At 47.7% G+C, this 70,259-nt stretch overlaps 6 protein-coding genes across 7 annotated transcripts in view; 5 read left to right on the top strand and 1 right to left on the bottom strand.

The window, feature by feature from the left end:
• Positions 1-14,952: 14,952 nt before the first annotated feature.
• Positions 14,953-21,834, bottom strand: ythdf3 (YTH N6-methyladenosine RNA binding protein F3). 2 transcript variants are annotated; one of them, XM_079755122.1, is made up of 5 exons: positions 21,525-21,834; positions 21,099-21,123; positions 20,740-20,819; positions 18,397-20,354; positions 14,953-15,590 (listed from the first exon to the last, which is right to left on the bottom strand). In XM_079755122.1, exons 1-5 carry the CDS (start codon positions 21,546-21,548, stop codon positions 15,518-15,520), a joined length of 2,160 nt encoding a protein of 719 aa, XP_079611248.1. In that variant the 5' UTR covers positions 21,549-21,834; the 3' UTR covers positions 14,953-15,517. The 2 variants fall into 2 exon arrangements, with proteins under 2 accessions (XP_079611248.1, XP_079611247.1); XM_079755121.1 differs by having other exon boundaries at positions 18,408-20,354.
• A 1,095-nt stretch (positions 21,835-22,929) lies between these two features.
• On the top strand, positions 22,930-26,770 carry abhd10b (abhydrolase domain containing 10, depalmitoylase b). Its single transcript, XM_079754385.1, has 5 exons — positions 22,930-23,033; positions 23,396-23,609; positions 24,788-24,899; positions 25,457-25,594; positions 26,250-26,770. The coding sequence occupies exons 1-5, from the start codon at positions 22,940-22,942 to the stop codon at positions 26,589-26,591; spliced, it is 900 nt and encodes a 299-aa protein (XP_079610511.1). The 5' UTR covers positions 22,930-22,939; the 3' UTR covers positions 26,592-26,770.
• Positions 26,771-29,505: 2,735 nt separating this feature from the next.
• On the top strand, positions 29,506-31,138 carry tagln3b (transgelin 3b; the record flags this gene model as incomplete). The annotated part of the gene is made up of 4 exons (XM_079754486.1): positions 29,506-29,685; positions 30,093-30,267; positions 30,646-30,748; positions 30,997-31,138. The coding sequence occupies 4 exons, from the start codon at positions 29,506-29,508 to the stop codon at positions 31,136-31,138; spliced, it is 600 nt and encodes a 199-aa protein (XP_079610612.1).
• Positions 31,139-33,446: 2,308 nt separating this feature from the next.
• On the top strand, positions 33,447-34,794 carry c1qtnf9 (C1q and TNF related 9; the record flags this gene model as incomplete). The annotated part of the gene is made up of 3 exons (XM_079755104.1): positions 33,447-33,654; positions 33,801-33,863; positions 34,025-34,794. The coding sequence occupies 3 exons, from the start codon at positions 33,447-33,449 to the stop codon at positions 34,792-34,794; spliced, it is 1,041 nt and encodes a 346-aa protein (XP_079611230.1).
• Positions 34,795-35,541: 747 nt separating this feature from the next.
• spata13 (spermatogenesis associated 13) lies at positions 35,542-54,371 on the top strand. The gene is made up of 13 exons (XM_079754340.1): positions 35,542-35,961; positions 41,491-43,077; positions 45,056-45,484; positions 46,523-46,670; positions 47,406-47,530; positions 47,712-47,891; positions 48,484-48,657; positions 49,551-49,730; positions 50,489-50,721; positions 51,117-51,246; positions 51,630-52,008; positions 53,514-53,588; positions 53,697-54,371. The coding sequence occupies exons 1-13, from the start codon at positions 35,953-35,955 to the stop codon at positions 53,888-53,890; spliced, it is 3,843 nt and encodes a 1,280-aa protein (XP_079610466.1). The 5' UTR covers positions 35,542-35,952; the 3' UTR covers positions 53,891-54,371.
• Positions 54,372-57,430: 3,059 nt separating this feature from the next.
• The window catches only part of tmprss7 (transmembrane serine protease 7), a gene marked incomplete at its 5' end in the record, with an annotated part of 19,610 nt that continues 6,781 nt past the window's right edge, over positions 57,431-70,259 (top strand). The window contains 10 exons of the mRNA XM_079754580.1: positions 57,431-57,523; positions 57,694-57,761; positions 58,094-58,287; positions 58,459-58,494; positions 60,032-60,260; positions 60,738-60,862; positions 61,729-61,841; positions 62,039-62,145; positions 63,081-63,217; positions 69,820-69,927. Coding sequence (XP_079610706.1) covers positions 57,431-57,523; positions 57,694-57,761; positions 58,094-58,287; positions 58,459-58,494; positions 60,032-60,260; positions 60,738-60,862; positions 61,729-61,841; positions 62,039-62,145; positions 63,081-63,217; positions 69,820-69,927 — 1,210 coding nt within the window. The remainder of the gene's footprint in view (positions 57,524-57,693; positions 57,762-58,093; positions 58,288-58,458; positions 58,495-60,031; positions 60,261-60,737; positions 60,863-61,728; positions 61,842-62,038; positions 62,146-63,080; positions 63,218-69,819; positions 69,928-70,259) is intronic.

Genomic DNA, 70,259 nt, shown 5'->3' with positions numbered 1-70,259 from the left:
CTGAAGTTCTTCCCAGACCTACACCCTAGCCATCCAACATGCATATCTGAGAATCAGGCCTCTCTTTAATAATGACAAAATGTTATGAGAGAAATGCACATTAACTTTTTGTTATCTCATAAGCGGCGTGGTGCCGGCTCCTTTTGACCCCAGACTTCAAAAACTTGGCCACAGGCCAGCTGTGTCTACACACCTTAAGCCACAAATGTACACCTCCATCCTATAAAATGGGGACTAGAAACTAAACTCTGTCTTATGTACATTTACTCTACTGTTGGAGGTCACGCCACTTTTCCGGCCTTTTCGAGATAGCTAGAGATGCCAAAATGTTTATACACATTTTCCCGGGGTCCCGAGAGCGACATATCCAAGATTTGGAGTTCTAGCCCTTAGAGAAAAAAAGTTTTCCTGAATGGACTGTTATTTGGATAAAGCCTCTCAGAAGTGTTGCCTGCAAGACCTAGTGGTTCAGATTGTGGTCGAAAAACAGTTTTTGAGATAGGAAGGTCCTACCGCCCTGAAATTTGAATACCTTATTCTAGGGCCTAACTGGGACCCCCACACCGAAACTTGGCCCGGTCGGACCCCGAGGGCGGGGGGGGGGGGGGGGTCTGGCCTCGTAATTGATCATTGTAGTATAATTGAATGCCCTCTTTCATATATATGATACCACCACCACTGGGACTGTGGTAGAAAATAACCGCGTTCTAACACTTAACTTAACTTATCACTAATTAAGAGAGCAAAAGAAATCGAGGGGTTCGGAGCAATTATGACAAAAAGACTTTATCGTTACAAAGACAACAACAAATCCGAGTAGTTTGCAAAGCACTGCCGGTCAACCGATCCCGGCCTCTTTTTTATCCCCACATACAAGGTTGTTTCTTGTTTGAGGTGTCTGCCCACGGTCACCCATTGCCGATCAGTCATAATTTTCTTTTAGCGAGTGGCTGGCAACACTAATCTAAAACACCGGGCTGACGTCAGCACGCATTGACCCCATAGCCTCTGGTGACGTGTTGGCCTCTAACTCACGCTCAGACCCCAGACTCCCTGACGATGTGCCAAGTCCTAGATAAGAGTCCGGAGACGTTTTTAGATGCTTTCTACCATTAGATATATAGGCCTAATTATAATCAAGGTTAGCCTTAGAATATAGTCATTAATTTCTTCCATAGGACGTGGTAACAATCCTCCATATCCATATGGGGGGGGGGGGGGGGGGGGGGGGTGATTTAAAGAAAACAATTCAAGTTCACTAAAAAAGTAACTTATTAATTACAAGTCTAAAATGCGGAAAATAACATATTCCAAGGTGCCATTTGAAAGAAACCTTGGAATATCTGTCTATTTCCTAACCAGCGGACCCTAGGTCACGTGACGTTGACGCAGGCCCATTGAAAAGAAAAGGCCAAAAAAACGTAGGCATGTCACATGTTTAAAGCCGTTATTGTATTTAATGAATTAAATATTAAAATATATATTATATATATATATAAATATACAATTATTTAGTTATAATGTTAGAAGTAGACCATAGCTTTTATTCAATTATCGTTATACCATTGACCAGCCTGAATGAAATTCAGATTGACGGTATGGCACTATATCCCTATTCTCGCACACCCATCTTGAATTTAATAGACCATTCTCGTTGCTTCGAGGAAATCTGGTGGTCTCCGTATATAATAAATAAATAAATATCCTAAAAACTATCTAATAGCAAAGATGCTCACAGCGTCTATAAGGGCCGTAGTCGGGTTAATACAGGAGTGAATGGGCTGCTGGAGTACCCGCTCTGAACGTCAAACATCGCCGGGGATGGCATAACATTGTAGTGAATTGAACCCCCTCTCCGTTTGCAGACGACGCCGAAGGGTACTTTTCCCGTCAGCGACCGACGCTAAAGTGCCCTTGCCAACAGTCGATAAGTTCTCAGAGTGAGACTGTGTTGTCAATACACACCCTACACACTCAGGAGGAGGAATGACCTCTCACACATGATAATTTAATGAATTATTTCAAATAACCCTGCCTCGTTAAAACTCTCAGAGTGACTTTATAGCCTAGGCCTACTAGCCACCAGACATCAAAAAAACGGAAAGAGTCACGTTGAATACAAAAGAAACGTATTAATTAATCTAAACTGTGGGAAATAGAACGATATGGGGGGCTAGAGCGTGCACTGCGCAGCTCTTCTGAAGTCGAAAAAAATCTCCAGATTGAAATGCATTGGTTCAATATTGAATTAATTAAATATTAAAATATATATTATATAGGCCTACATTTTTTCATATATAAAATGATTTAGTTATAATATTATAAGTAGACATGTAGGCCTAGCTTTTATTCAATTATCGTTATAACAAGATGATGCTAGAGCGTGACCTGCGCAGCCCGCCCACCGTTCTGAAGTCGAAAAAAATCTCCCGATTGAAATGCATTGGTTTAATATTCAATTAATTTAATATTCAAATATATATTTTTCGCCCGTGCGTAAAACCGCCACTGTCTGTAGCCTAATTGACCGTTGAAAATCCACTTCCACCAATTTGTAAGTGTGGTTCAGGTATACCAGAAAATATTAAAATATTCATAATATAAAAACGATGTAAAAAATAAGGTTATGGGCCGAATTCGGTTACAATTCAGCCTCTGCTGGCCCCCAACTAGATCGCCTCATTTCCTCGTTACACGCTTTAATTTACTTATATTTAAATGATTATGACCATGGAGCCTTTATTTTCTTGCCATTATCATTACATTCTTTCTTGTTATATCGATGTGAATTCTCGAAACACAGTGGAAAAAAGAGAGAGGGAGCCAGAGAACACTGATGCACTATATAGGCCTCTCCTATATAATGAATATATATATATATATATATATATATATATAGCCGGCCTTAACTTGCATCGGCTAATTCTGCGTTGTTTCAATGAGTCGGGAGACAACTGCTGATTTGCCACAGGAGCTTTTTTTCTGTGTGGGTCCTGTGTGGGAACACATTAATATATACGTCAGTGCTGTGATTGCTGTCCGTCTCACGAGCACTCTCTCTCCAGCAGGGCAACTCTCCGACTCGCGAACATGTTACATTACGACATCAGAATTAACATGCCTACTAGACAAATGAAATGAAACAAAAATACACCGAAATAAATAATACATAAAAACACACAAAAAGAAAGCTCACACACCTGTTTGGGAACACATTAATATATAGCTACGTCAGTGCTGCTGTCCGTCTCATGAGCACTCTAAACAAGGGGACACAAAAGGCGCCAAATCAAACAAAGACGACCGAACTGAATATAGAAGTATGTTTACTCACTAAACAGAGCGTCATTTAGTCAGAAACTAACAACCACAAACTCAAAATATTATTATGTACGTCTGTTTTATATTTTGACCATGTTTTATAACTTAACATTAATAAACCGGGAGCACTCTACATTCCTATCTCTCTCCAGCAGGGCAACTCTCCGACTGGAGAGTAGTGATGGGTCATTGGCGAACGACCCATCTTTTAAGTGAACGGTAGTAACTTTTTTTTCTCCCGTCCTACGGTGCTACATGCGTTAATTCTACGCGTGCTATGCGTGTCACGGCGCATGAATGGCAGCCAGCAACCGATCATGAGAACAAGCAGCGAGGGGCGGGGGATTTCGATGCGCGACATACGTTGCCTGTGACTGACAGGCAGGGCCGGCGCAAGCAGGGCCGGCGTTCGGCATAGCCAAATGCGTTGGGGGCGCCCTCTGGTGGCGCCCTTAATTAGTCAATAAAAATATACGAAACAAACGGAGAAGGGAGGGGGCGCCCCCCCCCCCCTTATATGAAGAGCCGTTTGGGAGCCGAAAGAGCCAGCTCTTGTTGGTGAGCCGTTGCAAGAGATCCGCCTCACTAAAAAGAGCCGAAATTCCCATCACTACTGGAGAGGACGGCGCGAAACAAACAGGAAGTGACTACACACAACCCGACGTACCAAAATAAAAGTGTTCAAAACAAACATACATTTATACGGAAATAATAATTTAAAGGAATAAAAGGATTATTGGTGAAATATAACATAACTATCAATACACCGATTACATATATATGTATATTTTGAGAAATGCTCCAATCCAAAATGCATGGGTTTACATTTCGTTCTGTGTAGCACGGAAAAATCTGAGAAACACTCCCATTCAGAATGCATTGGTTTACATTTCGTTCTGTGGAGCACGGTTATTTTTATTTATTTTCAGTTTTTGAGGAGGCCTACTTAAGAAAACAGAAATATTGACATGTATATATATATATATATATATATATATATATATATATATATATATATATATATATATGTAACTAGAGGGTGCACTGTACTATCTGCCTCACCCCTTCTGAAGCCTCTCCCTCTCTATCTCCCTCTTTCTCTCTCTCGTTTCGTTTTGTGGAGCACGTTAATTGTCTGAGAAGCACGTTCATTTCAGTTTTTGACGAGGTCTGCTTAAAAATTCGGAAATATTGACATATATATAACTAGAGGGTGCACTGTACTGTCTGCGCACACTCGCTCTCTCGTTTGAAAAACGCTCCCATTCAAAATGCATTGGTTTGCATTTCGTTCTGTGTAGCACGGAAACATCGGAGAAACGCTCTCATTCAGAATGCATTGGTTTACATTTCGTTCTGTGTAGCACGAAAAAAGTCGGACAATCGTGCTCTGGTACACGATTCAATAGATTAACGTTTGTGCACATGAGCATGAAATCGCGTGATACCGGATTGAATCTTGCTTTGAATACAAGAAGAAATACAGAAGACAAATAACAACCAATATTGTCAAGAAAGGCACGGTGTTAGCTACTTAAAATGATAGGCTAAGTAAATGATTCAAATGTTATTTTGAAATATGCAGGTCTGCGTGGAAACAATTGTGTATCATGTCTTTATAGACGGTATGTACAACAATAACATCCCTCCAGCTGAGAGATAAATCAAATTATTATTTTGTGGAAGATAGTCAGCCTCTACTTTCAATGCATAGATAATGAAACAACCATGGAAACAGACATACCTCGCAAAAGAGCAGCATTAAACCAGACATTTTGTCAATCACATCAACAACTGAAATAGTAACTATTATTATTAATATCATTTAAACATGGCCTGCTGGCTCAGAAACACGTTGGGTGTTCAAAACAAACTCTCTGTAATCGACCACATATCATAGAGCATGGTGGTCGCAGCGAGAGCATGAGCTGGATTCATCATCTCACAGACTATAAGAACCATGAAAACCTTCAAAATAACTGTTTTTGTTTAAGCTCTTGTTACGGCTTCTCAAGCACACCTACATTTCATCTCAGCACCACTTCAAATATATCATTATTATTATTATTAATTCTGATTATTATTATTTTCTGAAATCTTGCTACCATTTTTTTTACCCCCTCTTCGAGCCATGTGACGAACCCTTACAGGATCTTTATGAAGCCATGATGTCACAAACTACGTACAGCAGGTGACAGCAGACACCTTAACGTTGTTGACAAGCCAGTGAGACCAAAGCAGAAGAAGAGTCAATGGATACATGAGCAAGATGTTCTGGTTTGATGGTCTGGGGGACACAGCTTGACTCCAAAGTACAAGGTAGGATTTGCAGAGATGCTTTGTCTGTTATTTTAAATTGTATATATATGTTGTGTGACATTGTACCTTAGACTAAGATGAGTTTTGTTTTTTTGGTGGTTTTGAGCCCCTATTAAAACAATAATTTTAAGATATATATATAAAAAGTTTGCAAAAAAGCTCACCCAGCGCTTTGCATATACAGATTAAAGAAAGCACAGCTAAAGAAGCAGCAAAACACTGGTGTTATGGCAGTGCATCAGCAGAGTTATGTGGTCATATAGGGGCCGGAGACCAAAAGTGTGCACTTTCCATCGTACCAGTTAAGGTTAAGGCAGCAAAGGACAGCCAAGTCTTACAGGTGTATGCTCTCCTGGATCCAGGGTCTTCTGCCACATTTTGCTCTGAGGAGCTCATGACGTGACTCAATCTCAAAGGAAGGAAAATATAAATTCTTCTACGCAAAATGAAACAGGAAGAATCTATTCCCACTCAAGTTGTCTCAGGAATTGAAGTTTCAGCATTGGACAGCGAACAACTTCTCACCTCTTCCTGACACAAGGAAATGCCAGTAACCCCTAGCAACATCCCAAAGCAGAATGACTTAGCGCAATGGGCGTATTTACTGTAAGTAAAGTCAAAATCTCCTCCATTAGTTCAAGGGTAGGGCTGTTGATTTGAACCAATGCTCCAAAACTGACAGAACCATGGGAGATTGTTGATAGCCAAAGTGGAATGGGGGCCCCTAAGCAGTTAGAACACTGTTGGGTTGGTGGTAAATGGGCCACTTAGAAATGGAACTGGCAATGTAAAAAGAGTGTTACTGTGAATAGCATTTCAGGGCTAGAAGCGCTTCTGATCTAAAAGTGCAATCCAGATTATAATGAAGTTGCATCTGAGGAAAAAAAAAGAAATTTCAATTGAGGGCAAAGGATTTTTGAAAATGGCCAACGAGGGAGTTCTGATTGATGGACATTACAATTTGAAATTGCCCTTCAAAAAAGGTGATGTCTGTATGCCAAACAATCACAAAACTGTAGAACAGCACCACCAGAGCCTAAAAAGTAAAATTAACAAGGATGAGCAATGTACACAGGAATATTTTGCATTTCTCAAGGACAATCCTGCTGATGATTCATCAAGAGGATTGAATACAGGAAAATTCATTGAGCAAAGGAGATGGATACATGCCCCTGAATTCTTATTGAACACTATAAGGAAAGTTGGCCATTGGAGGAAGTATTGGGCTCAGTGTCATAGGACGATCCAGAGGTCATGAAAAACGCTACAGTATTGGCAGCAGTAGTGAACACTGGAACACCCACAGACCAGCTTATTTCATTATTTTCAGACTGGATGAGGCTTAAGCAGTGGCATGGTACCTCAGTGGAGAAGGCGGACCAGCCGGTACCGTCATGACCGTTCTGTCTGTGATCTGTGAACACTTTGCTTTGGACTTTGAACTATACTTACATCCTTATTTTGTTATATTTTATTTAAATAAATACATTGGACAGTCAAACTCTATCTCCTTGGATTCTTTTGGACACAAACTGCGAACTGAACTGCATCATCTGCTTTCTCTGTGCGGCAAAAAATAGCTAGGAAACTTGGATTTAGGGGTTACGAAAAAAAACAAAGTTATTTTTTTCGCCACCAAAATGTGCTGATGCTGGTAATCCATAAAGAAGGGACCTTCTTAGTTTTGAATTGATTCATCATTTTGCACATGACCATTACCTTGTAAACAAGTGTGGCTCAACATTAACGTTATTCTGATTGGTTTTGTGTCTTTCTAGTGACATCATAACATAGCTGACGTGTGGTCAGCAGAGAAGCTGGACACATCGACAGCTCTTTATAACAGAACACTCAGCTGTGTGCATACTGACAATCTGTTTGAGCTCCATCAAGTGGCACATCCCTTGTGGATCGCCTGTCTTCATACTGTTATGAACATGGCTGAATTTGACGGTGGAACATCTGGGGTTCATGGGCCATGGCCCTCTGTTCAGTCCACATGGTTTGAAGTTAAAAGCTTTCATTTATTTTTCTGACCACGGTGCCTTTGGACATTTGCTACTGGGATATTAGATGAATTCTACCCCCATGTTGTGTGTTAGGTAAGGGTTTCTGTCTTGCCATCCTGCCACAAAGGCCATACGTGTAAAGCATCAGAACATGAGACTCATGCTCTTTTTTTATTGCAGCCGCTGAACCACTTGGGTCGCAGGTTGTTCTCTTGTTCTCTTCTCCCCGGGAGCAGACATATAGGCCCACCTGGTATCTGGGTTGAATGATGCCTCTTTCACTGCCTGATGGCATGATGGACTGTCCCCTTTTGATTCAGAGACTCAAATTATTTTTGTACATCATATCTGCTTTGCTTTAACTTAATATTTAACTTCTGGTCATTTGATTCTTTGACTCTGGTTTTGATAACTGGGGGTCCTCTCTTAAACAGGAATCTGTGAGATAAAGTACAGTAGAAGACCAAACTAACTAGGTTGCGTCTGAAGGCAACATTATGTATCTAATTGAATTTAAGTTTGGCTAAATTACGGGGTTGAATACTTTTGCAAACAGCATATCATATGTGTCCTTTTCTTTATATAAATAATGCAGTGCAAAACTCTTTGTTACTCACTAGTTATTCATGAAAGTAGCATTATGCCTACTGTTATTATAATTATGTAATGTAATATCATTCATCTAAACATGTGAATGATTTAATAGTTATTAAGTGAAATGATCGCGGGTACAAGCAGCCGAAAAGGTTTTCTCAGTAGGGTGGCTGGCGTCACCCTTAGGGATAGGGTGAGAAGCTCAGCCGTCCGCGGGGAACTCGGATTAGAGCCGCTGCTTCTCTGCCTAGAAAGGAGTCAGTTGAGGTGGTTCATCTGGTAAGGATGCCCACTGAGCGCCTCCCTAGGGAGGTGTTCCAGGCACGTCCAATGGGAAGGGGACCTCGGGGAAGACCCAGGACTAGGTGGAGAGATTATATCTCAACACTGGCCTGGGAACACCTCGGGATCTCCCCGTCAGAGCTGATCAATGTGGCCAGGGAAAGGGAAGTCTGGGGGCCCCTGCTAGAGCTGCTGCCCCCGCAACCCGACCCCGGATAAGCAGTTTGAAGATGAGGATGATAAGTGAAATGAGTAATTCAGAAGTTGATTTCGGAAATATTTTCATACCGTCGATTCGAACGAACAAAGTCAGCCACGCAATGCAACCAGCCAATCACAAGAAGTGTGGTCAGCCCTGCAAGGACTAGGCTGGTATCTGAGGTGGCTGTCGTTTGTATGTGTTCACCCAGGGCCGGTGTAACACCGAATTCTGCGACCCACCGAAAAGTGTGACCCCAGGGGGCGCTGTTGCACATTTTCTGCAACATGCACGTGTGCATGTCCAAAGGCACCCTTGTGCATTATAACAAAATCATAAACAAAACATAAGATCTCCCCCCAACCAATTACCTTTTTATTAAAGGTGCTTAATAAATACATTTTATTTGATTTGATTAGCATTTTATAGACCCAATGGATAGGGCGTTAAGTACGGTCCTTCACCGTTGCTTCTTCACCCATAAAAAGCTAGTCAGTGTTATATTACGCTGATTTACCTTTGAGCATTTCGTATTATAGGCTAATGTGTAAAATGCTGTTTAGAATTAATGTTAGTATTAAGAAAAGAAAGACCCACCGGTGGGGGGAAATCTTATGTTTTATTTCTGTTTTTGTTATAATGCACACGTGCATGTTGCAGAAAATGTGCAACAGCGCCCCCTGGGGTCACACTTTTCGGTGGGTCGCAGAATTCAGTGTAACACCGGCGCTAGGCATAGGCGAACTAGGCGGTCGCCTAGGGCGGCAAATGCGTTGGGGGCGACAAAAGCAAAATCGCCCCCTGGTGGCGGCCTTAATTAATTAATTAATTAATTTTAATGAAACAAGCTAAATAAAACATGCTGTCCAAACACGTTTCGAAATGGAACGGAGAATGGGGGGAACGAGAGAACAACAGCTATTGAACTGTTATTGAAACCCCCACCCCCCGCCCGCTCGGAAATCTCGCCTAGGGCGTCATATTATATAGGCTTAGCGCCGGGCCAGTTCACCCAACTTATTTCTTTAGTTGCTGTTAGTTTGTATGTGTAAACCCACACAACAGGGCCTTGGCGCAGGCCTGTGTATTATACACATGCTTAAATCTCTGTGTTTAAAAGGGAAAGAGGAGGGGAGGATTTGGGAGTGTGATGGCTCTCCGGAGGGACAATCCGCTGAATCATCATTTTAGCGATCAAGGAAGAGATTCAACAGCACACCAGAGATCTCTGATTATAACAATGTTTTCATATTTGTTCCTTTGTGCTTCTTGGCACAGTAACACACAGCCGGTAATTGCCATGGGCATTGTTTATGGTATAAATAGAGTTATCTGCTTACTTCTGCTGTTCACGGATGAATACAAGCAGGGAGGCCGGTCCATTTTAAAGCTTCCATGAAAAGCGAACACCGGCGAGGGAAATGTTGCAGTTCCACAGCTTCCGATGGTTATAATTATAGCTTTGTAGTTCTCCTTCCCAAAACATAAAGAGAGCTTTCCTCGGCTCTTGTTTCGCCCTCCAATGAAAGCGGGGTAGGTTAGCGTTTAATTTCTCTGACAGAGACGTGGTTACACAACAAGTGGCTCTCTGTTGTAACCAATTATGTCTGGAGTAGTTAAACACAACAACCGTCTCCCGTTTATGGCACAAACCCACCTGATAAAATACATTACAGCCGACGACTGTTTTAACGTGATGCAATGGCGCTCTCTGGTGGACACAAAGTGAAGTGCGTTTTATGCAGGCCTGACTGACAATGATGCTGTTGAGCCTACGGTACTTATGCCATATTTGGGAAAAGGCTATTGGTGTCATTGAGAGCTGTAAAATAGTTTTGTGTCCGTCATCATTTTGGGAAATGCTTGATATGCTTCTCCTTTTTTCTTCATAAACAACCGTTGTGAAATATTTTGAATTTGTATGAAAGTATATTGAAAGTATTTCATGCAGTATATCTTACTTCTTCTTACTACTATATAATAGCAGGCCTGTCGCACCAGTTACTCAAGTTGGTGTGCCAAGCAGCCTGCAGCTCACACACACACACGCACGCACGCACGCACACACACACACACACACACACACACACACACACACAGAGCACGCGCGAATGCACACGTACACCGCACGCACGACACATACACACCGCATACAGACACGCGCACAAACACACACGCGTGCGCTGACACAGACGTTTCAAAACAAAGTCAGTGCAGCACACGCATACACACACACACATTGTACACACGCACGTACACACATGCACGCCAAGTGGCCTGCAGCTCTGTCACACACACACACACACACAACACGCGTGAACGCACACATACACCGCACGCATGCACATACACACCGCATACACACATATACACACACGCGCGCACGCTGACGCAGACATTTCAAGACAAAGGCAGCGCAGGACACCGCATACACACACACACACACCACACACACATGCACACACGCACGCACACACGCGGGCGTTGAAAGACAACGGCAAGATCGATCCCGCATCCCGCAATGTCTTGCGATATTGATATCCCCCCTCCCCCCTTCTGTCTGTTTTAACGCCGTCGCCATCGACAAACTCTCCAAGGTAAGATGGACATTGCGATAAAAAAAGCAAAGAGACAATTTCTCACCTCGACAAGCAACGGCAGGTCGTCAATTTTGTCATATAAAACTCGTTAAATTCAAACATTGCGCCGACCGGCATATGAACATACAAGTCACGTGATCTTAAAGAGACAGCGTCCCTATAACGCAGAACGAAAACCTGTCAATAACACAGTATGGTGAATTATGTCAAGAGTCCACCACAAGACTACACCTTGTTGCTCAAATGTAATATTACTCTCCTCCATGAGCCTCCCGAAATGTGTATGCGTGAACCAGGCACGGCGCCAGGCCAATTGTGGGTGGTCCTTAAATTAAAAACGTTATCAAATCCTTGTTTAACCTAATACAAATGACTGACTAATCTACTGTTATATTATCTGTGCATAATAGCTTGATGCTCTTTAAATATTTTGTTGCATTGTAAAAAGTTTCGGTGCATAGTATGGACCTGTCCGCGATTACTCCTTAGCCGGTTCTTTGTTAAATGCGACTGCATCACCTTCTCTCCCATGATGGTCAGTAGTTTAGTTATGCTTGTATAACATGAGGCAGACTATTTCAGAATTGTTCTAAGTTTTTCGATGTCATTAGCAACAGACTGAGCTTGGCTTATAATACAAAGAAGATGTATTCAATTGTAGCCTAGGCTACTACGAGATAATAACTAATACAATAGCCTACCGCCAATTCACAATCATCCACGAAGATAACAGCCCTTTAACGCAAATCGGATCAAGCATCAATATCAACAAAGTTTGCTGCATTGAAAAAAAAAAAAGCATTTCAGAAGTTGTTTTTTTTTGTCAGGCCCGCCCATAACGCCGTGCCTGGTGTGAACAACATATCCTGACATTTGTAACCTGAAAATCTCCTGAATAATACTACCACTGAGGTAGTATTTTCTCCGTAGGAAATGTAAATTACCTTATGAGGAGTAGAAAGTCTGTATTTCTCACACAGCATCAGTGGGCGTGTTGATGATGCTTCTGCATGTCATTGAGTGGCCCCAACAGTCGCCTGTTGCCTTTTGTTTGCTGAATGGTTAAAACATATTTAAATATTGGCACTGCTTTTAAGAGTCATTTGTGGTGAACGCTAAAAGATAGGTCTTATCATAACCCTAAAAGTACACATCATACAATAAATTGCAATAAATGAGTTCACAGTTGCACGTGTATAGAAAATGTTTTTTTTTATTATTATTAACAGTCAGCGGAACATTATAGGGTCCCGTCCTTCCACTCCCTTTTTTCTCAGTTAGACACAGAAATTAACTACATTTGTCCAAGTGTTAGTTATATGTGAAATTAAGCAAAAAAATACGCTCTTTCTCTGGTAACGCAGTCGTTCGCAACCCCTTTCTTCTTTGTCATTTCTTCTATTTGTCTCTAACTCATGCACCAATCTTTCATCGATCGATGATTTAGATTTTGTGGATGCAACGGAATATATTAGGGGTGGGAATCTCTTGGCACCTCACGATTCGATTCGATTCCGATTATGAGGTCAACGATTAGATTCTAAAACGATTATCGATGCAACAAATTTTTTTATGTACATTTCCATGCGTGATTTTCAAAAATATATACATAAATCTTGGTTTGCTACTCAGAGTTTGCTAATCACTTCCTACTTTTGTGATGATCATTAAAGACATCAACAGATGATTACCTTATATAATAATTTATTAGAGAAAAAGCTTTTGTCACTAAAATGACTTTCTATGAAAAATGCAATAATGAATGCAGCTTGCATTACAAAACAATATGGAAGCATGTAAAAAATAGGGTTCAGTTTTCTTTTCTTTCTAATCTTTATTTTCTATGTCATTAAAGAAAAAGCTGCTCTTGAATTAGAAGGAGCTCTTGTGTCTGGCTGTGAGTTTGCGTGCATGCTACGTGTAGGCTGAATTGCGATCATGTCAAGACAAATCCGATTGGCCAATACTCACTGAAGATAAATGAAATAATTTAAAAATTACTAAAATCATTCCTCTCTGGTGAACAGAATGTTGCAGCAGGCAAACAAATTAAAAAAAAAAAAAAAGGTTTATTTTTATGGAAATTCAGATTATTAATTTATCTGCATCGAGACGGAATCGTTTTAGAGAGAATCGCGATGCATCGAAGAATAGATTATTTTTCCCACCCCCAGAATATATGATGCATCATTTTAGCAACATTTAAGATGATCGCATTGAGTTCTGCCCATTCTGTCTCCATTTTGTCTACGGTCAAACAAACTAGTGACAGCGGCCACACTTATCCCGCCTCTTGCGAACTTAGACCCTACATCATATTCCACCCCTTGCAAGTCCATCCCCCTAAACCCCCCGCTCATTCTACTGATGTCTAAATGTCATCGATGTCCGCTTATAAAGCATTAAGTGTGAAACACCCTCAGGGTAGAATCTCCTGATATACAAATGTGGCAAAAATGTGTGAAAACGGTTTATAGGTAGAAAATTATAATGCTTGCTTCATAGCTAAAGGAAATTTGTTACATTATCGACTGGGGATTCCACATTATTGCTATGGGTTTAATTACAACTAGAGGTTGAGCGTGTGCAACGCGCGTGCGGAAACTCTAGTACTAATTAAAACTAAAACAAAACAAAGGCAAAACAACTAAAAACTCAACACTCAAATAATTTACTAATTAGATTAGTAGTCATTCATATTTTAATGTATATCATTATCCATTTATTAATGTCACAAAATAACTAGAGCAGCCGGCAGTCAAAAGCCATATTCTGTCTCCAGACACCCACCCGTTCCTGTTCAGACCTGTGTGAAAACAGGAAATGCCACGACCCTTCATCATGCTCTATGGCTCACACGTGTTTGATACTGAGGCCTAATTGTTTTCAGGGGGCAATAAATGTAATTAAAGGAAGAGTAAATACCACATGTGTAGCAGTTTGTGGCTACAGCTAGTTCGCTGGATCCTCTAGTGTCACGCTAGCCCGAGGCATAGACGGGGGACTGTCTACAGACCGCTCAAGTTGATTTCAAAACTTTCACATGTTTAAGTATTCACAACAATTTATGTTCTTACGATGGTTTGAATGCATACATCAAAAGATTAGTAATTTTTGAGTTGGATACCAGACTAACAGCTTCCTATCCCCTCCTCCAAGTAACAGAACACATGTTGATGGTTGGTTTCTTTTAAACATGGCTGATGGTTCTCTAGCTAGTGAATTACTTCACGATTAGACACCATTACAGATGATGATTATGTGTGTGTGTGTGTGTGTGTGTGTGTGTGTGTGTGTGTGTGTGTGTGTGTGTGTGTGTGTGTGTGTGTGTGTGTGTGTGTGTGTGTGTGTGTGTGTATGGGGGGGGTGATCTCCAAAAAGTGCTAGTCTGGTTCAGTGACAGCAGTGTCTGATTTGCCGAGTTAGAGTACGTTGAACAGTAGACCACGAGAACTGGGATTCACTTTAGTGACAGGACAACAACCGTTTGTTCACAGGAACAGATCAAACAGAGAGGGAGAGGACATTGGATGTTAAGCGTTATTGAGGGGATGGGTGTATTACAGACTGGCCGATCCACCTGTCAATCAACCGCAGCCTCTGAAGCAGGAAGAAGCAGACAGCTGAATACAGATTCAAGTAGGCTTTATTTAGACAGGTCATCTTAAATCCCTTCCATAGAAGATTCACTTCACCAATAGCATCCCAGACTTAATTTTTTTTGAGGCATTAATAAAACGAAGAAAAAAAAATAATACAAATAACTAGCGAAATGTTCTGACTACGCTTGGTTAGTCAGTTAATCACAAATATAAGTAAAGAAGATAAGAAGACAAAGTTAGAGAAATTAAGGGGGTAATTTGGGAGGTTAATAATGATGACCCAACTGAAAACAAAAAAAAAGTGCTTTAGAGACAAACAACCTAACGTGTGTGTGTGTGTGTGGGGGGGGGGGGTACGAAGTTTTCTTCTTAGTGGGACAGTGGTGGGGGGGGGGGGGGTAGAAGAGGAGACACAGAGCTATTCGATGCACCGCTCAACTCTAACATATGAGTCCATTCACGGTGGTGTTCAGACACATGGTCAACAAAAAGCACATATAGAGACAGAGAGAAAGACAGAGAGAAAGACAGAGAGAGAGAGAGAGAGAGAGAGCCCGCCCTCCGTTCTGGTTGGGCGAATTATATAAGGTCCTACGTCCATATGAGTTGCAGTTCTAGTAGAGAGCGTCCAGCTTGAAGGTTACTGTTTATTCCGGCTCCGCTCCTAGGAGGAGAGAGAGAGAGAGGCGAACAGATAATAAGTGGATGGCATTCCAGTGACAGTCAAATAAAACATGAAGAAGCAGTTGAAAAAGGTTGATGTCCAGGAATTGTATCCTCTACTTTGACCTCATCTTTTGGTCATGCGACACATACTTCTTCGCTCCCCCCTGTGTGTATAAGCCATGCTAACAATCACCAACTATCATTTTGTTAGACCCTCAACTGTTACAGCAAATATAATCACAGGAGATAGGTTTTTATCGGCTGGATGTTTACCAATGGTTATTAGTTGCATTTACAGTTTTTTAAGGCTATCCATTTGTAAAAAAAGAAAAACCTTTCGTCTTAACTTTATTGAGCTCTTCCTCAGATGCTGTAGCCACTCCTTAAATTGGAGGAGAACTCCCTCATTAAACAAGAGTCTGTTTAGAAATATACTGCTCAAAGGCTCTCAGAAAGAAATGGAGAAAAAGAAAAACAGGAGAAAGTGCGAAGACACTTGTGTGCCAACAGGCCATCAGCTCCGTCAATAGGAGAACACAGAGACTTCTTGAAACTCATCTCCTCAGCCCAAGATTAACATAGGCTGCAGCTACATGTCCTCACCACTACAGTGTCATTTACTGTCCACAATGGTTTGGAAAATACAGAGAAGGAAACCATTCTGATGGGTTGGGATCACTGACACCAGCAGCCACTCTTAAGTATACTACTTCGTTTGTGAGGTGGAACAGGGCTCTCTTTGAGAACCACTGTGGTTCATGTCATTGTGGTTATGATAATGACTAATCATTGTGTTCAAGTCCCTCCATTTGTGAATCTGCATTCACTTCCTACATTCCTTCCATCCATTTTGTCCAGAATCCGATCCTCTCTTGTTAATGATCAGCCTGAAGTATGGGGGACATCCATCACCTGTAGAGGCGATAACCAGTAGGGCACCAACATCTTCTCCTTCTATTATTTGCTAACCATGAGCCTTGGTCACCTAGCAGCCATCTTGGTTCTTAACGCGACCCATCTTGTGTTTAGAACAAGGATGGCTGCTAGGTGAATAACACCAATGTTTACCACTAGCGCATATATGAAAGGGGATATATGCTAACTTAATACCCATCAGTGGATTTATGCCACCTTACCAACTACGATCAGACATGCTAACTTACCAACTATGACAAGACATCCTAACTTGCTAACTATGAGCAGACATGCCAACTTGCTAACTACAAGAAGACATGCTTACTACGATAGTGGTTTACCACTAGCGGATATATGCTTACTTTCTAATTACTGGGTGACCTATTCTAACCGCCAGTGGATCAATGCCAACCCGGAGGGGGACTTATGCTAACTTGATAGCCACCAGTAGATCTTTGCAACCTTACCGACCATGAACAGACATGCTAACTTACTGACTAGGAGCAGACATGCTAACTTGCTAACTACAAGGGGGACATGTGTTTTATATAAAAGGAGAGCATATATGTAAGAAAATATATCCAGAGCGAGGGTCAGAGGGCACTATGTCTTAGTTGCACACATCACTCAGAGATGCTACATCTTAGGCAGCCAGTCTTGCTACGACTGCACTCCCTGTGCCAGAATGACAGGCATTACAAGCCTGGGACAATTAACCTTGTCAGTCCAGGTGGGATGGGGCTGGGCAGGGCCCTGCTGCTGTCATGTAGGAGGTCAAGGCTACAAGAGCAGGTATGAAACCAGCCGCAACGAAAACAGCCTGTCCACTGACAGCTTTGTTTTCAGAGCACTGAAAACATTGACTTGAAATATTTATGAGAAAGTAACCTAGCGCATATTAACAAGGTCAGCAGCGAGTAGTCAATACACGCCCGCTGGAGACATATCTGCAGGCTAGGGGGGAGAGCGAGGAGGAAGAAAAGAAGGACAGATTGTGGGATTTCATCCCCTACACTTCAAATTGAAAAGCATTTAGGAGTTAGCCTAAGTAGCTACTCGTGTTGCATCCCAGCGTCCTGCATATTTATAACAGCCAGGGTAAATGAAAGCACCCACAGTGTTATTGTCACTAAATTGCATCATGGTTCCCTGGCTCTCTGCGCAGGCTCTATGAATGCTTAATATCTACCGGCGGGGCTACGTGATCCTGTGTGGGCAGAGGCATTATTAAGCAGGGCGGCAGGATGGGCCCGTCTGCTCATTAGGAAGGATCCCAAGCTGATCTGTCAGCCAATGAAAGGCCTCAGTGTGGCCGTTCTCCGGGTGGAAAGAGAGGCCGTACGCTGGAACGGACTAATAAAGCAGTCGAAGCCGGACCTGAGGACCGCAAGGGGGAGGGAGAGACTCAGACGGCCAGAGGAAGAGCGAGTCCGCGCAGCTCAAAGAGAGACCGGCAGAGCCCACCTCTGCCTTTTGTCTGAGAGCAGGAATGCCAGGAATGTGGCTTATATCAGAAAAAAAACCTGTGTCAATCCCCGTGTCTAACCCTCCATAGCACAAGATGGCCGACGTCAAGACATTATGGACGTTCTTTTGTCAGTGATGAGTGATGTGGTGGCAAATATGCTGACGGGCTAGCGGCTACTCCCAGTTGTACTACTACACCATTCATGCAGCAAGCGCCACCGGCTGCACTTACCGCTTTAGGAACAGGTGTAACAAGATCCGCCGATTGCAGGCATAGTTTGTCTAGGGTCAGTCATAATGGCCCGGGGAGAGGCTTTTAATTGTTGCGCTGCCATCCTCAACGTGCATACCACCCCCACAGTGTGGGGAGGACTTGTTAGGTGTGTGCGTGTGTGTTTGTGCAAGCGTGTTTGTGCGTGTGCGTGCCCCTCACCCTCCTCAGCGCCTCCTCTTCCTCCTGGCGACTCTCGTAGTGTGCAAAGTCATCAAAGATTGAGGTGGTATGCTTGAAGGTGGCGATAATCTTAAGCACCTGCTTGGCCTTCTCAAGAGGCACTTCCTGCGTGTCCCTGGAGTTGGTCACCGGCTTGTTGTCATTGTTCTCCAGGCGTATGTGTCGCAGCTGGTTGTTGGGAACGTCCTTGACGAACGCCCACCGCACCTCGAACTTGCCCTTCCACTTGTCCTGCGACCAGACGCCGGCGTAGGCGTTGTAGTCCACAGCCGAGCGCATCTCCGCCACGCCACAGAAGTGGCCGCTGCCGTTTACGCTGAACAACAGGTAGAGGGGCCCCTTGCCGCCCAGCGAGCGGTAGGCCCCGTCCAGGCGCTTGTTGCCGTGCTCCGTGCTGCACCAGATGGAGTACTTGATGGAGCGGTGGATGTCGTCCTCCGAGTAGCTCTTGATGATGAACACGCGGCCGTTCTTCAGGCTCCAGTCAAAGTCTTTGGGGTTGTAGTTGTTCAGCGTGCGCAGCTTCTCCAGCACTGGGTGCACTTCTCCGCTGGAGCAAGGGGGGGCGCTCATAGCCACGCCGCCCATGCCGGCGAAGCCCTCTGCCCCGGGGCCCTGGTTGAATGTGGCACCCCGGTTTCTGGGGGCCACCCAGCGGTTCGGGGGTGGGCCCTGCTGCTGCTGCTGCTGCTGCTGCTGATGATGATGATGATGCTGCTGCTGTTGCTGCTGCTGCTGCTGTTGGTGGTGCTGCTGCTGCTGCTGCTGCTGTTGGTGGTGGTGCTGCTGCTGCTGCTGCTGCTGCTGCGGGTGGTGCTGCTGCTGCTGCTGCTGTGGGTGGTGCTGCTGTGGGTGGTGCTGCTGAGGGTGGTGCTGCTGTGGGTGGTGCTGATGGAGGGCCTGGGGCGGGCCGGCTTGGGAGGAGAGGTGGGCGTGGGGGTGGGAGTGGGGGTGGGAGTGGGGATGGGGGTGGGAGTGGGGAGGACCGGGGGGCAGAGCCTGGGGGTGCTGGGGGGACTGTAGAGACTGGAGGTGGTAAGCCTGGTGTTGGTGTTGATGCTGGTGCTGATGTTGGTGCTGATGGGGGTGCTGGGGTGGCAGAGGGTTCTGCAGCAGCGGCTGGTGCTGGGCCATGAGGGGCTGCTGCACCATGGTCTGGGGGGGCATCATGGCCTGGGCCATCGGGGCCTTACCCAGGGGGCCCTTATCGTCCCAGGTGCCAATGTTCATGTTGTGCTTGATGGGGGGAGGGGGGATGGCCGCACCACAGCCCATCCCCATGTTGGCTTTGGGTTTGACCTTGGGCTGAGGCTTGGCCGGTTTCCTGGCGATGGCAGCCCAGGAGGCGGGCTTGGGCGCGGAGGAGCTGACCGACTGGGGGACGGCGTTGGCAGCCATGCTGCTCATGCCGGCGGCGGCGAGCGGGGAGCCCACGGTCTTGGTGACGGCGGCCCCCATGTCGGCGCCCAGCTTCAGCCCCGCCATGCCCTGCTCCATGCTGTTCAGCACGGGGACCTTGCTCAGCTGCGTGTCGCTGCTGAAGCCCGCCTGGCCGTCGGCGATGGCCCGGCCGAGGGAGCTTGGGGCGTAGCCGTAGCTGTTGCTGTACACCGAGCTCTGCTGCGTGGACTGGCCCTGCGACACGCTGGTGCCCCAGGTGGAGAAGTCTGCGCTACCCGGGAAGAAGTTGAAGCCGTGCTGGCCGAGGAAGGGGGGTGTGTTGCCCAGGGCGCCCGGCTGGCCGAACACGCCGTCGGGGATGTAGTGGGGTTCACCGTTGCTCATCTGGCCGTAGGTGGTGAGGTAGGGCATGGGCGGGTCCCCGGCGGTGGACCAAGCGGCCTCTCCCAGGGAGTAGGGGAAGCCGATGGAGGGAGCATAGTAGCTGGGCATGTAAGGGTCGGACATTGGAGGGTAATTGTTGCTCTGTGGGGGAGAGAAACCAGTTGAGTTAATCGTCTTGATGGGGACTTTAGTTACAGATTAAGTCTCCAATGTATTTAACCAGTTGCCACTCTACATGGCTGAATCCCCGTCAAAGGCTGGTATGATCTAGCCATGTTTATGAGAACCATACAAGTTTATCTCAAGCTACTTGGAAATGGAACATAGACACATAATTCTTGGCTTGGAACACTTTGATTTTCTGTGGGAACAATTCCATGGTTGTCAGCCACCCACATGACAAGAATAGAAAAAAAAAACGAGGGTAAAAATAGTCATTAGCAGAGCACCGAACACCACACAGGCAACAAGTTAAAGGCTTGCATCTCTCTGTAAAACCCTAGGGGTCTTTTCTGGTATTTATTACCTGATTTGTCTGACCACTTAGGTATGGCTCAAAGTCATCATCGTTCACACCATCCTTTTGATGCATTGATCCGTTTTGCACTACAAGTAAACACAGGCATTTAGGTCATCAGATAGCCATTACTACAATATAGGACAGTATTATCACGATCACCCCCATGCATCTGGTCACAGTTCACTTAAAGGCATTAGTAAACAACAAAGGCATTGTAAATCTTACAATGGTTATATAAGTGTGGCTAAACATTACCAGGACTTAATGACAAATGGAAAATTTGAGCGGTATACTTGGAAAAAGTATTGAGTAGCGATTATTATTTTTTAAATAAAATAAAAAAAACGATTTCTAAATCACAATACCTTTATTTCCTTGTCCCTTCGGTCTCTGAAATTGGCCAGAACAGTAAAAGGGATGTTAGAATACAAAAATATGAATTACAACCCACGATGCTATCCTTTAACGTTGTGGCCCACCACCCGCGGTGTTAGTGCTCCACCGTGTTCTAAACATCACATCTACACCTGGCTCTGCATTAGGGCCAGATGTCGACCTGACATCCAGTCCATGTTCCGCAGTGGAGGACCCGGGGACCGACTACAGCCGGGGCTGGTCGGCGGTCTGCAGGTCGGCCTACACTCAGCTAACAGCTATCACATATCAAAGACCTGTGATCCGGCATGCCTTGTGGAAGCAGGCTCAACCAGGTTAGCCCATCAAAGTGTTGACAAAGTTGCGTTTGTCACACATCACATTTGGAACAGCATTCAAATGGAAAAGACACAAACCGGGTCGACTGTTGTAGCGGACATCCTCCAGGAACCAAACCCGATCGCTGCTCCGCCTGTCCCCGGTGTATCCTGCTGGGCGCTCCGGTGCTTCCCTAGCGCGGCTCGGCTCTCCGGCGGCTCGGTGGCGGCTCGTTCTCCGGTTCTCCGCCCGTCGTCGGAGCTGGCAGCAGCGAGGGGCTTTACCGTACTCCGATGGCAGACCGTGTGTTCTCAGCGGGTCCGAACGCGTCGGGAGAAGCTACGTGGTCTATCGCTAACGTAAAACCGAGTAGTGCTTTGCTGAGATCTCCTGTACCATGTTCCACAATGGCGGAGAGGCTTTGAGTCCCGCTTCCGTCGGGCTCTCTGCTCCGTGACCTTCCGCCGGTGACGCTCTGAGTCATGTTACACACAGAGCATCGTACTCACCGCCACACGATTAGGCATATTTAATGCATAAGATGTATTGCATAGAATATTTAATGCATATAATTGAATGCAAAATGCATTCGTAACATTTTGGAAGATATTTGGACAATCGACATGGTCTTATAATTGGTATTTAATGCATAATTGCATTAAATCCTATGGTATTTATTACCAAGTATATACTAGAGTTTATGCTTCGTTGTTGTTCTGAAATGCCTGTTCGCCTCACGGCCCGGATCGTCCTGCAGTTATGATGAAATATATCATCATGTGATGAAGAGTTTGGAAACCGGAGATTCTCGTGATGTCTTAGTATTCGTCTCCATACACAATAAAAATCCAACCAGCGCAGAAATTATAATTCTACTTTATTGTATAGTATTTTCCTACTGAAAGTATTCATGTCTTCAATATACAATGCACTCGAGTTAATGTAACTATTATAAATCATGTGGTTAGCTAAGCTTATTTTTCAATGTTCAGGGATGTAAACACTTGTCAGATTGTTGACGAGTGCACAACGTAGACTGGACTCTGCACCACATATACTATGGTGAGAGCACAACATAGACTGGACTGTGCACAACATAGACTGCACTCTGCAAAACATGGACTGGACTCTAGACAACATAGAATGGACTATGAAGAGAGCAGACCATAGACTGGACTCGTGCACCTGATAGTCCAGTCCATGTTGTGCAGAGTCCAGTCTATGTTGTGCTCTCTTCATAGTCCAGTCTATGTTGTGCACCTGATAGTCCAGTCTATGTAGTGCAAACAGACTGGACTCTGCACAACATAGACTGGAATATGATGAGTGCACAACATAGACTGGACTATGATGAGTGCACAACATAAGACTGGATTATGATGAGAGCACAACATAGACTGGTCTCTGCACTGGTACGTTTAGGGACACATAACATGCATGCACTCTAAGACCTGAGTCACCAGAATTATTTCAGTTCTCGCGATGTTTCCATGATCGCGTGAGGGAAAGCAGTATGGCAGCCGTGGCGCTGAGGTCCTGCCGCAGAGGACTTTCGCAAATCATCAGCAATGTCGGGGTCTCTTCTGTATTGTCCACGCGTTTTGAAGGTTAGTGGACCATCACTATGTACGCCGTGTTTGTTTCGGCGAAGTCTTATGTGTTTATAGCTTTAAAACGCACACAAGGGGGGTGTGGCACACGCTCTCACACACACACAGGCCTGGTCTCATAACCTATCTGGAGCAGCATGTAAATGCGGAATGTGGTCAGTTCCTGCTTTAATTAGTCTAGTTAGGAGGAGGAGGACTGCCCAATATGATATACATTCCTTCAAGATGATCTCGGCTAACATTCTGGAAGTTATTTGGACTATCGACATGCTGTTATAATGATATCCCTTTGTGTCTTTAGCAAGCAAACCACGATATTCATGTAACTTCGTATGCTTTTATATCCAATCTCGATCTAGGAGGACCGAGGCATGTACAATGTATCTCGGGTGTAAGACACAAGTCTACGGTTCAGTTCGCCACCCGGCCCGACCTTCCCAAGCTGGCCTACAGACGGGTGAAGGGGAAGAGCCCGGGGGTGGTGTTCCTGCCCGGGTATGGGTCAAACATGAACGGACAGAAGGCTGAGGCCCTGGAGGAGTTCTGCAGGTCTTTGGGACATGCCTATCTCAGGTAATGCCAACATATCACTTTGATCTGATATCATCTGATATCTCCCTCGGTCTGTCTGCACCCCAAACTATAGAATAGGTAGAGCAGTTGTCTTGTAACCGAAAGGTTCCTAGTTCGATCCCTAGCTCCTCCTAGCTGAGTGTTGAGGTGTCCCTGAGCAAGACACTTTACCCTAACTGCTCCTGACGAGCTGGCTGTCACCTTGCATGGTTGACTCTGCCGTAGGTGTGTCAATGTGTGTATTAACCGATGTAAGTCGCTTTGGATAAAAGCGTCTGCTAAATGCCCTAATTGTAGCACACTTTATGTCTTAAGATTCAATCAAAACCTTTACATTGAAAAGAAAATACGACGAGCCAGGGTCTGCAACATTAGTTAATTTAGCAACAGCAGCACAATGCTGGCTGATACGTTACAGATACCAATTCAGTGATTGTATGTCATTCTATATATAATACTGCACTACCTAATTTAAGATATCCACTGCAAGTTTAAAAAGTAATCATGCATGAATAATACATGAATCAATTAATTTATTCCTGTGATCCACGAATAGATTTCCGTTGCTCCATAAAGGGTTTGTAATCCTCCATCAGCTTCTGAGAGGGGACAAGAAGTCAGAGCGTAGGACCCCCACAAAGTCATTTCTTGGCCTCACTAAGAACAACAACCAATGTTGTTTCAATTATTTTGTTTATTTACTGATGAAATCTTAAATTATTTCAGCAGCGTGGATATATAATGATCAATCCAATACTCAGAACAGAGTCCCTTAAGTGAAGTCCAAATAAACCCATCACTGTACTAATCTTTGTCAACACAGTGGTGGACCTTATCTCATTATCACAACAGGGAGCTACTTAAAAACTTTAGATTCTCCCTAGAGAGCTTGCGTAATATCTGGATTGTGCACACTGTGGCCACAACAACTATACAAAGCAATTCTAATGTTACAGACAGGTATGCTGCAGACAGGGAGCTGTATCTTTACGCCCTTGTCACTAAATGACCCGCTCCACTGCCGTGTAATGTTTAGTCATTGATGTATCAGCCCCTCAGATGGAGAGAGATTGCCGTTCCCATGGTTCGGCTGGGGTCTTATTCTTGACCATGACCACACCCCATGGTAGGCGTATTCAGTCTGAACAGTGTTGATCTGGGTCCTCCTCCTGCTCCAGGTTCGACTACACGGGCCACGGCGCCTCGGAGGGGGTGTTCACCGAGGGAACCATCGGCACCTGGAAGAAAGACGTCCTGTACGTCCTGGACGAGCTGGTGGAGGGACCGCAGGTAAACATGTCCGTCTGGCAAATGCCTGTCTGACAATAGTGAGCAAAAGGTATATGCTACTATTTAGGAAACAAGCGCAGTGTCAGAAGTGATGGGGGCCTAGTCTAACGGGGCTGCGGGTACACGAGCTGTCTGTAGATGGCAGTGGTGTTCTTTCCAACACACCTGCTTCAGGAGTTTTTCCAAAGCGCTACCTTTGCCATTACATACTTTTCTGCCTCTATGTATAGACCTTGCTATTTGAAGCTAGCCTTTTCTGCAGGTTAGAATCCCTGTCAATGAAGTGCAGCTATTTATAATTGATATGACTTAACCCAAATCATCACAGACAAAGGTTGTTAACATTACAAGGCCATCATTTAGTCTCACGTTCCTTTCGATATTGAGAACTTTAACTTTCCACCCCATACGTGTTATTATTGATTATGTGTATTTATTGATTAATTTCAACACTCATTTTGACCCATTCATCATTTGGCTTGAGTTTTAGGATGCGTTTGGGAGTGTTGGTCTATTTTCTCCACGTTGTATGTACGGTTGTTCTCTGTGCTGCGTAGATCATGGTGGGTTCCAGTATAGGCGGCTGGCTAATGTTGCTGGCAGCCATCGCCCGGCCAGAGAAGACTGCAGCCCTCGTGGGCATCTCTACTGCGGCGGACCACCTGGTCACAGCCTTCAACACTCTTCCGCTGGAGGTGGGAAGCTGTCATCCCAGCAGTCAATACAAACTAGTTAATGCATCAACAATGACTAGCTATCTATCCATTTATCACTCTCTCAATTATTGATATTGGTCTCTGTTTTATGGTTGTTTATCATCTACAGCAGTGTTTTAAACCAGCAGGACCCAGGTTCTGCAGGCCGTACGTAGGAATTGATTTGTGAAAAGGAAAAAATAATATATAGAGATAATAGTTGATATTATTTTTTCAGTAAATTTAGCATTATGGTTTATTTAAATTAGTGCCGCTGTGCGCCCTCAATGTCTCTATTGTCATGTTATCCACTTATGTTTAGTGCTGATTTGTGATAGCTAGAAAGAACATGCTTGGAGCCTTAATGGGAGTAGCTGACTATTGATTTGAGCGGTTTCCCACTGGCCATGGCTTCCTTATGGTTTACAAAGGTGGCTCTTTTCTCAGCCACTGCATGTGTACATCTCTAGTGTTAGATACATGACTTGAGTAGAATGATGATAGATTAAAAACAACACTCAACATCCAACCATCCTTACCTCAGTGAGTATAGTAAATATTGAGGAGGAAAAACATTGGGTAAAAGATTAGAGGCGCTGTGAAGTGACGATGCGGTTTTGCCCCCCCCCCCCCCCCCCCCCCCTCCCCCTCCCAGACGCGCAAGGAGTTTGAGGAGAAAGGCGTGTGGACGGTGCCCACCCGGCACTCGGAGGACGGCGAGTACCGCTTCAACATGGAGTTCCTGCGCGAGGCGGAGAACCACCGCGTGCTGCAGAGCCCCATCCCGGTCACCTGCCCCATCCGCCTGCTGCACGGCCTGAAGGACGAGGACGTGCCCTGGCACGTTTCCATGCAGGTGGCGGAGCGTGTGCTCAGCGGCGACGTGGACGTGATCCTGCGGCGCCACGCGCAGCACCGCATGGCCGAGAAGGACGACATCAAGCTGATCGTGTACACCATCGACGACCTCATAGACAAGCTGACCACAATGGTCTGAGGGGTGAGGGGGGGACAGGAAGAATATGAGAGCATGGTAGTCATACAGGAAACCCCAAAATATCGGCCACGACCCCGTTTCCCTTCAAGCCAAAGTGTGGACCCTTGTTCCCACATCATTCACCTGTCCACGTGTTCTGTCCTTCTGTACCTATGTCTTTCCTTTTTGGGGGGGGGGGGGGGGGGGGGTCAACCCCAAAACATGCCATTCAGACAGCGCAAACACTACAGTGAAGACGGGTGACCGATCCCGCTCATTCTCTCCAGGCCATGTTTGCATAGCACTTGTTCCCGTTCAGGGCCTCCTCTCCGTTTCTAGAGGAGGGCCGCTGTGATGCTCTGCTTGGCTTGCCACTGATTTTGCTGTTTTCTTCCTCTTGTTTGTCTTTCTCCATTAGGCAGCCTTAGTTTGTCCTGTGCCTTTTTAATATCCTGACACGTTGTGGCCAATAAAGACTATCCACAACATTCAGCTTCTCTTCTTCAAACCATAGTCTCCATAGCAACTGGTGAAACTACATACAGGCCTAACATGAGAGCTTCACTTGGAGAATGGTTCCCATCAGTGTGTTGTATATATTGAGCCTGACATCGCCAGACCAATTGCAATGTGTATCAGTCTGGAACCTCTCAATTAATTATTGATACTCGAGGGACGTTATCAGCAGGCGCAGTCGAAGACCAACCTCTGGAAGCACTTGGATCAACTGAAAACAATCCGAGCAACGAAACGTGGGTCACATTAGCGTCAGCCATCTTGGTTGTTTACGGTGCTTCCATCGGGCGCCCCCCTCTGTACAGTCATGGTATCAAACCCTCCCGAATGATAAACAGTTCCGATTGGACAGATCCGGGAAATGTCAGCTGGAAATATGTCTTAACGGAAGGGAGGCAGATGAATATGTAAGCAAATACAACTTTAGCTTGCAGGTTGGTCCAGTTCTATGCTAATGGACATTAGTGACAGGGAAAACGGTTATAGAATAATATATATTAGTGAAAGACCTAAGAAAGCATCTTTGCATCGATGGTCTCTACAGTTCTTTCTGTTGAAGACCACCGCTCATGTCCTTAGGCCCATGGTTCGAGCCCGATGCAGGCTGTTGATTAACATGTGACGTCCCACTTACTGAGGGGGGGGGGGGGGTCTGAGATCAATGAGGCTTTAAACTCAGAGCGCAACGAGGCTTTAAACTCAGTCATGCGTTGTTATTGCAGCTGTGGCCTTTGGCTGGTGTATCGAAGTACGGGCAATCAACTTTTGGATCGAAAACGGAGAAACGGAAGGTTCATTAACGTGTAGGCTATCGAGTGTAAAATGTGGAACGGGATCATGCAGAATCAATAGAGCATGAAATATAAAGATATAGGCTAAGTGACAATAGTGTATGGGGATGTTTTGTATTGCTCTTTTTCCGAAGGGAATTGGCTCATCATGAGCGTTAAGTGGTCACTGTTTGTGTTAGTTCAGAGAAGTGAGTAGGCCTACAGAGCGCTCTCCCCACCGAGTGTTTGGGGCTCATGGAGGCCTACATGCTGTCCACGTTACAGAATCGGTCCTGGAACATTCAGCCTGCCCAAACCACTAATTCAGCCAAAGAGAAAGAGCCATGGGTTTCATTAGGATTGAAAGTCAGTGAAACACAATAGGTCTCTCTGTACAGTACATCCAACCCCTCGCATTCCTCGTGTCGATAATTAATAACAAATGACACGTGTTTGTTATTTTTGTGGATGTTTTATCCGCTAAACAAGTAAAAGAAGGGACGACTAAATCAAATTTGCGTCACAAGGGGGGGCAATCATACGATGTAGGGTGCATTTCTCTAGAGTGTGTGTGTGGGTGGGTGGGTGGGTGGGTGTGTGTGTGTGTGTGTGTGTGTGTGTGTGTGTGTGTGTGTGTGCGCGCGCGCGCGCGTAAATGTTGGTATCTGGCCGTGTGTGTTTGAATTTTTGCATTCTGCGCTAACGACTTGGCCCGGCCGATGCATAGCTCCCCTCCAGCCCCCTCTATATATCCCTCCAGCTCCCTCTATATATCCCTCCAGCCCCCTCTATATATTCCGTATAAAAACGGGTGGCGCGCCACTCCCGGACGCGCACTGCGAGGAGAGCTGGCTTTGCCCGACACACGCACGCACGCCCCCTCCCCTGCGCTGCATGGATGCTTCATCAGCTCAGCATCCTCTACCCTGTGCGAGTCAGCGGGATTACCACAGGACCACCGGACGGGAGGACGCTGCGTCTAATTAGCCCAGTAAGTACATGCGTACGACCAATGACATGACCGGCGCCCGATTCAGCCATTGCTTTTACTTTTTCATTCGTCATTTCAGTTTTAAGCCTTTCATGCTAGCAAAAATCCACTCTGAATTTCTTAAAATGGTTAGTTAATGTATGAAAATGTGATCAAACCATATAGAGTTGTGCTTTTAGTTGTCCAAGATTAGGTTTCTACAAAATGTGCCTTGAATGTGGTATGCAATACGCGTACGCAGGAAGCCTAGCCGAGCCTACTCGAGCGTTGCTATAGTAATTAAAGTGATTGTCCTCTGCGGGACAGCGGCCGAGGACCACACCCATCTCGGACAGAACACAATCCTCCGGGACGTGTCTGTACCACAGCTTAAAGGGACAGATGCTGAGGCGAGACTGAGACAATATATCACTTTATTTACGCAAAAAAGTTAATTTTATCATCATTTCATTTCCTTCAACACTAAATTTTAATTTGAAGCAATCATATGCAGATATATGTATTATTAATCAGCTCAAAATCCTCTCCATGATAATTTAAATTGGATTAAAAAGTAAATAATTATTATTTCTATGTTTGTTACAATATTACCTTTTTCTCCTGCCAGGCGACTCAAGAACCCTAGATTACGGATAAGGAGTGAGAGAGAGCAGTTGCCATGGCGAATAGAGGACCCACCTATGGACTGAGCAGGGAGGTCCAGGAGAAGATTGACCAGAAGTACGACCCCGACCTGGAGCAGCGCCTGGTGGACTGGATAGTGGCCCAGTGCGGAGGCAACCTGGAGAGGCCGCAGGCGGGGAAACACAACTTCCAGGCCTGGCTGATGGACGGAACAGTGAGTGCCTGCTTCTCAAAATAGACCGCTAAATTATTACTGCAGGCCAATCGTCGGGGCATAACGTCATGTTTCCAAAAGCAAGGATTTCAACCCACCATGTGCCGTTTGGATCTCGGTCACAGTCCGAACCGTCTTTTAGATAGCCAGATACAGTTTTTTTGTTAGAAAGAAGGGCACATTGTAGTAATCTAGATATATTCATAATTCATTTTTAACCCTGAATAGATTGGGTTTGGCCGTTGGTGAAGTGCTCAACGCAGAGCGCCCGGCTGGTCCTCACCCTATTCATTTTGGTGTTGTGTGCAGAACTCTGCCCTGAAACAATCGATGATGGTTTGGATACCTTAAGCGTCAGCTGTCTTCATTCTGCTAACAGACACGTCCTTATCTCCGTCCGGTGACAGATCCTCTGCAGGCTGATAAACAGCCTCTACCCCAGGGGAAAAGAGCCCATTAAGAAAATTCTAGAAACACAGATGGCCTTTAAACAGATGGAGAAGATTTCAAATTTTCTACAAGCCACGGAGGCCTATGGGGTCATCACTACCGACATCTTTCAGACTGTGGATCTCTGGGAAGGTAAGGCAAGGGTTTCTAGTAGAATCGCTTCTAGTATTGAAGATGCAGACCTTGCTTATTAAATGCTATATCATATAATATCTTCAGTTTTCAGAAAAAAGGTTGGAGTGCGCAACTTTGATCAACTGTCTGTGCCTGTGTGTGTGTCTCTGTGTGTCTGTGTGTGTGGGTGTGTGTGGGTGTGTGTGTGTGTGTGTGTGTGTGTGTGCGTGTGTGTGTACCTTTTTGTGTGTGTGTGTGCCTTTTTTTGTGTGTGTGTGTGTGTGTGTGTGCGTGTGTGTGTGTGTGTGTTTGTGTGTGTGTGAGTGGTGCCTGGGCCTTTGTGTGTGTGTGTGTGTGTGTGTGTGTGTGTGTGTGTGTGTGTGTGTGTGTGTACAGGTAAGGACCTGGCGGCGGTGCAGAGGACCCTCATGGCGCTGGGCAGCGTGGCGGTCACTAAGGACGATGGTCACTACAGAGGGGACCGTGACTGGTTCCACAGGTACAGAGAACCACGTCACGTCAAGAAGAAAGAGAGTTAAACAGTGTCTCCATGATTGTATAATAACTGCTGTGCTGATTCAGCCAGCCTTTTAAACAATGGGAAGAAAGTTGTTTAGATGCTTGTCAAGTATAATGTATGCCAGAAGGTGCATAAAGCAAACTGGTGTTTGAATCAGACGGAGTTGATCAGAGCTCTGTCGTCCTCATGACCCCTGACCCCTCTGACCCCCACTCTGGTGTGCCCAGGAAAGCCCAGGGTTACCGGCGGGAGTTCACCGAGGAGCAGCTCCGACAGGGTCAGAGTCTGATCGGACTGCAGATGGGCAGCAACCGCGGGGCGTCCCAGTCCGGAATGACGGGCTACGGCATGCACCGCCAGATCATGTAGCGCCTCACACACACACACACACACACACACACACACACACACACACACACACACACACACACACACACACACACACACACACACACACACACACACACACACACACACACACACCTCCTCTGGAAACCCTCAAAGGAAGACGGAGTCAGATACCTCTGCATATGTCCACTGTACCTCGCTTAGTCACTTCACACAGTCCCTCCGTCTTGCTAATGCTGCAGCTGTAGTCAACAGTGTCCCCTAACCTATAGCCACAGTGATGAGTCCTGAAGCTGTGTCCCCTAACCTATAGCCATAGTGATGAGTCCTGAAGCTGTGTCCCCTAACCTATAGCCATAGTGATGAGTCCTGAAGCTGTGTCCCCTAACCTATAGCCATAGTGAAGAGTCCTGAAGCTGGTCCCTTAAGTCCTCATTGTTCCCTAAACTATAGCCTTGGTGCTGAGTCCTGAAGCTGGTCCCTAAGGTCATCATGGTCGGGGTTTGTTTGCCTTATAGCTGTTCTCTGTCAGAACTCCTGAATAATTGAATAATTGTTTGATGGTGGGCAAGGAAGTCATTCAGTTTTAATTTATAGTCCTGCTGAGAGAGGCCATGATTAGATTCCCTCTGCCCAATTAAACTTATTGAAATTTTCTTTTTTTTACTTATTAAAGCAGTTATTTACCCACTGTAAAGCTAGTATCATAGCTTGTCTTGGCTTATTTTTGGTATTCACGTGTACAAATATTTATAAATATATATTTATGTGCATCATCTTTTGTTCACCATGGTCCGTTTAAATGTTGAGTCGATCTAGCTGTAATATAAGTCCCCATGAGCTGCCATGGCTCTGCTCTCTCATCTGAGGACTTATGGCAAGGTTTTCAGCGGGCCACTCACATCACGCTGTGCCTGGATGGCGGAACACGCAGACTGTCTGATGTTTCCCCCTCACTGTCAGAGACTCTAGGAGAGACCCTAGGAGAAACCAGGGTTGGACTCAGTTGTAAATGCAAAATGTAAATGTATTTTAGTTAATTTAGATGACATCTCTGTCCATGTTGGGCGCCGGCAGGTTCAGGTGTGTGTGCTGTAGCAGCTAACTGTAGGACACTGATGTTTATATATACGTTTATATATATAAACCCTGTCTGGATGCAATGTTTTGTCATGTAAAGTGGTGATTTTGAAATGTCTTGATAATTGGATGCTTGCGTATGACAATATGACAAATTGCTGAAATAAATGATGAGAAACGTGTATACGTGTGTCCCTTTGTGAAGTACACCATAGGATTTGCCCAAAGGAACTAAGGATTTGCCCTTGTTAAGAACCCTCCATTTTGCTTGCAATAATAAATGTTCTTCTCACTCGCCGAAATCAAATCCTCAATAAGAAAGAGAGCAATAATACCCATGAGCTCTGATCATTGTTAACTCTATCTCAGACCTATTTCAAAGATCCTCCCATAATTCCTCCTCAATTCAATAGTCATGATTTAGATTTTCAATGGCTCCAAGTCTGAGATTCTTTCTCCATTCTACCCACTGTTTCTGTAATCTGCACCCAAGAAGCAATGACTTGGAGGTTTACAACTCCAACTAAAAAGGTCAAAGTTTACGGGCACTATGCACTTGATGGGGTCAAGTTTTAAGGTCTGTTGATGTTCTTTTAGAAATCCCATGGGAAAGGTTGGCCCATGACCCATTGTTCCTAGTTTTAATTAACCAATCAGATGCCGCTGAATAAGTAGTGCTTCAAATTCATAAAAGAACAAGTAAAGCATTAAAATGTCACAGCCAGCTCCATTCCAAAGCATACACATCCATCACCATTATACTATTTTTATTGCTCTATTATAAAAATCTATCCAGCCATGTAGAATCAAACTGTCAGACAATGTACAGTAATTTGCATTAAACTAAACATCTTATCCAGGCTTACGAGAGTATGGTATGGAAAAAACATCACAAGAGCATCTTTGCTACCCCTTTTGATGGATTGAGCCATGGCTGATTATTAGCTCCCCAGAGCAAGTAGAACCTTCCGTGTTAAATGGACCATTCAAAGAGGGGAAGGCATAATCAGTAACCCAAAAAGACACAACGTAGACCAATGGAATTAGAGCTTGCGTTGAAGCACCGCAGCTTGTCCAAAGTTCTCGTCCGGTTAGCGTTTGATTTAGTCATTGAGTTGTTGGTCTTTTGTGTTCACCACAACAGTGTGCCTGTCCTCACCACTCGTGTCCATGTCTGGTGAGGCCAGGACCCCTTAGGCTGTGTAGTGTTTCACTGTTTCCCTTCTTTTAGTCTTGCAGGGCTTTGGAAATGAGTGCGATGAGTGCATCCCGAAGGGTTTTGCAGGGCAGGCTGTGTGTCACCCTTTTCCTCCTCCTGCTGGCGGCCCGGTGCGTTGCCCAGGAGGACCCCCTCACTAAAGGATGTGGGTACCCAGGGATACCGGGGGACCCCGGCCACAACGGAATGCCGGGCAGGGACGGTCGAGACGGACTCAGAGGAGACAAGGGGGACAGAGGTACGTCTGGAGAAACATCTTGCTCCAAAGAGAAACACGGGACATTATTCTCAAATTACACTGTGTAGCTTACTTCTTCCCTGATTGTAATACATTTAATATAATCGCTGTTCGAAAAGCCTGAACCAAGTTTTTTTTATTTCAAGGTGAGATTGGTGTCACTGGACAAGGTGGTAAAGATGGCAACAATGGAGAGAAAGGAGAGAGTGGTCTGTATTGCATCAAAACGTCCTTATAGACAATACTTACTTCATCTGTTCTGCTAAATGAGCCATGTATTTATTAACATCTATTGCCTGACCTCGTTAAAAGTCGGAATCATGAGAGGAACAGAAGGATAAACCACATATCTTCTATGCATCATCCACAGGTGGAGTAGGACCATTGGGTCCGAAAGGAAAGAAGGGTGAACATGGAGAAAGGGGGCCCCCTGGGAAGATGGGGCCCCAAGGCGTCCTAGGGCCCATAGGCCTGAAGGGGATTAAAGGAGACTTTGGCCCACCAGGACCTAGAGGACCCAAAGGGGATATAGGGCCCCTAGGGCCAGAGGGGCTTCAGGGGGAAGTGGGCCCTCGAGGAGACAGGGGTATCCAGGGGGCCCTAGGACCACCTGGGAGACCAGGTCCAAAAGGAGACCTGGGTATTCCAGGTCACAAAGGCAACATTGGCTACCGGGGGGAGAGAGGTGGGCGGGGGGATGTGGGGGAGAAGGGCCAAAAGGGGGACACATTCATTATCCCCAAGAGCGCCTTCTCTGTGGGTCTCACAGAGCAAACCAAGCAGCCGCCGCCTGACGTGCCCATCCGGTTCAACAAGATAATATACAACCTACAGAATCACTACGACCCAGAGACTGGTCGGTTCACATGCGCTGTGGCTGGGGCATACTACTTTAGCTATCACATTACCGTGTTTGCCCGAAACGTCAAGGTGGCTCTGGTGAAAAATGGGGTGAAATTCATCCACACCCATGACGTCTACCAGAGCGGCGAGGACCAAGCAGCAGGGGGCGCAGTTCTCAACCTGGCGGTGGGCGACAAAGTGTGGCTCCAAGTGGTGGGAGGGGAGTTGTACAATGGCCTCTTCGCTGATGAAGATGATGACACAACTTTCTCCGGTTTCTTGATCTTCGGGGCTTAAATGTATTAAATTGACTGTTGTAAAGGTTATTGATGTTCTGATCATATTAAATCGAACCTAGTTGTCTGGATGTCAATGACTTTTAATGTGTATTATGAGGTAGGCCTACCTGCTGGGCTATGTATGGGCCTAGTTACTTTTGCTCTTGGAATCTGACATAATGTAAAGGTGAAATAAATAGATGTGTAAAAACTATTGCTAATACACTGTTTAAACAAAAAGACTGCTGTCTCTTAATATTGTCTGCACTCTATTTTCTAAACCTGTCCCAGAACTAATTACCCGGGTATTTAGGGCTCGTCAGACATTGGTAAAATAGCAGGCATGTGAACACACATAGACAGACAGAGAGAGCAAAGACTCAAACAGTGTGATAACTGGATGATCGAGTCTTGTTTGTTTTCGATTGTTCTGCCGAGAAACACGCAAGCCAGATAAGCCCCAAACATGCACCGGGAAGGAAAGTCCTATCAAGCAGACAAGCAGTTCTGTGTTAAACATTTCTTCAATGGAATTCACGTCTGCTGTGGGCGTGTTCTGCGGGCAGGGGGGCCTGTCAATTGAGTCCGTGATTGGCTATTCTTAGAATGGTCATGCTCCGGTCAGCCAGTGCTCTCGATGCCACTCCGTAGCCCCACCCCGTCCACTCCATAGCCCCGCCCCGGCCACTCCATAGCCCCGCCCCTCCAATCATCTCAACAAGTGCATCGATGTTCCTCTCGTCTGCCAAGAAGGGCTGTTTGTGTCTTAACATCAGCGCTCTTTCTGTTTTTGAACGGCTCGGGAGACCTTTTTTACTCAGTTTATCTTTAGGGTTCATTACATAAGGAGAGATAAAGTTCGTCGAATAAGCGGACGGCAGCGACGATGCAATCGGCGGGTGGAACTGGGCCGAACATCTTCCCATTGATCTGATGGTGGCTAACTGAAGAGGCTAGCTCGGTGGTTAAAGTTGAGCCAGCCGTTTGTCTGCTGGAAGATGATGCGGAGTTGAGTCGGCGTTGTGGCAGCTAACGGCGACCGGTTCACTTCCGAGATGTTCAAGTGGTTCAAGTTGTACCCGTAAGGACCGAGACATCCTGACCCCAGAGGAGATGGACCTCAGGAAGAGAAGAGTTCCCCCAACAGCTGTCCCCTGGATGTGAAGGAGCTCACAGTATGAGGATGGTAAGGAAGCGTTTAGTTAATTCCCTAGTAATAACCAATGCATTTATTGGATAAATCAATAACAATTGATCTCGATGAGATAGTTGTTAGTTCTTTATTGTTGGTGAGTCAAGTGTTTTACGCGAAGCACCGCAGTGGTTCCTGCCTTGGGTTTTTTGAAGCGGGCTGAGAGGGTTGTTCTTTTGTAGTGCCTTACAGTGCTGGTTGCTATGGTGATGTGAGAGATGCCATTTGCAGTGCCATACAGTGCTGGTTGTTATGGTGATGTGAGAGAAGGCTGTTGTAGTGCCTAACAGTGGTGGTTGTTATAGTGATGTGAAAGATGGCTGTTGTAGTACCTTACAGTGCCGGTTGTTATAGTGATGTGAGAGAGGCCTGTTATAGTGCCTTAAAGTGCTGGTTGCTATAAGGATGCCTGTTGTGGTGCCTTATACCGCTGGTTGCTATAGTGATGTGAGAGATGCCAGCCCTGCACAAGGGAGCTGGCAGAGCAGGGGGTGGGGCACAAGACTCCGTGTTTAATGGCAGTGGCTAGTTAATTAATGCAGAAATAAGTGTGCCGTTTGGTTTCCCACAAGTTCCTGGCTAGCTAATCGAAAGTGGCACACCATGATCCTCCTACCTTTACCAAACCCTGGTTTGAAGCCACATTCACAGGCTAGCAAGCATACACTTCTAAGATTGAATCCTCAATATAATCCACAATGTTTCACTTTGTGTGCACTTCAAAACTTATTTTCCGTCTGAGAAAATGGTTGTATTTTTACTCTTGAGTAATACTTCAACCATTCGAAAAGGACTGTTTTTGGTATTTGTATTACTTCTTTGAAGTTATTTCCTGTAAATGGTTCCTGCTCTTTGGTTGTCAGGTTAGATTGTTGACTGCTGACATCCAGTCGGTGCTGTTGTGTGCATAGCCAAGCTAATGCTATACACTCTGTGTGGTGTTGGATTTCTGCTTAACTGTCTCTATGACAATCCACAGGAGATCAGGTGAGCATGTGGCTTACTGCATAGCCCTGCCGATATTCCCTGGCTTAGCCCTTGTCCAGACTTCCCACGATATATGTCAGGAGGAGGAGGAGGAGAAGGAGGAGGAGAAGGAGGGGGAGAAGGAGGGGTGGCAGGGTGGAAAATGGGGTCAAGGTCCTTCTCCATTTTGTCTTTCGTTGGATCTTTTAGGTGTAAAGAGGAAGTGGGAGAGGCAAGGCTGACTTTTGGGAAGCAGAATGGTGTCTCTTTTACACCTCACCCCTAAATAAACCATTGCTTGAACTGGTGTGTTTCTTTTTTAACGCCACATGGAGTTCCCCCTCCCTGGGGTCAGGGAAATGGTCAGCCATAACATGGGGGAGTCTGCATGTAAGGATGTTGCGTGTTTTGTGAGCAGCTGCGATTCATTTTCGGTGTTAAGCACAATCACAGATGCACAGGTAATGATGACCACTGTCCTCTTTCCTTTTATTCAACTGATTACTTAGCATTCTGTTTTGGAGGTGCATCCAGTGTCAAGCCGATGTGATCACGAGGAGAAGGCATAACGTATATTTGAACCCGGGCCGATGTGAACACTACCAGGCACACGGCGGCTGTGCCACATGCTAGCTCCGATAGAGTGAATGGCATCACTGCATCAGATAGCGCCTGTAAACAATGCCTGGTTTATATGTTCACTTGATGGAATTTCTCTGTAGACACACCTTGTATTGTCTAAACAGTAAGTAGCCATCGAGTATTGCCTGTCAGATTTCAATGTCTGGAGTAGGCCCGGGCGATAGGAACAAGTTATTATCATGAGGAGTTTTTCATAATATAGATGATCAGGATATGAATTCTAAACAGACTTACTGAGACTCGTATCAGAGTATGGTGAGTTGTCCTTTTTCCCTGATGTTTCAGACCTCAATTTGTTAATATCTTCTGATCATGATTATTTAATTTGACTATAAAACTGGGTATGAAGATAACCTGATATCTATTGTGGCCTTGAGACAGACTCCTAGCATTGTGTAGCATGTAGTCACAGTCTGGCTGGCTGGCTGGCTGGCTGGCTGGCTGGCTGGCTGGCTGGCTGGCTGGCTGGCTGGCCGACCGGCCGGCCAGGCAATAACTTACAGATGTAACCAGCCATGAACACAGACGGGTTAAGCTCTCCTAATCAGATTAGCACTGGGAGGACACACACACACACACACACACACACACACACACACACACACACACACACACACACACTCCTCTCTCTGGACCCAAACATGGGTTACAGTAATTGTGCTCAGAATTTGTAAAGGTACAACTTTTATAACTTCAATGTGTTTCAGTTATAAAAAATGAATTCTATAAATTGTTGTACCATCTGGCCTATTCTTGATATCTGCGACATCTTTATCTTTGTGGTGACCTTTTTAATAACTCCATGAATAGATTTGTCATGCTGTGATCATTCGGAAAAACAAGAGTTCCTAACAGTAATGTAGTGAGAGAATGAGTTCAGGGTTTTCTCTGGCTAAGCCAGAGGCTAGAGAATGACTGAAGCTTACCTTCCCTTGATACTGTGTCCGTCTGGTCTTCTTAGTGGTTTTATTCTTTGGTCTTGGCATTAACTGGCTCATTAACTCAATCCTAGCCTATGGGTCTGGACATACCTCTGTGGCGTACAGTGGGGATGGGAACCTTGACTGCATCACTAATGACCTTTTTAGACCAGACCCGCCTTAGACCAGCCTTACCCACACCATTCTCCAGCCTTAATAACACCAGTCCCCTTACTAACACTAGTCCCCTTACTAACACCAGTCACCTTACTAACAGCAGTCCTGACCTTACTAACAGCAGTCCCCAACTTTAATTACACCAGTCCCCTTACTATCACCAGTCCTGACCTTACTGACACCAGTCCACGGCCTTACTAACACCAGTCACCTTACTAACAGCAGTCCTGACCTTACTAACAGCAGTCCCCAACTTTAATTACACCAGTCCCCTTACTATCACCAGTCCTGACCTTACTGACACCAGTCCACGGCCTTACTAACACCAGTCACCTTACTAACAGCAGTCCTGACCTTACTAACAGCAGTCCCCAACTTTAATTACACCAGTCCCTTTACTAACACCAGTCCCCAGCCTTAATAACACCATTCCCCTAAATAACACCAGTCACCTTACTTACAGCAGTCCTGACCTTACTGACACCAGTCCACAACCTTACTAGCTGAACAGAAGTCACACTGGACTAGCCCTCTCCCCAGGCTCATCTCCTGTTGTTGCCTGTGGGGATGTACGTATGTCTCGTACTGTGGGAAAGAATGTCCTTGCTGATAGTGCATAGATAGTGTGTGATGTGTCTGCATGGCACAGGGTCCTCCTGACTTAAGTTTTTTGTCTGTTTGTGTGTCTTTGCAAGCGCGTGGAGCCTGAGTGCTGGGAGTGTGATCCGTGGCTGGCCCCAGCTGGCAGCCCTGGGAGAGGGAGGCTGGGAGCGATGTGGGTAGGGATGTGGGGGAGTGCTGGTGGTTTGGTTCCTCCCTGAGCTCTTAATTAACTGAGGACCCGGAGGGGCCAGAACACGGCTCCCACGTACCGGGGAGTCTACAGGGGAAGCAGGAAAATGCAGCCAGTCTGCGCCAGTCGCTTGCTTTGACAACAGGAAGGAGATGAACAATGTACTGAAGGCAAAAGGACGTTCTTTACACCTGATGATTGTTGATTTGCCATGGATGGCAGCCACGAAAATATTTAGCTTGGTTGTTGAGAGGAGATTGTAATGGTCGAAGCTAGTTCCAAGGCCTACCTTTTAAGAAAGGACAGCTTTTGATTGAATCAAGTGGCTGAGTTCATAGCCCTAATGCCCTTCAGGACAAATTATTTGTGGAATCATCCCCGAATATGTAACAAAAAAAAAAAGCCAAAAAAACAAAATGCAAGTTTGACCTTTTTATCCTTCTGTTGTTGGCGGGTGTGCGTAGATGTGTGGCGACCCTGTGTGTTCTCTGCTCCTCGACATTGAAAGAGCTGCTGTTGTTCCGAGGTGTAGCAGACGAGACAAGAGCCCGATTGAGCTCGGTGCCTGAAAGCTGCACATTGTGCGGGGCGGGAGTGGCCGGTCGGCGGCCGTGCTGGGCAGCAGCGGCTCGCTGTTTACATCAGCGGAGACGGAGGGCGCTGTTAGAATGACAGAGCTCTCCGCAGGGAGCTCGCCTGACGAAGCCCATCTGTTCCAACAGACAAGACCCCCTCTCTATTATCAATAGGACCCCCACCAGCACATACCTGCCCTGCCACACACATTGATAGCCCTAAGTGAGGGCTAGGACAGCGTGTGGGAGGATGGCTTTATCAGTGTGAACTGGATGGTTCGAGGCATGACCTTACTGATTGCCTTTAAGAAAACAGGCTTTTAACATGGATTTTAGTTTTACTGTCTTCCCAGTTCTGAAGGAAACGTAAGTCTTATTTTAGAGGCGGGGTAAATGCCTTAGGTTAATCCTTGTTAATGTTGTCAATAAGGGACACAGAAGCGGTGTTCTGGCCTTGTTATTAGTGAAGGTAAGTCGCTAGGCTAGCCTATGTGGTATCAACCCGAACCACGGCGTCCATTCTCTATGGACCCCTGCTGGAATGTGAAGGTAGGAAGAGCTTGGTGTTCTGGCTGCAGCCCCGGAAAATGAGTGGAGGTTAGAGACAATGAGCGTTTGGTCCCAATGTTCGAAACCCTTCTGAGGAGAACAGAAAGGCCAGAGTCTCCCCCTCCACCCTCCCCCAGCCTCCCAGCCTCCCCCCGGAAGGTTGGAGTTCAGGGACACGTAAGAGGACCACACAACCGCCCTACACCACCACTAGACGTAGACTAGGGGGAAACCAAGACTATTTAGTGCATCAATCACAATGGCTTAGCAATCCTCATTGCTTAGTCATGCTCACAAAGCCCCCCCCCCCCCATCAAAGAGTCTGCTGCAGAAGGCACTTTCACACACACACACACACACACAACCATAGGGAGGGGGGGGAAAGAGCGACCTCACACCACCCCCCCAACGTGGGCCTCAAGCCTCCTTGGGTTAACAAGGCAGCACAGAGGAGCAACGCGCACAGTGTTCTCACAGCAGAAGGGCTCCCACACATTCTCTTCAGTGTCTCTATCTCTCCCTCCTGCTCTCTTGTACACAGTATACATGGGATGGATCTTTGACCTGAACAAACTGACAATAATAATTACACATGCATACACATCGACCTGATGAATGTATTAAAGCTCATTGTTTTTAAAAAGCTTTTTACATGTAATTGTTTTGAATAAGTAAAGTTTAAAATGACTGGGGTCACCTGAAGTTTCGTCCATGTTTTTGGTTTTCTTTATGCATGGATGTTGTGTACCGTTGATTAAAAGCAGCTCCCCGGGGTAAAGACTCTGGATCAAACCCTTCATGGGGCCTCTTACCAGGGTGGATCAGTCTGCCTCACTTAGCAGAACACATGTCCCTCCTGACCCTGGTTTCTAACTAAATGTGTTTTCTGTGTTTTCGGCAGGCGGATCAGCAGGGCAGAGTCCTGTCCACAAGTGAAGACTGCGTCTCCTCTCCCCCACCCCCCTCCGCACGGATCCGCCCCCTCAGCGACGTCAGCCCGTTCCAGGGCTCCGCGGAGAAGCCCCCCATCCCGGCCCTGCTGTCTGGCCCGGCCCAGGTTCAGCCCGTGACCCTGGTACCCCTCTCTGAGAGCCGCTTGAACGGCATCAACTCCTCATCCTCCTCCTGGTCCGCTCCCGTCATCGGCCAGACGGACGGGAAGCCCTACCCTACCAGGATCATGAGGCTGTTATCCAACCCCAGGAAGTGTCCCGGGACCGGGCCGGGTCAGGCCACGGACGGCCCCTCCCCTGCTCCGGGCCCCGGAGTTGTCTCTGTTGGGGGTCAGGCCTGGACCAATCTGCCTGGACTGGGGGTCATAGATTCCTTTAAGAAGCTGCGTTCCTCTGTGCTCCAGGGCATCCAGAGCAGGGGTACAGCCAATAAGGACGGAGAGTGTTCCTCAACCCACCATGAGACCAACGGGTCTAGTGTGAGCGGCCAGGGATCAGGCCACGCGGGCGGTCGGTTAAAGAGTGGCGAGTGGTGCGCTATGTCCAATGGGTTGCCCGCTGACCAGCGGCTGTCTCTGATGGGTCAATACGGCGAGGAGGAGGAGGAGGAGGAGGAGGTGGGCGACAGCGACGGCCCTCTGAGGAACACACGCTTCTCCAGGAGCATTCGTAGGGCCTACGGCGCCGGTCGCATCTCCATACTCGACACAGGACAGAACGGAGCAGGGGGGAACGGCACCAGGCAACCCCACGGGGACACACACGACGCCTCCCAGGGCTCCGAGTCGGACGTCCGTCTCGGTGCGGAGCCCTCGGAGGGGAACACCGACGCCAAGGTGCTGAGCCGGCTGAGCAGGAGCGCAGAGAACCTCAACCTCTTCAGGCGGAAAGGCCCGGCCCCCGGCCCGGGGCCCGCCTCTGCACCAGCCCCGCCAGACCCCCTAGGGGAGCCTCCCTCGGGGGCCCCCGCCCTCCAGAGGACGGGCAGCGTCTCCTCGGTGGGCGTCCGAGGCCGCAGCGCCCAGCGCTGGCTGAGCCCGCTCAGGACCAAGGACCACGTGCTGAGGCTGGTGGGCAGCGTGACCGACCTCACCACCCGGCGCCAGCCCGGCGCCAGCCCCTCGCCCGTGCCCCCCCCTTCCTCTACCCCCCGCAGCCGTATCCACGACGACTATTCCCGCCGCACCCCCTGTCTCCCGGCGGCAGAGCGGCAGCGCAGACCCTCGCCGGTCCGGGCCCAGTCTGCGGGACCCCGGGCCGAGAGGGTAGCGGCGGCCGTTGCCCTGGAACACAGCCTGGAGGTCCACCCCCGGCCGCACTCCGAGTCCGCCAGCCCCGTCCACCACCAGGTCGGCACGGGGCCAGTGTTACCTGCAGGGCCCTCAGAGCACTGGGGCTCACCCTGCGTCCCTCCAGAGTCTGAGTCTCCCTCCGAGGCCTCCGGCACTCGGCCTAAACCCGGCCCTCCATGGGACTCCCCTCAGGCCCCCCACAGGGAGCCCCTGGACAGCCCGGGAGAGCGGGAGGCGCCCCAGGTAAGAGGATAGTGGAGTGTGTTTATGAGGACGTCCTCTGTAAAGAGGTGGCACCCCCGGAGCTTCCAATGAGAAACGTGTGTGCTGCGGGGTTCTGCTCTACCTACCGTTGTGCTCTCCGTTAAGTGACTCAAGGTCTATCAATCTTTCTCACAACGATGCGTCACTTAACAGAGGTCACAAAGGTTCCTCACAGGTCAACACACAATGATGTGTGTGGCCGGGTTGAACGTGGTGTGCTTGTTTGTGGAGAATGAGGTAGTAGAGCTAGAGTCAACAGGCCTGATCTCAGATAACCTGCTGGGCCTTTCATCAGTGGAAATACGTTTTGAGTAGAACTACGTAGAACAAGAGTCTTGGCTGGAAGATAAAGTAAAGACGACAGGCCCTCTCCTATCACTCTGTCCCAGATGAGGATCATTGTACCTAATGGCATTGACCCTAGGCCTGGGGAATGGAACGCACCACGCTCGTCTGCTCTGACTTTATGGAATCCTTTATGAATATGGCTCCGGTCCGAGGTGTGATATAAGTGGTGGGGTCACTGCACTCCCATTGCCAGGCACAGGCCACTTTATGGTCTCTGGATGGAAAGGTTCTGGGTCAAGGTTCTGCTTGTTCCCCTCGATATCGTCGGTCAATGCACTACAGCTATTTATTGATTGCAGTTTATTATTCCTGGATAGCCCATTGGACAGCTCAGCATGTGATGCAGAAGGGGGCTGACAGGTGACTGGGCCGGCCTCCCCGGGCGTCCCGCTGGTGCTCCAGCGCCTGGTGTTCCAGTGCCTGGTGCTCCAGTGCCTGGTGTTCCAGTGCCTGGTGTTCCAGCGCCTGGTCACATGGCGGCCAGCAGTGCGGCCCGGCGGTGCATGAAGGGCCGCGCTGAAGGAGCAGGGTTAATCATTAGGCTTTGTTTATGATTAGCAGCCGTTGCGTAAAAGCCCTCTCCTCCAGAGCCGCGTCTGGCTGGCTAGCACGCCTATCAGTGAGCACTGCTCGCCCCCGTCCACATCCCCCCTCCCCCCCGCTTCCCCTCCCCTGCATGCCTCCCTCACCTTCCCTGGAGCTGGCCCTCTCTCGCTCCGCTTGGCTGCCCGACCTGATCAAAGTCCAGCAGCCTGCCGACGGGCCCCGCTGCCCCTGGAGCCTAACCACTAGGTAGACCGGCCCAGCAACAGAGTGCCAACAGAGCTCAATGCTTGTGTTCTGACGGCCGGATCCACGGTGGGCTGGGGTCCGCCCTTGAAGATGGACGGGTGTGGATATTAGGAGAAACACAAACCAGGAAGGGAAGACTGTGGGGGAGTGGGGTCTGGCAGAGTCTCTGGCTTTGGTCCTGTGGACACCGGGTGTGTGTGTGTGTGTGTGTGTGTGTGTGTGTGTGTGTGTGTGTGTGTGTGTGTGTGTGTGTGTGTGTGTGTGTGTGTGTGTTCCACTATGGTGCTGGTCCACTGCATGCCTTTCCAATGTATCTGCCGGAGGCCGGACTCGGACACAGAGAACCAGGAGGTGAGACCGGGGCCAACTGAACGCCACGGGGGAACTGTTGCCTAATATTTGGTCGTCGCATACGAGACGTGAATACGTGGCTATACGATAAGGTTTAATTGAGACATATTTAGTGGGTTCTGTTCTTGTTTGAACTTGATAAGGCTAAGGGCTTGATTATGCTGACCCGTGGGAGAAGCCGTGTGAACCGGAGAACTTTCACATGCTCATTATCGTTATGTATGTGACCAGGTGGCTTCTAAAATACCTTTGCATTATTGGAGAATTTAAAATTCTCACCTGGTCACCAATGGCAACCAGATACCTTTTTTGAGCGGAGGCCTGCTGAATGACTATCGAGGCGGGGTTGCTGATGGACAGACGCTCTTTGTGGTCTGCACTGCCTTCCGATGGGGAGGAGGGCAGCGGGATCAACAGTATCGCTGTCCCCGCTGCCCCTGACCCGCTGTGCTCGTCTGACCTCCAGGCTCCGTCGGTGGACCAGGTGCGTGGGCTGCTCCTGCGGCAGGAAGAGGCGTCGCCGGCGGCCAGCGGTGGCAGCGGCAGCCAGCCCTCCTCCCCGGCCGACTGCTCCTCCTCACCGACCTCGCTCGCGTCGCAGGCTGACGACCCCGCCCCCCCCCGGCGCAGGGCGGCCCGCCCGCGGCCCCGGCCCATCTCGGACTACGGCCAGCTGGTGTCCAGGCGCTACCCGGCCCCGGAGGAGGGCGCGGAGCTGTCTCCCAGTGACTGGTCCCGAGAGGGCCCGCAACGGCACCGCAGCACGGACGGCGCCGGGGGCGGTTGGTCCGAGGGCGGTGCGGAGGGCGTCCCCCTCAAGCAGAGGCCCGTGTCGGTGATCGGGACAGGGGAGGGGCCGTGCTCACCGGACCAGAGGGACGCCCGCCTTCCGTCCGTAAGAACCAGCACCCGCTCGGTCAACCCGCTAGCAGCACCCATGATCAACACGCGTTGATCGCAGAATTGAACCGATCCCCGCAAGTCTATTCTATTATAATGCGTGACGTGTGAATGAGGCGTTTCAGTCTATAAAACAAATGCGGAACCCTTCGATTTAGCAGCTGAAGCGCACTACGGGTACCGACGGAGAGAATCATTGGCACCAGCGCGACTGTGCGTAATCCCTGCCCGCTTGAGGTGTGTTTAGTCTACGATAATGTCCTTAAAGCCCACTCAGTGCCATAGAGATGTAGAGCTGACTCAGCCCTCCAGCCATCCGGGTAGCCCCCCACTTTAACGTTTGTCATGTCGTGCAGGGCTTTAGATGTCTTCAATACTCAGTGAGAATCAAAGCAGCTCGTTTTAGAGACTTTGTTTTACCATTGCAGAGCGTTCACTAAACAATGTTTCTGGTTATAGGCATTGATCCCTCATTAAATCCAACATATTATAATAATGATTATTATTATAATTTCCTCTTACCCATGGTTAATAGCCTATAAAAGCCAAATTCATGATGTAGGCTGTATTAGTGTGCTGTAGGCTACAGCCTATATATATAATCTAAGAGCTATCATTTGAGTTTAATTTGTTCAAAGAAAGTCATCGTATTGGTGTGTGAAATGTAAGAAGATCTGTTACTAGTGGACTGCTTCATCAGACACTTTAGCTTTTAGAGCACTCCCCATTCATCTGGAGCCCTAGAGGACTAGCAGTGACGTCAGCGTTAACATAGTTAGCCCTCCAGTTCCTTATACAGGTAACAGTCACGTCACTAACCAGTCTAAGGGCACGTTTCAGACTGCGTGAAGCTTCTAGGGGGGATCTGAAAAATAAATCCAGGCCCTGGTAGATGCAAACGATTATTTAAAAAGTTTGAGAAATGAATCATAAATTCTTTTTTTCTTATCTAAGCGTCCATTTTGTTATGGGGTTGCTATTTGATGTTAGGTGATGATGGCCGTACGTCTGACCGCTCTCTTCCCTCCTGCAGCCCCTGCCTCGCCCGCCCCTCCCGTCCCATGACGTGCCCCCCTATCGGGCGGCGTCAGCCCGCCTCCGGCCGTCCTCTGCCTTCTCCCAGAGCACGCCCATCGGCCTGGACCGCCTGGGCCGGCGCCGGCTGCACAGGGTCCTGAGCGGTGAGAACCTGAGCGGGGCTGGGGCTGTGTGTGTGGGAGGGCCCGAGGAGCTCAGAGAGGTCCCCAGCCGTGTATGGGAGATGCAGGAATGCTTCCATGCGTGTCTAAGGACAACATGGCTATCCTTCAGGTCTGGGACCAGGCCTGTGCATGTCCTCTGACTTAGACATGAAGCTCTTTTCAGTCTTGCATGTGGGGAATGTGTATTGCTCGTTTGTCATGTAGGGCATGTCCTTATGTTTATTTTAAAGTGTGGGTGTTGTGATGGAAAAATCCATGTGTTGTTTTTGTTTTTGTATTGTCTAGCCACCCTACCCGTTCCCAGTGTTATCTAATGTTAACCTTTGTGCATGGGGTAAACCGGTCACAAGGGAGGAACATCCCCTTATGCAATCTTCTGCTTGATGTGAACACAGGAAACTGTCCTTTAGGCAAAAATGATTTGATTCAATCATTGACAATTTAATTGTGGGCAGGGTGTGAAACTGTTTTTAAATAGCTCTGTGAACCTGTATTCTGGGCTCACTGCGTGATAGATTAAAGTTCAACTACTATGTGCTTTTTGCGCTTAGAAGTCTGATCTGTCCTAGAGGCAATATCTATTAAAGGTGTGTGTGTGTGTGTGTGTGTGTGTGTGTGTGTGTGTGTGTGTGTGTGTGTGTGTGTGTGTGTGTGTGTGTGTGTGTGTGTGTGTGTGTGTGTGTGTGTGTGTGTGTGTGGTTTACATGGTGTCAGGCGGCGTGTCCGAGGGCCCTGCGTTGCTGGACGGCAGCATCAGTGAGGAGGAGGGCAGCTTTGACGAGCTGATGGAGGTCACGCCCTACCTGCAGCCGGGGGTGGAGCTCTCCCTCCTCAACCAGGTGACTCCCCAGCCCTTCCCCCTCATTACAAACAACACACAAAATGTGGGCACTTTGTGTTTTTTCTAAATAAATAATAACGACAGCCCCTTCCCAGACGTCCTGCTGTGATCCTGCATGTCAGAGCAGACCTCGACTAGCGTGTGACCTTATATTTGTGTGTGTGTGTGTGTGTGTGCAGTGGATCAGCTCGGGCCAGGCGGTCTATGCCGAGGCTCTGTGGGACCACGTCACCATGGGGGAGCAGGAGCTGGCCTTCGAGGCAGGGAACGTGATCCGCGTGCTGGACGTTTCCCATGAGGACTGGTGGTGGGGCCGCAGGGCGGAGCAGGAGGCCTGGTTCCCCTCCACCTTCGTCAGGGTGAGTGTGGACCGACCCTGGAGCCCCCATACCGCCTCTGGTCCGGACCGCCTCTGGTTCAGACCCCCGGACCCCCTTGGCTCTCCGGGCCAACGGCTCAGGTCCAGACTGGGTTTCTCTGGAGCGGTGGCTGCTGCTTGGGTTGATTGACAGCTGTCTGGTAATTGGGCAGGCTGTGGTAGCCATGGTGAGGCCTGTTGATTGGCAGATGGGCGTCTGCTGTGTGATTGCTGGTAGCAGCACACCCTGCTGACCAACGACGGATCCTTCCACTGCACATGGACTAGTTGTTGCCATAGTAATGCCGACTTAATGCTGTTTGACCCCATGTTTTGTGTTCACCTAATGGGATAGCATTAAAAGGTCAATTAATTAAAGAAAATGGATACTTTTTTAATGTATTTTTTCAATTGAATCGTCATCATGTGCACTTAATCTCCACTATAGTCCGAGGAGAGGAGTCAACAGACACCACAAACCTTTTCAATCAATGGATAATCAACGTGTGTGTGTGTGTGTGTGTGTGTGTGTGTGTGTGTGTGTGTGTGTGTGTGTGTGTGTGTGTGTGTGTGTGTGTGTGTGTGGTCTGCAGGTGCGTGTGAACCAGGAGGACTTTAGCTCTGAGAGCGTAGCGAACCAGGAGGGTCCGGCCCAGCTCCAAGACCCCCACAGCCTGCAGCATCTGGACCAGATGAGGACCAACGTGGTCCAGGAGATCATGAACACGGAGCGCATCTACATCAAGCACCTCCGGGACATCTGTGAGGTACGACCCGCCTCCCCACGGGAGGCGCTTCTAGTGGCCGCCTGCACCGGGCCGCCCGTACAAGGGCGGGGGGCGGGACCTGGAGGCCTGGGAGGGGGCGGGGCCTAGACCGGTGCAGATGTTTTGTTTTATTTTTCTCTTTCCTTACTTTCATATAATTTTTATAGATTTTTTTCATTTGTTTTCCCTTTTTTTAAGTTTTTTTGTTCTATTGTTTGATTTAATTAAAAATATTGATCTATTCCATTCAAATTCAAAACCAAGACTTTGTCAATGAGCCAGCAGAACTACTTGAGCACCTCTGCCACCGCTCTCATTCTGTGTTGTTTATGGAGGTTTTCTGCACTGGGGCGCCCCCTGTTGGCCACAGGGTTTATCTTGAGACGTGGCTCAGCTGTAGCAGCAGGCTCTCTCTCTGTGAGGGGGCTCATATCTCCCCCTCTGTTCACACAAGATGTCTCCCACTCCCGAAGAGACCGAGAGCGTCTGCCAGCTCACCTGGCCTGGGGAGACGCGGGTGATGGAGGTGGCAGGGACTCAAACTCAATGTCAGCAGCACCTGTATGCAGAGGGCCCTAAGCCATACCTTCATATGGAGTTTGACCACCTGTAGGCAGAGGGCCCTCAGCCATACCTTCATATGGAGTTAGACCACCTGTAGGCAGAGGGCCCTCACCCATACCTTCATATGGAGTTAGACCACCTGTAGGCAGAGGGCCCTCACCCATACCTTCATATGGAGTTAGAACCTTCAAAGTTGAACTTAATGGCTAAACAACATGGTGGAAAGACCTTGTTGAACAGCAGACTCACAGAGGTACACCAGGCAGTGAATAACAGACTTTGTGTTCCAGGGGTACACCAGGCAGTGAATAACAGACTCTGTGTTCCAGGGGTACATCCGGCAGTGCCGTAAGCACCCCACCATGTTCACGGAGCCCCAGCTGCTGACCATCTTCAGCAACATCGAGGACATCTACCGCTTCCAGAGGCAGTTCCTGCGCGAGCTGGAGAGCAAATACAACAAGGAGCAGCCCCACCTCAGTGAGATTGGCTCCTGCTTCCTGTCCCAGGTGCCCTCCCCAGACCCGCCTGGTCCACCTCCTTCACTTCATTACACCCATAGTCTCAAGGGCTCCACAGGCCTCAGGGCAGCCCCTCACCCTAGGCCCCCCACAGACCGCTGAGACGGAACGCAGAGGCTTGGATCCCTCCTTCAGGGGAGGGTTAGGAGGGAGGAGGGTTAGGAGTGAGGAGGCAGGGATCCCTCCTTCAGGGGAGGGCTAGGAGTGAGGAGGGTTAGGAGTGAGGATGCAGGGATCCCTCGTGCAGGGGAGGGTTAGGAGTGCAGATTGGGTCGATATTAGAAGAGAAATAAAGGTGGCACAACCAGCCAGGCTGTGGTGCATCACCGTATCCTGCCAGCTGGGTTTATTTAACATGCCACACTGTCGTTATCATTGGGAGTCGAAACCTGGGTTTGATTGCAGGAAGTGAACGATCCATTATCACTGGGGGACGTCATACTGATGGCAGGGGGGCCTCCGCGCAAACACATCTGTAGTGTCTCACACACACCTCTGTCCCGTCCACCCCTCACTAGCTGTTGTGAATGGCAGTAGTCCAGTGTGGCCTCATCGTTGGAGGGGGTTTGGGTTTGGATGCATTGCAAAAAGAGTCAAATGACATTTAGTCATTTGACTCTTTTATCAAAACAAAGAGGACCGATTGTTTCAAGGCTTTGTGTTAAATATGAACTAATCTCTTCTCTCTTCTTCCTTCCTACGTGTGTGTGTGTGTGTGTGTCTGTGTGTGTGTTTGTGTGTCCTAGGAGGAGGGCTTCTCCATCTACTCTGAGTACTGTAACACCCACCCGACGGCCAGCGCCGAGCTGCACCGCCTCATGAAGATGGGCCGCTACAAGCACTTCTTCGAGGCCTGCCGGCTGCTGCAGCAGATGATCAACATCTCCATCGCTGGCTTCCTGCTCACGCCCGTCCAGAAGATCTGCAAGTACCCGCTGCAGCTGGGGGAGCTGCTCAAATACACCCCCGCGGACCACAGGTGAGCCCCCCCAGCCCAACATCCCCGTCCCCTTCTTCTTGTCCACCAGACTCTACTGGGAGGAGCTGGTCTGTCCTTATAGTCAGGTCTTTGTTTTCAGAATCCAACCAGACGTTCATAGATGATGTTCAACCAGACAGGAAAGGAACTGCTCAAAAAGAAGCTGCCTTGGACAGCCTGCACTTTAGTTAGACTACTAGTATAAGATCTATGAAGGAGCAGGCAGGGGTTAACCCGGATCCCTTTACACACACACACTCACACACTCACTCACTCTGACTCACCCATTCTGACTCTCTCACTCTGACTCTCTCACTCACTCACTCACTCTGACTCTCTCACTCACTCACTCTGACTCACTCACTCACTCCCTCTGATGTTTCTCTCTCTCCCAGTGACTACGGCGGGGTGAGCAGTGCGTATGGCGCCATGAAGAACGTGGCCAGTCTGATCAACGAGAGGAAGCGGAGGCTGGAGAGCATCGACACCATGGCCCAGTGGCAGGTCTCCATCCTGCACTGGGAGGTGAGGGCTATGGGGAGCCCCCTGTTGGACCACCGTGTGTTCATCAGACATACAGGGGCGGCATGTGGCTCAGGAGGTAGAGCAGGTTGACTGGTGACCAGAAGGTTGCTAGTTCTATCCCCGGCTTCTCTTAGCTTAGTCGAGTCGAGGTCCCTGAGCAAGACACCTCCCCCTGACTGCTCCTGTCGAGCCGGCTGTCGGCCTGCCTGGCTGACACCACTGTCAGTGTGTGAATGTGTGCATGAATGGGTGAATGTTACGCGCTTAGAGTGGCCACTTGTTAGAAAATTGCTGTATAAATGCGGTCAATTTACCATACAGGCCATTTGTGACCTCCCAAGCGGCAGTGTCCGACCAGACGTATTTATCTGATGCGTGTGCAGGGGGCCGACGTGCTGGAGCGCAGCTCGGAGCTGATCCACTCGGGGGAGCTGACCCGCCTGGCCCTGCAGGGGGGGAAGAGCCAGCAGCGCTTCTTCTTCCTGTTTGACCACCAGCTGGTGTTCTGCAAGAAGGACGTGCTGCGGCGCGACCTGCTGCACTACCGCGGCCGCCTGGACATGGACCAGACGGAGGTCCAGGAGCTGGCCGACGGCCGCGACCCCGGCCTGGGCCTCACCCTGAGGAACGCCCTGCGCCTGCGCAACGCCTCCACCCTGGAGGGCCTGTGCATCCTGTGCTGCCGCAAGCCCCAGGACAAGCAGCGCTGGCTGGACGCCTTCGACCGCGAGAGGCACCGCGTGCAGGAGGACCAGGAGATGGGTGAGTCTCAGTGTGACATCATACAGTGTGTAGGGGACCAGGAGGGGGGTGGGTCTCAGTGTGTAGGGGACCAGGGGGGGGTGGGTCTCAGTCTGTAGGAGGACCAGGAGGGGGGTGGGTCTCAGTGTGTAGGGGACCAGGAGGGGGGTGGGTCTCAGTCTGTAGGGGACCAGGAGGGGGGTGGGTCTCAGTGTGTAGGGGACCAGCAGGGGGGTGGGTCTCAGTGTGTAGGGGACCAGGAGGGGGGTGGGTCTCAGTGTGTAGGGGACCAGGAGGGGGGTGGGTCTCAGTGTGTAGGGGGACCAGGAGGGGGGTGGGTCTCAGTGTGTAGGGGACCAGGAGGGGGGTGGGTCTCAGTGTGTAGGGGACCAGGAGGGGGGTGGGTCTCAGTGTGTAGGGGACCAGGAGGGGGGTGGGTCTCAGTGTGTAGGGGACCAGGAGGGGGGTGGGTCTCAGTGTGTAGGGGGACCAGGAGGGGGGTGGGTCTCAGTGTGTAGGGGACCAGGAGGGGGGTGGGTCTCAGTGTGTAGGGGACCAGGAGGGGGGTGGGTCTCAGTCTGTAGGACGACCAGGAGGGGATGGGTCTCAGTCTGTAGGGGACCAGGAGGGGGGTGGGTCTCAGTCTGTAGGAGGACCAGGAGGGGGGTGGGTCTCAGTGTGTAGGGGACCAGGAGGGGGGTGGGTCTCAGTGTGTAGGGGACCAGGAGGGGGGTGGGTCTCAGTGTGTAGGGGACCAGGAGGGGGGTGGGTCTCAGTGTGTAGGGGACCAGGAGGGGGGTGGGTCTCAGTCTGTAGGAGGACCAGGAGGGGGGTGGGTCTCAGTCTGTAGGAGGACCAGGAGGGGGGTGGGTCTCAGTGTGTAGGACGACCAGGAGGGGGGTGGGTCTCAGTGTGTAGAGGACCAGGAGGGGGGTGGGTCTCAGTGTGTAGGAGGACCAGGAGGGGGGTGGGTCTCAGTGTGTAGGGGTTGTTGCAGAGAGGATCGTAAGATCGTTGGAAATGAACAAACCATTCTGAATACATTTAATGAAAAGGTGAAACACTGGCTGAGATTAAACCAAACCTGCCCTCATTGATCACTGGTCATGCACCTGTGCGTGCACACATGCACATGGACATGTACACAGACAGAGGAACAGACACACATGTACAAAAATGTATACATACATAGATACTGATAAAGACTACACATGATTTAGTTATTGCATAATCATGTGAAGAATATCACTGCTTACTATGTGCTCACTTTAATTAATGCATTTTTGGTAATGATGATATGGAATGACCATTTTTAAGTAGAAAAGCCTAACCAGGGATAGGGCATGCAAATTACGCTTGGCTAGAAATCCTATTTGCAACACATCTGTTTCATGTATTGTAACCTGTTACAATGTTATTTGCATTGTCCCTGACAAATAAACGAATAAATAAAATAAAATACGGACGGCCTCTTAAGTGAATTTTTATAATTATTATAATAATCTAGCCTCTTTTTCTTGTGGCAGGAATGGAGATCAGTAAGGAACAGAGGAAACTCGCTATATTCAACGCCAGGAAACTCAAACAAGGGAAGATCAAAGGTAAGAGACGACAAACGTCCTGCCATTGGACGGTGTCCCCCTAACGTCTGCACTTCAAAGTCATCCTCATCTTAACCCACTTCCTTTTTCTCAACGCTTCCTCTCCAGCCATTGGCTACTCCGGTTCGGTCCCGCCCCACCACCAAAGCCTCCACCAGAACCTCCACCCGCTCCACCAGCGTCACGTTACCGTACCGACCAGCGTGCCCCAGCAACCCGTGTTCTCATTGGCAGAACCCCCCAAGCGAAAGCCCGCCCACCTGTGGCACTCCATCACACGGAGTGCCCTCTTCAAGAAGTGATCCCCCCACCCCTCCTCATCTCTGCCTCCTCATCCTCGTCTGGGAGGCCCCTCCCCTAAACCGTCCACCAGTCACGAAGACCACTTTATGTTGATAATCTTTTTAAAAGCTCCCTGTGAATGTGTTAGTATTTTATTAAGCTCGTGCCTCGCTGGCCTTAACAACCTCTCTGTTGTTCTAGTGCCTGAACATCACTGATTGCCTTCCCTGTTCCCTCTGTCTACTGTGTTTACTGTTGTCTGTCGTCTGTGGTCCTAGTTGTCGTTGTTCAAGAGATTCCTCTGCCCTGCGTTAATGCTCGTGTATTTAAACGTTAATTGTGACAAACAATGTATAGTCCGCTTTTTAAAAGTCAAACTACTTTTCCTTGATTTCAGAAGTGTGTGTATGTGGCCTGGTTCGGTTGTGTTCGTCAGCACTGGACACAGCCCGGGCGGCATGAGAGCTGCACCGGGCCCAGCCCAGCCTGTTAACACTGTAAATAAACTGTGTACAAAAGTATTCACTAGTGATAAAGGTGTCGTTTCAGGGTTATTTTCTTAATGATTTAAATGTTACTGATAATTTCCAATTGATGGAAAAAAAAAACGAATGAACCACTTAGTCCGCGGTTCATTCGTTTCTTCACTTTAATTTGAAAAGAATAAGGGACTAATGCCTCTTTAATACAAAACAATTCTGATTTTTTTTTCCTCTAATAGGTTAAGCCTTCCGTTATATTAAATCAGTTTCTGCAGCAGTGGAATTTTTGGGATTCGCAAATATTGAATGTGTGCTTTAATTCCCTCATTTGTGAATCGATTGGGACACATTGTAAAATGAAATATAATCAAGCTAGCCCATCCTTTTAATTACATTTATATTCAATGTATTTCACATTTGTTGTTGGTTTCCACAGCATGTAAGATTATAGGCCATAGGCCTAACAAACCACTTCACACAAACGTGAATAAAGAAGCAACCAAACCAGATCCTTTGGGGGAAACTAGTAGGCCTGCGTAATGCGGCCGTCACCGAGGTGGCCACAACTCACAGGGCTCTTGTTTCACGCACCCGGGCGCGCACAGGCACAGCTGCGCGTCCTGCACCAGACGGCATGCTCTCCGTGTGCGCTTTCCTTTAAACTCGGCTCGGTGGATTCGTTTTGGTTGTGTGTCCGTGGTGAACAGAATGAACCTCTACCCGTTGAAGCATCGAGCTATCCTCTGTTAAAGCCATTCGAGGGAATGCCTCCGTGTCATGGGCACAGAGCGCATGGACAACGACACGGTGAGCGGTGATGAAGACGCGTCTCCACCGTCTCACCTCGACAACGCCAGCGTAAGTGAAACAGGATTTATTCATCAATTTAAATGTATGAATTCAGTAGGCCAAGTCACATTTGCGAGCAAGTAGAATGTTTTTCCACTAGGATTAGAGTTCAGCACCCGTTTTACCTCCCTATAGGCCTATTGCTCCATATGTGCTGAAGACATCCATAGGCTAGACATTGAGGGCATTATATTTTGTAACACGAACAGTAGAGTAGTTAGCACTTATAAAGCATTGTAGCCCTTATAAAGCATTCTGGTTCCTATTTAGCAAAAAGTAAGTAGCTTGTCTTTATAATCCACTCACGCCCATCCATAGCCGTTATCTCATAGGTGGTGTATTAAGTGCGCGGTATGGGATGACACTGATTAATAATGTATACGTACCTGGTAACTTAATGAGTGTTAGTGCTCCTACATCTGATGGGTCCCGGGCTTACACATACACACACACACACACGGTCACACACACATGCACGCATTTACAAAGCACACATGCACATTGACAAACCCCCTGACACACACACACACACCAGACACACACACACAACCACGCGTTCAAAGACGCACACACACACACACACACAAACCTATATAGTATTCAACTTTTTAATCAGCAATATTTCACGACCCACATGCACACGAGAAGAATTTTAGCTGAAGCCGCCTCGCAGGTCCTTTGATACGAGGACCTGGAGTGAACAACGCTTTCCTTTTTTAATCCACGTCACTCTATCCGTCTGACCCCCCCCCCCCCCCCCACACACACACACACACACACACACAAAAGACCCTCTCGGCTAATTTGCATACTGTCTACTGTACTGAAATGGACACCAGCAGCCAGCATAGATGAGCTCGATTGATAACAGTACGATAGACAATAGCGGAGCTCCTGTTGGAGAAATATACCCTATAGTGCACAAGCTGTTGTGTGTGTGTGTGTGTGTGTGTGTGTGTGTGTGTGTGTGTGTGTGTGTGTGTGTGTGTGTGTGTTCCTAAGTGCTCCATTCCATAGCAAGGACCATTGGCATGCATGTTTTGGGGGGTGGGGTTAGGTACTTAAGAGGAGGTCATTCAATCAGCCACTCACTTCAGCACCATTAACCCCCGTCCCAATCTGTTCTAACGGCCATCTCACAAAGGTCAAGGTGGATAGAAGTCAGGCGTTAACAACATTGAAATGTGTCTGTGTGTCCCGCGGCGAGGACACGCCCCCGTCCCTTGCAGGTCGCGGACGTGTCGGTGGAGGTGGCCACGGTCGACCACACGCTGCAGAAGGTACGCAGGAAGTACCACCACACCCGGCACTGCCGCAAGAGGAGGAGCCGGAAAAAGAGGTTCGAGGAGCTGTGGCCGGGGCTGTGGAGATACCCCTACCTGGTGGTGGTGGTGACGGCCGTGGTATTCGCCGTGGTGGTGACCGTCTGGGCGCTGCTCTGGGTCTTCACATGTAGGTGTTCCCCTGAGGAGCCAGGCGCTCTGTTAGTGAGGCCATCCTACGGGAGCAGGACAGGGACAGTGTGGAGCCAAGAACCAAGACTTATTCAATAACAAGGAATTATTGAAATCATATTTTTGATTTAGAACAAGTTTCTGTTATGGTAAATGGACTGCATGCATACAGCGCTTTTCTAACCATTGGCCACTCAAAGTGCTTTAAAATACTGCCTAATTTACCCATTCACACACATCCACACACTGCCGGCGGTGTGCAGCACTAGGGTGAGGTGTCTTGCTCAATGTCACCTCGACAGGAGCCATCCCTGGCAACATGCAGCCTCACGTCGCTATTTTCATGGCCTCCTGATTAGTTTCAGTAGTGGTGGATCCGGTGTTGGACTACTAGCCAAAAGCTTCTGGGTTTGAATCCCAGCCGTCTACCAGACACCCTTGAGCACGATATCCTAACCCCTTAACTTCTCCTGATTAATGATGTATGGAGAAGAAATACAAACATCGCTTTGGATAAAATACGTGATGAATAATCGTATAAAAATAAATATGAAATCTCTCCCATCTCTCATGCAGCATTGTTGGTTCAGAGGAGTCTATCTAGCTTCATCAGGAGTCTATATTTGAACCGCCATTGATGTCTGTCCCGCCGTACATCACTGGTCAACACACCGCAGGCTGGTGGATATATTATTCAGTTAACTTCTTAACCTTTGCCCTCTCCGACTCCTCCACAGTCCGCAGGGAGAGCAACAACGGAGTGTACTTTGCGGGGATGATCCGCGTGGAGAATGAGGAGTTCATCCCTGAGTATCGCCACTCAGACTCCACTGAGTTCCTGTCCTTGGCCAAGAAGATAGAACTAGTGGTATGCACTGCAGTGACAATAAACCTTCGACCAGTTGGTTTTGAATGCTCAGAAATGTACCGTACTCTTAATTAATATATTGCACAGTACATCTGTGTGTGTGTGTGTGTGCATGTGTGTGTGTGTGCGTGTGTGTAATTGATCTTATTATTTTTGCTGATTTATTGCAGCTGAGCAACGTGTACAGAGGGTCATCAGTGGCGAAACTTTACAAGCAAGCTGTCATTTCAGACCTCAGGTACACTGAAATACGGCTAAATACTGAAATATGGACTTTCAATCCTATTGCTATTTATCAAAACATCATATATACTGATTACCATTCCATTCATATGAATTATTTGAACCCTATCGACAGTTTCTGGAAACCATGGTCAAATCTTCAGCATTTTTTATGTTTGTTTGAACTAAATCGATCCTGTGGTGGTCACAGCCAATCAGGTGAAACCCTGTGGTGGTCACAGCCAATCAGGTGAAGCCCGGTGGTGGTCACAGCCAGTCAGGTGAAAGCTTGTGGTGGTCACAGCCAATCAGGTGAAAGCCTCTCCTCTGTCCTGTCCTCCTGCCCAGCAACAACAACCTGGGCGGGGTGCTGGTCCACTTCTGGATGGTGTTCGAGGTGCCCCAGCTCAAGAGCCCCGCCGTGTGTGAGGAGTGTGTGGGGGCCATCCTCCGGGACTCGGTGCTAACCACCCTGCAGAACCGCACCTCGGTGGGCTACCTGCTGGACCTGCCTGTCGACATCGAGTCCATCCTCATCAACGGTGAGTGGGGGGGTGGGTGTGGTGTACGGTGTGTGTGTGTGTTTGGGATCATGACATGTGTTTTGATATATAAGGAGTTTTATTGATTGTTAATGTGTGTGGGTCAATGACGTGTGCTAGATATATAAACATTTGTGTGTCTGTGTGTTATGACTGTTAATGTCCCCTCAGCTGCCCAGCGCTCCGACTACACATCAACATCATCAGGTCAGAACAGTGTTTGTATGGAAACTGTGTCATAATGTATCGGAACTAGATCAATAATTATTGGATAGTCTAGAAGTGGTTAAGGTGTTGGAAATTCCGAAAACCCTGAAAGGTTCCGGGTTCGAAACCCAATGTTCATATCCTTCTTGTAGGCCTCCTTGAGGAAAGCACCTATACATAAGTCACCTGCATGCACACTAACTCACAAACATGCAAGTTAAATGTGACTTGCATAAATATTATGTAACTTAAAGTCAACTTACTTGCACCTTACATGCATCTGACATGGGATTGTAGCAAACAATGGAACGTACCGCATCTGACATAGGATTGTAGTAGGATGACCAGATTTCCTGAAACTAAAACCGGGACACTTTCTGCGTGACCGTAGTGTGCGTGCATGTGAGGTCATACACGCAGATATTATTCATCAAAGGCCTGTGCAACAAGCAACGCCTTTAATGTGGGAATGGACATGCTGATACTCTCGTCAGTCCCAGTATTGTTCATTATGGAAAGATCAGTTCAACGGGAGCATTAGCGCCAGGCAGACTCATGGCAAACTGACAAATTAGACACATATTTTTGTACGGAATCTCTCTGCTTCTGAAATGCGCGAACGTCTCTGTTGCGTATGCCCTCACATTGTTGAAACTTTTGGCAATGTTATCGCAGACAAAAGGGGACATTTCATAGTGGTTGGTGGAAACCGGACTTTAGTTGGTGGAAGCCACGTTTCCCGACTCGGGACACACAATTTAAAATTGTGACGTCTGGTTGACCTAGATTGAAGCAAACAATGTAATTTACCGCAACTGACATGTGATTGTAGCTAACTATGTAAGTTACACACAACTTACCTGTGACTTGTCAGCATACATGTTAACTTAAAGGGGTGATATCATTATTTTTCTAATTTTCCCTTTGTTTTAAACAGTTATATGATGTACGTATACATGTTTTACGTCTGCAAAGCTAGAAAAATCAAAGTCCCAGCCAGGTTGAGTATTCGCGCCCATCAACAACGAGTGTTACTGCGTGAAACAGCTCGCTTGCGCTCAAACTTTACTTCCGTAACTGTGTGACGTCAGATGGCAGTGGGCGGTGCTAAAGTGCAGAAGTCCCGCCTCCCGGTTTCCCGCAATGTTTATAACTTCTCGGGGGTCTGAATTTGCAGACGCGCGGAAAGTGTTCGACTAATTGCAAAAGAGCTGGCGTGCTGACCAATCACAGCAGACCGGGCTACTCGGTTGGGGGGCCTTAAAGCTACATGATACAAGACAGAACGTTTTTGAAAGACGCTGAAATTGTTTTTTTTAGAAATAAACAGTGTGAGAAAAACAAGGGGTACTTCTAACATACAGGAATGTACCCTTATTCTAGAAGTACCCCCAAATGCAATCATTCACCCTAGAAAAGCATGATATGGAATCTTAATGCATAGCACCTAAATGCATCTTGCATTCCCCAGTTAGACAGAGTGTGCTCCCTTCTCCTCCAGCCCCAGTTAGACAGAGTGTGCTCCCTTCTCCTCCAGGCTCGGAGTGTGTGGACAAGCCGTACGCGCCCCTCCCTGGGACCTCGGTGCCCCTGGAGCTGGACCCCTCGGGGGGCGGCGTGAGCTGCCACATCAAGCTGACCTCGGCGCCAGGCTCGGTGGTGCGCCTCACCATCAGCTCCTTCCTCATCCAGCCCTCCGACTGTGTGGGCGACGCCCTGACGGTGTACGACTCCCTGCTGCCCATGAGGGGGCGCACTCTGCACAGGTGAGACCCCCTTCAAGGGGGGCCGGGACCCTCCTCTTCCTCAGACTCTTTCATTGGATCAGGAGGAGGTTGTTTCATAACAATGCTCTGTGACAAACTCTAAAATCATGCAAGAAAAATTATTGAAAATGTATCTGTGTGAATAAATAAAAGGTGCATCTAGAAATGTACATAAGGGAAGGTATCCACATGAAACATGCATATCTTACTGTTAGCTAGCTCACCTACGTCCTGCCTATACAATATATTTGGTGCTGTTGTGTTCCTGGCTAGCTCCAGAGCAAGGCATTGGGGTTTGATTCCCACTCGTATGAAGTGTTTTCACTGTATCAAAGACAGGTTAGATGAATGATCCGCAAAAGGCTATTGATTTTGGAAAGCCTGAGTATCTTTTTTGACAACACAATGGACGATTGTAAACGGTACACTATTGTACTATGCCTGGTGACCCCTGGTGACCCATGGTGACCCCTACAGGGTGTGTGACCCGGTGACCGGCCCCCTCTACCTGGTGTCCACGTCCAACGTCATGCTGCTGTCCTTCCGCCTGGCCCCTGGGACCAAGAGCTTCAGGGGCCACTTCCAGGCCGTGGCGGAGGAAAGTGAGTGGGCTCCTCTGTAGCGGTGCAGGGGCCGGATGGTGGACTCCCTGTTCAGGTCACTGGGTTCCACCCAAACTTCTAGAGCAGGGTGCCCTGACCCCGAACTGACCTCTGACCACGTGGGTCCACTCTGGCACCCTAAAGTCGTGCTTATATCGTGCTTTTTAGCCTTTTCCGTTTGCTTTAGACCGCTGTATGACGTATGTATACGTGCTTTAGACCGCTGTATGACGTATGTATACGTGCTTAAGACCGCTGTATGACATATGTATACGTGCTTTAGACCGCTGTATGACGTATGTATACGTGCTTTAGACCGCTGTATGACGTGTGTATACGTGCTTTAGACTGCTGTATGACGTATGTATACGTGCTTTAGACCGCTGTATGACGTATATATACTTGTTTTTCGTCTGCTAAGCTAGAAAAAGTCCCAGCCAGGGGAGTATGCGCACCCAGCGAGAACGCCCCTCAATAAGTGTGTGAAACAGCCCCTTGTTCGCTCAGACTTTCGGTCCATAACAGTGTGACGTCAGACAGAGGACAGAGTGGAAGTCCTGCCGGCCTTAAAGCGACATGATACAAAACAGACAGTTTTTGAATGAAGATGAAATTAGTATTTCTAACTTACAGGCATGTGATCTGATTCTAGTACTGAATCCCAAGTACACCCAAATGCAATTATTAACCCTAAAGAAGCATGATATCACCCCTTTAATGGAAAATCATAGACCAAAGACCTGCGGTGAAGCGGAACGCGTTCCATGTCTGATCTCCTCTCTACAGTGATTGTAAATGGCTTTAGATCATCTAATGGGTGAGACAGTTGAGCTCTTTCTCTGGTGCTGACGATGTGTGTGTGTCAGCGTGTTTGTCTCACGTTGAGACCCAGGAGGGCGCCGGCTACACCGGGCACATCTACAGCCCCTTCCACCCCAGCCTGCTGCCACCCAAATGCATCTGCACCTGGCTGTTTGGGGTACCTCACGCACACACAAACGCACTGGCATGCACGCACACGCATGCGCACACAATACATGCAAACACACACTCATACACAAACATACACGCACACACACACACACACAGGCACACACACTCAACCACTCAAACACAATCCCATACAGCCCACATGCCTGTGATCTCTGATAAGATGTGTGTGTGTTTCTCTGTCAGACCCCCAGCCCGTCTCTGGGCGTCAGCCTGAAGTTCCACAACTACGTCCTGAGACCCAAGGACCTGAAGCCCTGCACACACGGCTGGTGGAGGGTCAACCAACTCATGTACGTATGTACCCACGTTTCAAACGCACAGCTGCACACGGACACTCCCCAGGCACGGGGACCCCTTAACCGTGGCTAATATGCTATTGGGGGCTGGGTATCGATTATTCAGGATTTGATTAGCGACTTCTAGAAGGGATGATCCCGACGATCAGTCTGATTGGTGGTTGTGACATTGAGCCCGCCCACATGGACTTTGTGACCCAATCAGTGTTCAGGTTGATTGAGCAAACAGCTAAACGCCGGTCACATGTTCCGATGACTGAACATTGGCTGATTCCTGATGTACTTCAATGCAGCAGTATCAACGGCTTTGAACAGCAAATAACAAAACTAATAATACTGCTTTTGCTGTATGAGCAAAAGCATTTTACAAAACAATACCAGTATTCTTAGATAAAATAAAACACAATAAATAAAATATATTAATGTAAAAATACATATCTATACATTAAAGTGTTGCTTAAAAGTCAGTTAGATTGTCTACCAGAAGACTTTGAGTGATTGTTATCCTGTGCGTGTGTGTGTGATCATATGTGTGTGTGTGTGTGTGTGTCTGTTTGTGTGTGATCACGTGTGTGTGTGTGTGTGTGTGTGTGTGTTTGATCACACGTGTGTGTGTGTTTGTTTGTGTGTGTGGGGGGGGTGTGTGGGGGGGTGTGTGTTCGTGGGTGTCTGTGTCTGTGTGTGTGATCACGTGTGTGTGTGTGTGTGTGTGTATGTGTGTGTATGTGTGATCACGTGTGTCTGTGATGTGTGTGTGTGTGTGTGTGTGTGTGTGTGTGTGTATGTGTGTGTGTGTGTGATTGTGTGTGTGGTCATGTGTGAGTGTGTGTGTGTGTGTGTGTGTGTGTGTGTGTGTGTCTGTGTGTGTGGTCGTGTGTGTGATTGTGTGTGTGTGTGGTCATGTGTGTGTGTGTGTGTGTCTCCCCCAGATTCTGTGGCAGCTACGTGGGCTACTCCACGGTGTTCCGGATCTCCCACCCCAGCCCGGAGGTGGAGTTCCGCTGCAGCTCGCGCCAGGCCCAGATGCCCTTCCAGGCAGCATACGGCAGCTACAACCTCAGCCAGCGTGAGCACACAGGGGGGGCTTGGGGTGCATGCTAAACATGCTAATGCTACCTTAAGGCTGGTTTATACTCCTCCGTAAAGTGCTGTACGTAGACACGGCGAGCCCTCTCCGTAGCCGGAGACCCTGTCGGAGACCCCCTCCGTAGCTCTTCCTGCGCATCCAATATTTTTTAACAATCCGTCGACGCAAGAGAGACGGCAAGGGCTGTGATTTGTCCTGGAACAACATCATTTCCGGAACCACTTTTCCCGCTTTGACTTTGCACCTCATTTACTTTGCACCTTGTTTACTTTGCACATTAATGACCAATAAAACACCAATAAAGATTTGAAAAGCTTTCGAAGTTTATTTACATCGTTAGTAGTCATCACATAAGATCAATCAGGCGGCGAATTGCATTGAGTATCTGACACCCCGGCGGACCACTTCGAATACTCGAGGGGTCGCCGTAGTTACGGAGTCAGATTACGGATTACGGAGTTGGAGTGGTATACTTTTGCCTTCAGACACGCATGCAAATACTATTATAAATACTGCGGGATGTGGGATTGTCGGTCTGGAACTCACATTCTCACATTTATTTCCCTGTGTGTGTGTGTGTTTGTGTGTGTGTGAGTGTGTGTTTGTGTTTGTGTTTGTGTGTGTGTGTGTGTGTGTGTGTGTGTGTGTGTGTGTAAGTGTGTGTCTCTCTCTCTCTCTCACTCACTCACTCACTCAATCTCTATCTGTCTCTGTCTCTGAGTGTGTGTGTGTGTGTCTCTCTCTCCCTCCTCTCTATCTGTGTGTCTCTCTCTCCCTCCTTTCACTGTGTGTGTGTGTGTGTGTGTGTCTCTCTCTCCCTCTCTCTCTCCCTCTCTCTGTCTCTCTCTCTCTCTCTCCCTCTCTCAATTTTCAATTCTCAATTCAGTTCAAAAAAGATTTATTGGCTTGAGAAATATGCATTTGCATTAATGGCAGGTGAACAATAAAATAAACAGTGTTATAAAATAAAAAGTAAAAAGGTAAGGTATATATTATAATAATAAGTATAAGTCATTAAATACAAAATATCTATACATATCAAATGTTACACTACAAAAACACTTAAAAGTAAAATGTGCGATATTATAAAAAATTACGAAAATTACAGTATCTCGTATAAACAGATAAATTAAAGATTCACTCTAAATCCACAGTATTTACATTATGGAGGATGTGTGCAATAGTGCAATTATTGTTTGAAGAGTGAGTTCAGGGGGATGAGTCTATGGGGAGTTTCAGGACCTTCTCTCATCACAACAGGTGACGAATCTTGCTGCTGCGTTCGCACATTGTTGTATTTCTCCCAACAGGTATGGCAGTTTGTGAGCATCTGGAGTGTCTTTGAAGTCCTTGCATGCCTTTGTAATCCGTGGGAAGTGTGTATTCCTGATGTCTTTGTATGACTGGCAGGAAGTCAGGAAGTGAAGTTCTGTCTCTCGTTGGTTGTGTGTGCAGTGGGAGCACAGTCTGTCTTCTCTTGGGAGCCAGGTCTGTCTGTGGCGTCCCTTCTCGATGGCCAGGCTGTGTTCGCTGAGTCTGTATCTGGTCAAGGATTTCCTCAGTTTTCTGGTCGGTCACGGTGGTCAGGTGTTCTGCCATGGTGTAGTCTCTGTTAAGGGACAAATAGCAATCTTTCAAATGTGCCAAATACTCTCTCTGATCTCTCTCTCTCTCTGTGTGCGCCTCTCTCTCTCTCTCTCTCTCTCTCTCTCCCTCCTCTCTCTCTCTCTCTGTCTCTCTCTCTCTCTTTCTCTCTTTCTCTCTCTTTCCCTCTCCCCCTCTGTCTCTCTCTCTCTCTCTCTCTCTCTCTCTCTCTCTCTCTCTCTCTCTCTCTCTCTCTCTCTCTCTCTCTCTCTCTCTCTCTCTCTCTCTCTCTCTGGTGCATGCTCGGAGTGAGTAGTGTGAGTGAGTCAGGAGCGTGTGCGTTTCAATCTCGATCAATTTTTGTTTGTAATGAATTATAATTTAATGGGAGTGCACTGGTGAAAGTTATTTTATTGACACTTGTTTTCTGTGAGTTTAGGTGTTTTGTGTGTGGGGTTGTGCCTGCCGGCGTAATCGCTGGTCGGCGTCTTCGGTGGCATCAAAGGTGGTGTGTAGCGTTGAGGACATTGGGCTGGCTGTGGCAGAGGTAGTCGGGCATATCAGCGTGAAGTCGGCTGCTCGGATGAACATTGCCAGTCCTCTTAATGGACCAGGTGGAGAAGGTGAACCGCGTCATCGAGAGGGGTCTCACGGTGAATGGAATGTTTGTGCAGGTGCTGCCGCTGATGCAGCCGGCAACAAGAATAAGTAAGGAATAATGTATAGAACGCCGGTCATTATCAGGAAAATCAGAGGTGTCTTGCTTCGCCCTGAAGGGGCTTATTTTCGATAATGACCGGCGACGTTCTATCCATTATCCTGCTTATTACACGGCTACTTGCCAAAACGAAAAAATAACCTCACATGGTGTGTCTTTTTACAATTTATTTGTTACCAGCATTCGTAGTGTTGATCAGCAGAGAAATAGTCCGCCAAAGACGTTGACGTTGCTTAGCAACCAAAGACGCTGGGGTTGACAAGTTACCGGCCTACTCATGGAGTGATACCAAAGATGTCATTATAGGCAAAAAATCCTTTATTTTCCTTGACAGGGGTCAATTATACTTGAATTATCAAATATAATTCAACGCCGGAAGTTGTAAAGGGCCCATGCAAGGTAACGGAGCATTCCACGGCATTGAGAAGACCCATGTAATAACTTTATTTAATGTCCCCCCTTTCGTTACTGACGAGTACCTCAGTAGAGAGCTGTCTAGCCATGGAAAAACTGTTTCACCGATGAAGAAGATCCTGTCTGGGTCTCCCTTGATGAAAGACGTAGGGCCCTATTTTAACGGTCTGAAACGCAAGTGAGAAGCGCCAAGCGCAAGTAGCTTTGTGGCCGGTTCTATGGCGGTGTCGCTATTTTACCTGCGCAAAAATGACTTGCGCCCGGCGTTAATCTAAAAAGGGTTGGTCTGAAGTAGCCTAATTACCTGTAGGTGTGGTTTGGGCGTAACGTGCAATAAACCAATGACAGTGCCAGCTCCCATCCCACCCATCCCATCTCCCATCCCATCCCTGTACGTGCTGTACGGTGTTTGCAGATGCATTGATTTAAAAGTAAAACTTATTACCGCTGTATCAGCTGTTCTTTCCCAAATAATTTACAAAGAATGTGTGGCTAGGTAGATGAGAGAAGCAAAGTCTATGCGCGAGGTGCACAAGCGACATTATGCATGCCCCCTAAAATAGCATCTGAACAACGCGCCACTGACTTTAAACCAGGTATTTCCTGGTTTGTGGCGCAAGTGGTTTCTGAAACTGCAAAATAGCACCAGAAAACGCATTTAGTATGGGTTTTCTGGTATACTATACTACACTAACGTTTTTAGTATGGGAAGACTTGGAGCAAGGGAGACAAAAAAAATGGGCACTCATTTATGAGACTTTTAAAACAAAACAAATTGATGTCCTTTTCTTACAAGAGACCAACCTGAGCCACAACACTAATCTCAGTGAAGGAGTGGGCTTCTTCTCTAGGAGTTTCTCTCCAGTTTCCATGGAGGTGGAGCATGTCATTATGGTTTTTATAAATGTCTATGATCCAACCAATTGTACAGAGAGGAAGCTGTTTTTAGAAAAAATAACAGATAAATTAAACAGTTGCAACTCTGAGGATTTTCTATTCTTGGGAGGGGATTTTAATTGTACAGAAAATGCGACATTAGATTGCAACCATGCAGAGCCACATCCAGCCTCTCAACATGCACTGAGGCAGTTGGTCTATTCTCATGGCTTGCTCGACGTGTGGAGAAGGATGTATGCAGACTACCGAAGGTACACATGGTCCCACCTCAGAGAGAGTAGGATCTCATCAGCTAGACTTGATCGTTTTTAATGTTTTTTTTAATTTTTTTTTTTGTAAAATTATGCCCACTGGTTTTAGTGATCATTCCTTGCTTGTATGTAATGTTTTAAAGGGTAATCCGGTGTAAAATGGATTTGGGATATGTTTTGTATGATAACAAGTTGAAACGTCGTTTTGGAGCACAAAAACTGTGAAATCCTCAAAGAAAAAAAGCTAGCTTTAGCTAACCTGCTGGACACCAAAGTACATGGTGTGCGAGTCAGGTCCCGAACATCTCTGAGATGGACACTCCCTCTGGCTTCTTCTTCGGCCTGGAGAGGAAGAACGGACAGAGGCGGGTAATCCACACATTGCTCTCAGACACAGGCCAGGAGCTGACAAAGCCAGGGCAGATAAGAACAAGAGCCGTTGAGTTTTATTCCTCCCTCTACTCTTCGGAGTATGAGGAGAAGGACACACTGGTGGAGTTCTGCAGTGGGTTACCTTAGGTCTCTACGGAGACCAACACACAACTGGAGAGGCCTCTCCACATTGAGGAGCTTCCAGCCGCCTTGCAGGGCATGCAGGGGCGGAGGGCTCCAGGTATCGACGGTCTGACAGTGGAATATTATAAAGCGTACTGGGAAATTTTATCTGCAGACTTGTTGGATGTTTTTAATGAGAGCCTGGCCTGCGGCTCCATGCCAATGTCCTGCCGTAGAGCAGTTATTACGCTTCTACCAAAAAAGGGGAATTTTCAGGATATAAAGAACTGGAGGCCTGTGTCATTGCTTTATGTGGATTACAAGCTTCTTTCCAAAGCCTTCGCCGACAGGCTGAGGGAAGCTATGGAGCAGTCCATCCATCGGGACCAGAGGTACTGTGTGCCCGGCAGGTCCATGGTAGACAATGTCTAACTGATTCGGGATGTCTTGGAGGTCTCTAAGTCTATTGACATTGATACCGGTTTAATTTCCCTAGTCCAGGAAAAGGCATTTGGACACAACTTCCTCTTGAAAGTTTTGGAGAAATTTTGGTTCAGCGCTGGTTTCATAGCCAAGATCAAAGTTTTGTACAGTGAGGTTGAGAGTGTGCTGAAATTCAAAGGCGGTCTGTGTGCTCCTTTTAGAGTGTGTAGAGGCGTCAGGCAGGGCTGTGCTCTGTCCGGGATGATCTATGCACTCTCCCTAGAACCCCTCCTCAACAATATAAGCTGCAACCTACAAGGTCTGGTTTTACCTGGTTTTAATGAGAACATTGTTTTATCTGCATACGCTGATGATGTCATTGTTTTTACTAGGAACCAAAGAGACGTGGACATTTTAACAAGTATTATTAGTGACTTTACAGCTACATCGGAAGTGAGGGTTGAATGGGGAAAGAGCGAGGCCCTCGCTGTCGGTGAATGGTGTGGCGGTCTCCCAGTTCTTTCCGAAAATTTGAACTGGAGGATGGATGGTTTAATGTACCTTGGTGTCTTTCTTGGGAAGGAAACCATAGTCCAGAAGAACTGGGAGAACGTCACAGAAAAAGTTGGTAAACTTAAAAAATGGAAATGGCTACTGCCGCAAATGTCCTATAGAGGTAAAGTTTTGGTTTTAAATAATCTAGTAGCCTCCCAACTGTGGCACCGTCTTGCATGTGTTGACCCTCCCTCAGGCTTACTAGCCCAAATTCAAAAGAAGAGGGTGGATTTTTTCTGGGATGGGTTGCAGTTGGTGCCGCAGGGAGTGCTGTTTTTTATCTAGAGAGGGCTTCATCCATCTGGCCAGTAGAACAGCCACTTTTAGAATTCAGTTTTTACAAAAGTCTGGTCCGACAGACTTGGTATGGAGGAATGTGGCCAGCTGCATTCTCAGACGTGTAACTAATCTGGGGCTGGATACTGCTCTGTTTTTAACTGATTCAAAATTTACCTCCGTTTTATCAGGGTATTTTTGAGTCATGGGCCCTTTTTAATCATAAAAAGTGTCAAGGAGCTAACTCTCTGTGGGGCCAGCGCTTGACAATTCTGAGGCCCTGGGCACTCTGCTGGGCCTTCAATTGCACAGAGTGGCTGGGAGACTCCTGGAGCTCTTGAGGCAGAGGCCGAACATTAAGAAAAAGGCCTTCTGATGGACCACAACCTAGGGAGAGCCTCACCAGACCCCAATGACCCCTTCCCTGATGTCCACCTGAGCCCCGTGGTGGGACAGCTGACAGGCCCCCTGCTGACTCCCTGTTGCCCAAATAAGCTCTCCATGAACAGGGCTGATAAAATAACAGTCTATGCAAACTGCGTGATGAGCATTAACCGAGCCGGGTTGAGCAAACAACTCCCCACTGTGTGGACCAATAGGTTAGGGGGAAGAAAAAATGGCAATCTACATTAGTAGAAAAAACGTGTGGGAAATCAAAGAAGGACAGGTTTCACGCACAGTCTGGCTCTGCAACATCAGGGCTAGGCTGAGGCTGGAGTACACTTGTTATAAGAATATTGGAGATTTGGACACTTTAAAAATCGCTGGTGCTATAAAAACATTGTCTGTTCTATTGTGGAAGATGACTTGCTGTTTGCACAAGTTTTTAAAAGATAATTTATTTTTAAATGAAGGGAAACGCACAAATTGCACTTTATTTAATGCTCATGTAATATAACTAAACTTTTGTAGAATCTCAAAATCTCTCTCTCTCTCTCTCTCTCTCTCTCTCTCTCTCCGCCCTGCAGCATGCGATCAGGGCCACTTCCTGTGCTCCACGGGGTTCTGTGTGGAGAGGCATCAGCGCTGCGACGGCCTGGATGACTGCCAGGACGAGAGCGACGAGCACTTCTGCTGTACGGCCGCTTTACCTCCACAGTCACATCATTACACTTGACTTTGTTTTGAAATGTTTTATTATTAAGAGTACTACTAATGCTGGTACTGCTAATGCTGGTATCACCAATGCTGGCACTACTAATGCTGGTACCACTAATGCTGGTATCAGTAATGCTGGTACTAATAAGGCTGTTACTACTAAGGCTGGTACCACTAATGCTGGTACCACTAATGCTGGTACTACTAAGGCTGGTATCAATAATGCTGGTACTACTAATGCTGGTACTACTAATGCTGGTATCACTAATGCTGGTACTACTAAAGCTGGTATCACTAATGCTGGTACTAC

This window comes from Pollachius pollachius (assembly GCF_949987615.1).
Source record: "Pollachius pollachius genome assembly, chromosome: 17".
Lineage (NCBI taxonomy): Eukaryota > Metazoa > Chordata > Actinopteri > Gadiformes > Gadidae > Pollachius > Pollachius pollachius.
Note: the sequence above shows the minus strand (reverse complement) of the source record. Positions and strands in the feature narration are given on the sequence as shown.

Excerpts from the sequence above, each read along its gene's own strand:
- ythdf3 (XM_079755122.1), bottom strand. The coding sequence starts at position 21,548 with ATGTCCGCTACAACAGTCGACCCG. Across the intron at positions 21,124-21,524 it reads CCGCTACAACAGTCGACCCG|AGACCGAAGGGACAAGGAAA; the intron begins GTTTGTGTCTTT and ends GGCCAATTTCAG. Across the intron at positions 20,355-20,739 it reads TAAGTGGTCAGACAAATCAG|AGCAACAATTACCCTCCAAT; the intron begins GTAATAAATACC and ends TCTCCCCCACAG.
- abhd10b (XM_079754385.1), top strand. The coding sequence starts at position 22,940 with ATGGCAGCCGTGGCGCTGAGGTCCTGCCGCAGAGGACTTTCGCAAATC. Across the intron at positions 23,610-24,787 it reads TTGGGACATGCCTATCTCAG|GTTCGACTACACGGGCCACG; the intron begins GTAATGCCAACA and ends CTCCTGCTCCAG. Across the intron at positions 25,595-26,249 it reads TCAACACTCTTCCGCTGGAG|ACGCGCAAGGAGTTTGAGGA; the intron begins GTGGGAAGCTGT and ends TCCCCCTCCCAG.
- spata13 (XM_079754340.1), top strand. Across the intron at positions 48,658-49,550 it reads ACCTCCGGGACATCTGTGAG|GGGTACATCCGGCAGTGCCG; the intron begins GTACGACCCGCC and ends TCTGTGTTCCAG. Across the intron at positions 53,589-53,696 it reads CAAACAAGGGAAGATCAAAG|CCATTGGCTACTCCGGTTCG; the intron begins GTAAGAGACGAC and ends CTTCCTCTCCAG.